Here is a 62,042-nt window from a genome sequence, read left to right on the forward strand (position 1 = left end):
TAACAAAACCAAAATACAACTGACAGAGTGGGAGAAGATATTTTCAAATGACCTATCAGATAAAGGGCTAGTATCCAAAATCTATAAAGAGCTTATCAAACTCAACACCCAGAGAACAAATAATCCAATCAAGAAATGGGCAGAGGACATGAACAGACATTTCTGCAAAGAAGACATCCAGAACAGACACATGAAAAAATGCTCCACATCACTCGGCATCAGGGAAATACAAATCAAAACCACAATGAGATACCACCTCACACCAATCAGAATGGTTAAAATTAACAAGTCAAGAAATGACAGATGCTGGTGAGGATGTGGAGAGAGGGGAACCCTCCTACACTGTTGGTGGGAATGCAAGCTGGTGCAACCACTCTGGAAAACAGTGTGGAGGTTCCTCAAAAAACTGAAAATAGAGCTACCCTATGACCCAGCAATTGCACTACTGGGTATATATCCTAAAGATACAAACGTGGTGCTCCGAAAGGACATGTGCACCCGAATGTTTATAGCAGCAATGTCCACAATAGCCAAACTGTGGAAAGAACCTAGATGTCCATCAACAGATGAATGGATAAAGAAGAGGTGGTATATATACCCAATGGAATACTATGCAGCCATCAAAAGACATGAAATCTTGCCATTTGCGACGACGTGGATGGAACTAGAGGGTATCATGCTTAGCGAAATAAGTCAATCAGAGAAAGACAACTATCATATGATCTCCCTGATATGAGGAAGTGGAGATGCGATATGGGGGGGTTGAGGGGGTAGGAAAAGAAAAAATGAAAGAAGATGGGATCGGGAGGGAGACAAACCATAAACGACTCAATCTCATAAAACAGACTGAGGGTTGCTGGGGGGAGGGGGGACAGGAGAGGGTGGTGGTGATATGGACATTGGGGAGGATATGTGCTGTGATGAGTGCTGTGAAAGGTGTAAACCTGGCGATTCACAGACCTGTACCCCTGGGGATAAAAATACATTATATGTTTATTAAAATAAATAAATAAATTTAAAAAATAATAATCTTCAGCTTCCCAATAGAACAGCTGCTGGGACCCTACCTCTTTACCTATGTGTATGCATACCCATTCCCAGACACTCCCTTGTACCCAAACCCCTGTATACGCACACATGCCCCATATACACACATCCTGTACACAGAAACACGCAGAACTTCTGGACACTCACACTCCTCTGTAAACACAAACACACATCTAAACACACACTCCCGTTACACAAAAGCCACACACACACACACACACACACACACCCCTAGACATACACACCTCTGGACACAAACACACCACCACCACCATCACCTCCCAACAAGCCCAGCAGACAGTCAACCCCTGGACACTCTGCTGAGTTCTCTGCTGTGACATCCAAGACATCCCAGCTCCTCTGTCTCTGTATTAGTTACTACTCTGTAATCAATTACCATAGAACACAGTGGCATAAAACAATGATTTTATTATCTCAGAATCTGTGGGTGAGGAATTTGGAAATGACTTAGCTGAGTGGTTCTGACTAGAGCCTCTCATGAAGCTGTGGCCAAGCTATTGGCTGGGGCTGCCATTCTCCACAGGCTGGACTGAGCTGGAAGCTACATCACAAGTATCTCACTCGTGGGCCTGACAGGTCAGCACCAACTCTGGCAGGAGGTCTCAGGTGTGTACCATGTGGCTGCTTGACTGTCCTTATGACATAGCAGCTGACTTGCCTCTGTCAAGTGATTAAGAGTGGCAAGGTGGAAACATCTTTTTCTCATATGACTCAGCTGCAGTCACACACTGACATGCCTACAATATCCTCTGGTATCCCAGGCCAGCCCTGTTCATGGGAGAGACCACACACTAGGAGGAGAGATACTGGGGTGCTCATCAAAGCTGGATACCCCTACAACCAACCTGTTGTCTGACTGAGAAGCATGTAGGGGCATAAAGTCTTGGTGTCATGAAGGTCCAGCATGTGACAGGTACTCAAGAAAGTCCGTCCTCTCTCTTCTTCCCTTTGTCCTGATCCACAGGACTCCAAGAACCACCCCTTAGGCAACCACACTCCTTTCTCTGAGCTCATCCATAACCCCACTGCTGCCTCCATAATTCACAGGAACTGAAAGGTGATGGCTTCCACCAACTTCCCCCAATTGTCACCTCTCTTCTGGGTCCTATACACCTGACTCCACTGAAGTGAAGAAGGGGTATTGCAATGATTTAATGTAGAATGACAGACCACCCAAAAGGACGGTACAATCTTTTCTTTTACCCATGAAGTAAGGGACTGGACTCAGCTGGCCAAACCTTGCTTGGAGTCTCATGTGGTTGGAGACAGGTTGGGGCTGGAGTCATCCTGAAGGCTCTCTTTCCATGTCTGGTTTGAAGAGACCTGAACAGCTGGGCCTGGAATGCCTGGGGCTCCTAGCGATTTCAGGCTTCCTAGATACATACAACGATGACTGGCGATGATGAGGCTAGATAGATAGATGATAGATAGACAGAGATAGATATAGATGACAGGTAGGTAAAGAGGTAAATATGATTAGGTGATAAAGAGAGAGAGATAGAGACAAGTAAATAGAGAATCTTATAGACTTACAGTACTACATTTACAAACAAGGATTTGCATTTTCAAACAAGATTCCATGGAGAGGACAGTTCTTGAACTAAAGAAGTGAATATAGAAGTTCACACACCCTATAGGTCCTTCCAGTCCCATGGACAATCACCTACCCTGCAGAAGCCAGTCTGTTAACAGTAGAAGAAATTAGTCCCTGAATGAGCTAATTTTGACTTGACTTTTCTCTGGTCCTGCCTGTCTTTGACCCTCAAAGATTTAAGCAGCTCTCATCTGAGCTCTTCATGTATCCTGAACACCGTACAGCCTGGAGATGACCGGACACACTAGGCAGAACTCTGGTACCAGAAAAGCAATTCTAAGAGAGGCCTGGAAAGATGCCACCTGAGCACAGCGGTGCTTTTACTGCACTGCATCCCAGGCCCCAAGACTGCCGGCTCCTAGTTGTGATGACTGTTAACCTTAAAACTAAAACCTGCCAGTTGTTCTAATAGCACAGAGGGAGTTAATCAGGAAGAAATGAGAATTGCAATCCAGAACAAACAAGCTGCAGCAACCATAGCCAAGTCCGAAGAACAAAAGGGAGGTATACCTTCTCAGGAGAAAAGGGGAAGCAGGGAAGGCTGTTATAAACTGGAGTCCATTGGAGTAACCCAGGAGTGTGAAGTGTGTTGGTTTCTCATTGCCAGAGCTCTTGTGGGGCTGAAGGGGTGGTGGTTGTGGTGACAAGGAGAGCCCTTCTTCCTCCAGCTGGGATAGGAAGTTAGAGCAAGGTCAAGTCCCTTTGAGGTCAAGTCCATCACTTCTTGTTGGGTCTGGGTGCTAGGGCATGAGGGTGCCCCTGCTGAAACCCCACTCCATCTCACTGAGGTTCACATATCAATTATCAACTGACAAGTCACTTCTAGAAGGGGGATGTTTAAGATGGGATCGGGAGGGAGACAAACCATAAGAGACTCTTAATCTCACAAAACAAACTGAGGGTTGCTGGGGGGAGGGTGGTTGGGAGAGGGTGGTGGGGTTATGGACATTAGGGAGGGTATGTGCTATGGTGAGTGTCGTGCAGGGTGTAAACCTGGCGATTCACAGACCTGTACGCCTGGGGCTAATAATACATTATGTGTTTATAGAAGGGGGATGTTTATATTGTTCTTTGGAAAATTCCTGGAAAACACCAGCTGAGGCATTAGTATCTTCATAGTTAAAACTCTGGGAAAGATGTCTGCAATTACTTTCTCAAATGGCAGATTGAAGCTGGACTTGACAGGATGGAGACCAAATGTCCAAATGAACATGGTCTCCAGAGGACTGAGGATAATACAGCTATGAGAGTAATAGCCAACATTGATTATGAGCCCACGGCATGCTCCCTGATCTGTGTCCCAAACACCTCACACACATCGTCTGGTTTCATCATCACCTCAGATAGGCACAGGTATTCTGCCCCTATTTTACACAGTCTGAGGCACTAAGTACCAATGAGGGAGGGTGTTAACTAATTAACTCCAGGTTCCCCGTAAAACTGTCTGTAGAGGAGGCGGGTACCAGACTCCTGTCGCTAGGCAGCATACTCATCTCCCAGTCGCTGGAAATATTCACTCTTATGAGCTCACAGCTCCCCCACTCTTTGGAGTATTGCCCTTGGCCAAACTGAATCCATTTCACCAAGAAGTTTGTGCCTCCTGGAGGCAGGAGGGCAGTCTATGACCCACTAATGGGGTACAAAATACCAGTGACTGCCTCACAGTGATATCGACTTTGTAATACAATTCTGGCTCCAGAGCTCTCCATGATATTAGGCTCCCCCTGCTCCAGCTTTGCTCAGCTTGTGCTCCTGCCCTACCCAGCTCCCCTCAATCCTTTCTCCTGAGAGCATTGTCTTAATAGACCATTTGTCCTAGAACCCCCACCTCAGGCTCAACTTTTAAGGACCTGACTTGAGACAATAACAAAGCCCTAGCTAACTTGTGCACAGTGGCATTTCAGCTAAGGGACATACAGGTGCTGAAATGTGGCCCAAAGCTTGTGGGCCCAGCTATGCAAAGGGAGCACCTTTTCTTCATTTACCCAAGGCCACTGACTGGTCTAGACTCAGCCCTGGGCTGAGCTGGGATTCAAACTCCAGGAGCTCCAGCCTCAGAGCTGCCCATCTCTCATTCATTGTATGGTGCTGCCTCATTGCTGAAAATAATATAAGTTAGAATCAGGCAAAGGATGAGGAGATCTGTGTAGGCTCAAGCTGCTTTTCTGACCCACTTCTCCCAGAAAACAATCACAACCTTCTGGAATAGTCTTTTCCACGAACTATGCTCCTGACACATCTCAGAATAAATGCTGACCCGATATTTCAAAATCCCCCATATTCCTATGAAGATATCTCTATCAAAGTCAGGAAGTGGATGCTGACACATTATGGCAAGGAAAAATCAGAACCTTCAATTCCCTGGGGCACCTGGGTGGCTCAGTGGGTTAAAGCCTCTGCCTTCAGATAAGGTCATGATCCCAGGGTCCTGGGATCGAGCCCCGCATCAGGCTCTCTGCTCAGCAGGGAGCCTGCTTCCCTTCCTCTCTCTCTGCCTGCCTCTCAGCCTGCTTGTGATCTCTGTCTGTCAAATAAATAAATAAATAAAATCTTTAAAAAAGAACTTTCAATTCCCTCAACTGTTCTCACAATGTCTTTTATAGCAGAAGGACCCTGCTTACACACTGAGGTTACATGTCACCCCTCTTAAGTCTCTTTTGTTCAGTCTGGAACACTTCCTTACTTTGTCTCTGGTTTTTGTTAAAAAAACAAAACAAAACAAAATTCCGCAAGCAACTTGAACATCTGATTGGCTTTATTAAGCAATTCATGAACTGGCACCATCCCACCTGCCAACTCGACAGATGCTCCCAGGAGGTGTACAAATGCAGGGTTTTCTAGGGAGGAGAGTGGGGCAGGAAGAGCACAGAGGGAAAAGGAAGCATTGTTTCAGGACAGGACACCTCCATTCTGGGGAATGGACTTGCAGGGTTTCTATCCTGCCAATGACTCACTAGTGCACATCAGGAATTTTCAGACAGACTCTTGAAAGGTCCCCTTCCTGGGATAGGTTGAAACACAGTTGTTTGCTGTGAGGTGTGGTTGGGGGCCAGTGACTCCAATCCTGGCTTGCGTTTTCTTTTGTATCACTTTCAGGACCATGACGTTGTAGAATATTACACACCAGTTACAAATTAGGAGTAGATATTCTTTTTATTTCAGTCTGTCTCACAATTTGGGGGATTTCTTTTCAGGTTTGCCTCCTTGGCAAGAATATCCCAGAGGGGATACTGGGTTCCTCTCACCGCATCCTTTCCAGTGATGCTCCACCCCTTCCTCCTGTTCCTGATGATGCTCACTGGTCTGCTGGGTCTCTGCTCTGTGAGCTGCTCTTCCTTCAGGAACTCATGGGTGTCTGAGCTGTAGTACTTTGAAACTGCGTGAGTGTCCTCATCGATTGTAATCTGTTCCCATAATTCTCTCCACCTGTGTGTACTCAAGTTTCCAGTTTTATTCAATGGGCTATAATCTCTCCCTATCATTAGTTAACATGATGCCCAAATCGTTCTTGAGGGGTGGAAGAGACCCCACATGTTAGCTCTGTGTCCTGTGGATGTTTCCCCATCACTGTAGAGCACAAGATGCTCCTGGCTCATCATGTGCTTTCCCAGCCTGGAATCAGACATTTCTCTGAAAATCCCTAGTTCCCTTCAGTGGAAAATTACACTTGTGAGCCAGGATCTGGGCACGAGGTTTGCTCTTTTCTCTTACCACGTCACTTTCTAAGAACTGTCCATGGAGAGAGGTAGGGGATATGTGTTCTGGCACATACACAGACAGACCTCTCTTTCTCTCCCGATCTATCATCTATCCATAGGAAAGCACGACATTACATTGACACACTCACTTCCAGTCTCTGAATACACAGGCTTCATTTGGCTTTCTCCCTTTCCAAATCAGTGACTCCCTTCTCCAACAGTGAGAAACTCCTAAACCATTTAGCAGTAATATATTTACTTATTTGATCAATCCCCCTTTGTGTAACTAGCCCTCACTCCATCCCTTACCACTCATGTATGCCTCCACTGGCTACTTGGGTTCTCCACACTGTACTTGGGCTCCGAGGGCTCCTTCAGACCAACCCTCTGTGTGGGTGCCCTTCTCATCTAGCTTGGGCTCCCACGCCCATGCCAGCCTGCTTTTCCATGTGTACACCCTCCACACCCCATTCAGTCTCTAACTTGGAGTCACTGTGACTCTCTTCTCTGCCCCTGACCCCAGTGTGGGGCTGCCCACCTGGCTGTGCCCCACTGATGGCATTAGGACTGAATTATCCGGAAAGGAAAGGCAAAGGAAGAGGCCAGGAGAGGAGACAGAAGGGGCTGGAGGGGAGGGGAGAAATAGGAAGAATTCCATGCAGCTCCTCATACCAACTGAAATGGACAAATGCTTTTAGCCTTCCTGCCAAGTCAACTGGCCAATCAACCACCTCTGATTCAATGTTCATTCTGTCAGGACAGTTGCGAGCTGAGGCTAGAACACAAAGAGAAAGCATGTCCTCTGCCTACCAGAACAGCAGGGCAGATGAGATGAAAACTAATCATATAATACTAAGTGCCTCAATCGAGACTTAGAAAAAACATGTGCTCCCAAACCTGTAGAATTAAATTGTGAATATACTTTCTGACCAATGGGCAAAGTCACAGTGGATTAACTCTCACTTATCTTAATATATCACATTGGAGTTCTGAACAAGCTCCACCCACCCAGTGACTGTGATGGTCAAAACATTCAGTCACTGGCTCTCACTCATCATTCTATGGATCCCCCTTTAATGTGCACAAAACCATCAGTTCAGAGTTTTGTAAAGTGATGTTGATTGACTTCCTCAGTGTGATATTTATTTTTTTTCATTAATAATTAATTTTATTGTGTTCACTTAGCCATCATACAGTACATTAGTTTTTGATGTAGTGTTCAATGATCTATTAGTTGTGTGTAACACCCACTGCTCATCACAACATGTGCCCTCCTTAATACCCATCACCCTGTTACCCCCTCCCCCTCCCCTCTATAACCCTCAGTTTGGTTCCCAGAATCCAGAGTCTCTCAAGGTTTGTCTCCCTCTCTGATTTCTTCCCATCCAGTTTTCCCTCCCTTCCCCTATGGTCCTCCACACTATTCCTTACATTCCACATATGAGTGAATATATATGGTAATTGTCCTTCTCTGCCTGACTTATTTCATTCAGCATAATCCCCTCCAGTTCCATCCATATCAATACAAATTGTAGGTATTCATCCTTCCTGATGGCTGAGGAATATTCCTTTGTATATATGAATCACATCTTTACCCATTCATGTGTTGAAGGTCATCTCATCTCCTTCCACAGTTTGGCTATTATGGACACTGCTGCTATGAACATTGGGGTGCAGGTTCCCCTTCTTTCCACCATTTGTATCTTTGGGGTAAATACACAGTAGTGAAATTGCTAGTTCTATTTTTAACATCTTGAGGAACCTCCACACTGTTTTTCAGAGTGGCTGCACCAACTTGCTTTCTGACCAGTAGTGTAGGGTTCCGCTTTCTCCCCATCCTCACCAACATCTGTCACTTCCTGATTTGTTAATTTTCGCCATTCTAACTAGTGTAAGGTGGTATCTCATTGTGGTTTTGATTTGTATTTCCCTAATGGCTAGTGACGTTGAACATTTTGCCATGTGTCTGTTAGCCATTTGCATGTCCTTGGAGATATGTCTGTTCATGTCTTCTGCCCATTTCTTGATTGGGTTATCTGTTTTTTGGGTGTTGAGTTTGAGTAATTCTTTATAGATCTTGGATACCAGCCCTTTATATGACATGTCATTTCTAAACATCTTCTCCTATTCCATGGGTTGCCTCTTCGTTTTGTTGTCTGTTTCCTTCGATGTGCAGAAGCATTTTATCTTGATGAAGTCCCAATAGTTCATTTTTGCTTTTGCTTCCCTTGCCTTTGGTGATGTGTCTAGGGAGCACATTTTCTTTCTTTTTTTTTTTAATTAAATTTTTTATTTATTTTCAGCATAACAGTATTCATTGTTTTTTCACCACACCCAGTGCTCCGTGCAATCTGTGCCCTCCCTAATACCCACCACCTGGTTCCCCCAACCTCCCACCCCCCGCCCCTTCAAAACCCTAAGGTTGTTTTTCAGAGTCCATAGTCTCTCATGGTTCACCTCCCCTTCCAATTTCCCTCAACTCCCTTCTCCTCTCCATCTACCCTTGTCCTCTATATTATTGGTTATGCTCCATTTACCCCAAAGATACAGATGTAGTGAAAAGAAGGGCCATCTGTACCCCAATGTTTATAGCAGCAATGGCCACGGTCGCCAAACTGTGGAAAGAACCAAGATGCCCTTCAACGGATGAATGGATAAGGAAGATGTGGTCCATATACACTATGGAGTATTATGCCTCCATCAGAAAGGATGAATACCCAACTTTTGTAGCAACATGGACAGAACTGGAAGAGATTATGCTGAGTGAAATAAGTCAAACAGAGAGAGTCAAGTATCAGTGTGATATTTAAAGTAGCATATTCAAAATAAGACATGTGATAGAGATATCACTCCCAGAGTCATGACAATAATTCTCATCTTCATTAATGTAGGTTGATAAAATTGTTGAGAAAGTTTTATTCTTGATCAGGGGAACAGATGGTACTAACTGGGGGTAGTCTGTGTGAACCGGACAGGTTGAGTCTACATCACTGGCACTTATTGGTCAGCTCCTTCCCACTCCACAATACAGAATGCTCCAACACAGACACCAAAAAAGCTAAGTGAATGTATGGAAGTCCTAGTCATCTGTCACGGGCAGTAGATGCAGGCCATCTTCATTTCTGGGTTTTACTCACAAAGGAAATTGAGGTCTCTGGTGATCTGGGATACAGCTTCTTGAAGAAAAAAGAGGACGTCCATGGAGAAAGTCAGGGTCCACTCACACTCCCATCTCTTGGCTCAACCTTGAGAACAATGGGTTTTTCTGGTTGAATTAACCCTTGAATGCTTAATTTCATGGGGATCTGCAACAGTTAAACAAGCATATGAGAACCAACAAATGAAACCCTGCCAACAACAGAAGCAAAGAAGGCAAGGTACATGAAGGACAATGATGCATTACAAACATATAAATACTATTATTAGATTCATCTATCTCTGATTCTTTAAAATTACTCTGTAAGCTGTCAAGAATGGAGCATGGAAGAATTCATCCATCAGTCATTCAACAGATGATCTATTATTACTTACTCTGTACCAGGCTGGAGACACATTCATGTTAGCTGGTGTTCTTTTATTTTAATTTTAAGGGAACAGAATGAGTGTTTAACATTTAAAACAGATTCTTAGCCATTATGGCAACAATATTGAAAAGTACCAGAGTTAATTTTCTATATGTTGGCTCCTGAGTGTTTATTCCACATTTTGTTGTATGGACATCCACACAGCTAAACACACTGTCACCTCTCTCATGGAAACATCCATTCATGATGACAGATTGGGATGGGAAGGAAGCACAGCCTGACAGGAGCCAGGCTTGCAGAAGGTGGAGCCACGTACCCAGGATGGCCTGGACCCTGGGAGTCCTTCACATCAGGCAGACATGCTTCACACCAGATTCTCAACCTTGCTTGCCCTTGAGAATCCTGAGGGTACCTCTAAGGCCACACTCTGGGTGAATTAGGTTAGAGTTTCTGAGATGACCCGGGCATCGGGATTTTTCACAAACCCACTGATTCCCATGTACAATGAGGGTTTGAGAACCTCGGTCACCAGAGTGTCTATAAGTTGTGGTGGAGAAGAGCATTGTTCAAAAGTCATATCATGACTATCACTGCAGGTCATGACTGTGCACAACTTGGTTTCTTCCTTTCTGTGGACTTAAAAGAAATTTAAAATACTGCTCAAGGTCATCAGTCTGTATAATGATGTCACATGAACTGTACTGACCATGTGACCCTTATGGTTGGGTGGTCATAAACCACAGATATGGCACTCAGGAACTGAAGGGCCCTTGAATGTCACAGATGGCTTCAAATAGATTCTCTGGCCAATAGAACAAATTACTAGGCATGAATGAATACACACACACACACACACACACACACAGCTCTATTCCATATCCCTTAGTTTAATAAATAAATAAAAAATAAAACATTGTTTTTTGCAGAAAGTGCTCTCTCTGACCTGTGTTTCTTTACAAGGTTTGAAGGAGAAGTTCTGCAGGACTCTGACAAGGGCAAGTTTCATGTTCATGATCGCAAACCTCATCCCAAGGCAGTTTCGTGGTCCAGTTCCAAAGGGTAGGTATGTATAAGGATTTATGCTGTCCTTGTTCTTCTTACTGAACCTGATTCCACAACACAAGTTGGAAACAAGTTAGGGAAGCTTAAAAACCACAAGAGCTACATATTTGGTGTTCTCAACCAAGGATACATAGGAAATTTGATGGGCTGGTTACAGAAGTCCTGCTATGCTACTCTGCTGTGGTCGTTGCTACAGGTCATTGGATACCCCTTCCCTATGGGGACATTCAGTATTGTTGAAGAGATGGGAGGAATGCTTTTGAAAAGATTTATCTTAAACACTCGAATTATATTCAAGGTGGTGAGATGTTCACCCTCTGAAAGGCAAGAAAAGCCTGATTGAAGGAAATGTAGGATCTCACCTAAACTGATGGATGTTGGTCATATATCCATGGAGAAAGGAAGCAGGACAAATGCCTCCCATGATTTACATTGTTATTATTTCCCTTTACCTCCTTACCCTCCTTCTAGGACCACCCCAATCGATTTTCAGATGATTTACCTAGGCATGTGATATGACTCCACTATAATCATACTCAAAATTATGAATAATCACTCTAATTACTGAGTTTTTGTTTACCTGCCCCACAAAGCTATAAATTCCTTAAAGGTTAGAACTACAATTTATTCAAAATTCATTCCTCCATATTTATATCAATGAAAAGTGATAATGGCATTGTGATGAGGTACTATTTAAAACTCACTATATTATAGAGAAGATACTAGAATGTTAACCGATGATATGCTTTAATGTAATATGGAAAACAGATAAGGAATTATAAGAGTGCATGGATGAGGCAGCTGATATGGGTTGGTGTTTGTTGGGCAGGTGATGGGCACATACAGATTTATGTTAAGTATTTCATAGACTTGTGTCTATAGAATATGCTTGTGCATGTGTCAAAAATTCTCCACAATAGGGGCACCTGGGTGGGTCAGTTGGTTAACCATCTGCTTTCAGCTCAGGTCATAATCCCAGGGTCCTGGGATCAAGCCCCATGTTGGGCTCCCTGCTCAGTGGGGAACCTGCTTCTTCCTCTCCTTCTGCCCCTTCCCCCACTTGTGCTCTTTTTCCCTCTCTCTCACTCAAATAAATAAAATCTTTTCTTAAAGATTTTATTTATTTATTGGACAGAGAAAGAGACACAGTGAGTGAGGGAACTCAAGCAGGGGGAGCAGGAGAGGGAGAAGCCGGCTTCTTGTTGTACAGGGAGCCTGACGTGAGGCTCGATCCCAGGACCCGAGATCATATCCTGAGCCGAAGGCAGGCGCTTAATGACTGAGCCACTCATGTGCCCATCAAATAAATAAAATCTTTAATAAAATTATCCATAATAGGCATTTTTAATACATGGATTTCATACTGCCTGGTACAGTCCCTGACACACACAGATAAGCATTTCTTCTCGTGATTGAATGAATCACAGACAAGTACCAGGAGTGCTCCCTGGTTTCCATTAGAGAAGTTACAGGAGAGGGAACTGCTGAGCTTCTGGGAACCATCAGGTCTCCTGGTACAGAAAACAGATGACTTGGTCATTTTGAGATCTTTCAGCAAGTACTATGTGTGGATGCATTGCTAGCACTAGGGACGCCATGCAACAGGACAAGGGCTTGTCATCAGGGAGCTCAGAGGCAGGGGCTAAACGTCTAAATCCCTGAAATGTTCATCCAGATTTTGCTCACCAATACAAAAAACAAGAAAGCATGGACTGTAGCAGAATTCAAGCTGCACCCAAAGCCAGACTGCTCTGAATCATCAGAAGAGAAAGCTCAAGACCCCTCCAAGGAGGATGTCTCAGACAGCTAGAGAACAGATGAACAGAGAACAGCTTGCTCTGGATGAACCCCAGATACTGAGCGAGGTGGCAGCTGGCACAGGACTGCAGCCACAGACAGCACAGGCCTGTGTGCCTATGTCCTCCTGAGGCTGTTCCTCCTGTCGGGATGAGAACTCTCAGCTCCACAGCCTCTGATCTCACACTACAGCTAGCAGAAACGGTGGCCCAGGGTTACAAAGATGGAATGTAAGAATGTGAGGAGTAAATTCAGACAGCTAGAGAGCTCAGAAAAACTTAAAGGATAAAAAGTCCCACTGTCTTTTTTTTTTAAGATTTTTTTTTATTTTTTTATTTGACAGAAATCACAAGGAGGCGGAGAGGCAGGCAGAGAGAGAGGGGGAAGCAGGCTCCACACTGAGCAGAGTGCCCTATGTGGGGCTTGATCCCAGGACCCTGGGACCATGACCCGAGCCGAAGGCAGAGGCTTAACCCACTGAGCCACCCAGGTGCTCCAAAAAAGTCCCATTGTCTTAAAAAAGGATAATGGTAATGTATATTATGGTATATGCATAACCACAAACAAAAATACAGTATGTTGTTTATAGCTTACTGTTACATCAAGTAAGTAGTTGAAAAAATATATAATGCCATTGTATACAGGAACCATACCTTCTTTACGAAGGTATGGTCCCTATATATAATGGAATATTATGCCTCCATCAGAAAGGATGAACACCCAACTTTTGTATCAGCATGGATGGGACTGGAGGAGGTTATGCTGAGTGAAATAAGTCAAGGAGAGAAAGTCAATTATATGGTTTTGCTTACTTGTGGAACATAAGGAATAATATGGAGGACATTAGGAAAAGCAAAGGAAAAGTGAATTGGGAAAATCTGAGGCGGAGATGAACCATGAAAGACTGTGGACTCTGAGAAACAAACGGAGTTTTGGAGGGGACTGGGATGGGGGGTTAGGTGAGCCTGGTGGTGGGTATTAAGGAGGGCACGTATTGCATGGAGCACTGGGTGTGGTGCATAAACAATGAATCTTGGAACACTTTAAAAAAATCTAAATTTTTAAAAAGTACATATATATAAAATGCCATTCTTTTATTAATTTATATGCATAGAAAAATATCCACAAGGACATATATCATATGATTTTTTGAGAGTGAATGCTTTTTTTTAATTATTTCTTTTCAGCATAACAGTATTCATTGTTTTTTCACCACAGCCAGTGCTCCATGCAATACGTGCCCTCCCTAGTACCCACCACCTGGTTCCCCCAACCTCCCACCCCCCCTGCCCCTTCAAAACCCTAAGGTTGTTTTTCAGAGTCCATAGTCTCTCATGGTTCACCTCCCCTTCTAATTTCCCTCAACTCCCTTCTCCTCTCCATCTACCCTTGTCCTCCATATTATTTGTTATGCTCCACAAATAAGTGAAACCATATGATACTTGACTAGCCATCAGGAAGATTCAAATTAAAACCATATTGAGATACCACCTTACACCAGTTAGAATGGCCAAAATTAGCAAGACAGGAAACAACGTGTGTTGGAGAGGATGTGGAGAAAGGGGAACCCTCTTACACTGTTCATGGGAATGCAAACTGGTACAGCCACTTTGGAGAACAGTGTGGAGATTCCTCAAGAAATTAAAAATAGAGCTTCCCTATGACCTTGCAGTTGCACTACTGGGTATTTACCCCAAAGATACAGATGTAGTGAAAAGAAGGGCCATCTGTACCAAAATGTTTATAGCAGCAATGGTCACGGTCATGGTCACGGTCGCCAAACTGTGGAAAGAACCAAGATGCCCTTCAACAGATGAATGGATAAGGAAGATGTGGTCCATACACACTATGGAGACATATATCATATGATTAATAATGATGTATGTGACTGGTGATGACATTAATCTTCTTTTTTCTCAACTACAGTTTGCAAAATTTTGACAATGATCATCTTGTAATAAAAAATACTTCTAAAAATAAAAGATGTACAAATAAATAATTGTACAACCATATGCTTGTCATCTACATGAAGGAAATATCAGAATATCCTCCAATATGAAGGTGGGTTCCCTATTCCAAGGTTCCCTGTACCTTTCAGGACGGAACTCCTCAGGCTCTGGCCAGAGATCCTGGTCTCGGTGAAGAGTAAAGACTGGCACCATCACCACTGTCCCTTTGGGAATGAACACACCACTGATTTCCACATCTTTCTTACAGACTCTCTCAAGTCTACCGATTGGGTATAATCTCAGAGTTTCATTCAACACCATGTCCAGATACTCCATCTGTACAAGGCCATCATAAGTGGGTGGTGCCTGGAAGGAAACAAACAGATTTTGATGCATTGAGATTTGGAATCAACATTCAACTCACTCTATACGCTACTTCTCAAGTGTTAGGAACACCTAAGAATCATTTATTTTCGTAAAGGGCATTTATGGATGTTTTAATATCTACCATGTCATTTGTTCTGCTTAGTGGCCCACTGACATGTGTGCAATAGTAATGATGAGGGGAGATGGCTGGGAAAATCCCCTAAACAGGGTCTGAAATCCTTCCTAGGTAGTGATTTTTCTTCCTCGTGTGAAAAAAAGAGACTAAGACTGTGACACTTAATGGGTTTTTTTTTTTTAGTTTTTTATTTAAGTTCTATTTAGTTAACATATAGTGTATTATGAGTTTCAGGTGTCGAATTTAACAATGCATTAGTTGCACATAACACCCAGTGCCCATTACATCAGGTGGCCCCCTTAATGCCCATCACCCAGTTACCCCATCCTCCCATCCTCTCCCCTCCAGAAACCCCCAGTTTGTTACCTATATTTAAGAGTTATAGTTTGTCTCCCTCTCTGTTTTTATCTTATTTTATTTCTCCTTCCTCCTGACCCTTAGTCTTCAGTGAAATATGTTGAAGTCACCATTTTCTTTCAAAACAGAGGTCATACACCCACACCATAGAAGAAGAACATACAACAGAAAATATCTCCTCTTCCACATAAACTCTTCTAGTGGAAATATCCTGATTTCTATCTTTTCAATTATATTTACAATATTTAGAGAGAAACACTATATTACATAGAAACCATGATTGGGGGAGACACTAGTTCCTTTCAACAAAAATAGGGCAAGAGAGGTAGGACTGGATGCCACCAACTGAGGGAACACAATTTCAGTTCTAGGGAATACTGTGAAAGGGATCAGATCTCAGCCCCACCCTCTGTTGCTGGAAAGGTCTCCTCATTGTTGGTCTGGGGTTTCACTCTTTGCACAACAAGGCGCTCCAGCCCTGGAGGCCAGGTCTCTTCATAAGCTGGGAGTTCCTGTTTAGGCAGCTCTGTTTCATTCCTTGTTCCCCAGCCAACAATTAATCCCCAAGTTCCAGATAATACAGGTATAAGAAAGTGGAACCTCTTTCCCCAGTACCACCAAATAACTATATGAAGCAGAGGCTCACCCCCATGCTGGACATGCAAACGTGAGTTAGAAGTACACCTTTTTATGAAAACCCACTGGATTTGAGAGCTAATCTGTTACTGAGATATAACCAAGCCTATTCTGACTCCCTCCTCAGTAGGACCCACTCACCTTCTTGGGGAAAGTCGCATCAATCTCCTCCTGCAGTTTCTGCTGGACATCAGGGTGAGTGGCCAATTCATACACAAGGAAGGAAAGAGAAGTGCTAGTGGTCTCATAGCCAGCAAAAATAAAGATAATAGATTGGGCCACGAGTTCCAGATCAGACAGAGCTAAAAGGAGAAGAGAGATATTTGAATTAAAACAGATGAATATAGGGGCACCTGGGTGGCTCAGTGGGTTAAGCCTCTGCCTTCGGCTCAGGTCATGATCTCAGGGTCCTGAGATTGGGCCCCGCGTTGGGCTCTCTGCTCAGTGGGGAGCCTGCTTCCCTTCCTCTCTCTCTCTCTCTCTGCCTGCCTCTCTGCCTACTTGTGATCTCTCTCTGTCAAATAAATAAATAAAGTCTTTTTAAAAAAAGACACTTCTCCAATGAAGACATACAAATGGCTACCAGACACATGAAAAAATGTTCATCATCACTAGCCATCAGGGAGATTCAAATCAAAACCACATTGAGATACCACCTTACACCAGTTAGAATGGCCAAAATTAGCAAGACAGGAAACAACGTGTGTTGGAGAGGATGTGGAGAAAGGGGAACCCTCTTCCACTGTTGGTGGGAATGCAAACTGGTGCAGCCACTTTGGAGAACAGTGTGGAGATTCCTCAGGAAGTTAAAAATAGAGCTTCCCTATGACCCTGCAATTGCACTACTGGGTATTTACCTGAAAGATACAGATGTAGTGAAAAGAAGGGCCATCTGTACCCCAATGTTTATAGCAGCAATGGCCACGGTCGCCAAACTGTGGAAAGAACCAAGATGCCCTTCAACGGATGAATGGATAAGGAAGATGTGGTCCATATACACTATGGAGTATTATGCCTCCATCAGAAAGGATGAATACCCAACTTTTGTAGCAACATGGACAGGACTGGAAGAGATTATGCTGAGTGAAATAAGTCAAACAGAGAGAGTCAAGTATCATATGGTTTCACTTATTTGTGGAGCATAACAAATAATACAGAGGACAAGGGTAGATGGAGAGGAGAAGGGAGTTGAGAGGAAATTGGAAGGGGAGGTGAACCATGAGAGACTATGGACTCTGAGAAACAACCTGAGGGTTTTGAAGGGGCGGGGGGTGAGAGGTTGGGGGAACCAGGTGGTGGGTATTAGGGAGGGCACAGATTGCATGGAGCACTGGGTGTGGTGAAAAAACAATGAATACTGTTACGCTGAAAAGAAATAAAAAATTTAATTTAAAACAAAAACAAAAACAAAACAAAACAAAAAAATGATATAAGAGACTAAGTTAGTAATATATGAGATCATACTGACATATATAAATAGACAAATACAGAATATTGGATGTTATATGCAACTAGTGAATTGTTGAACAGTACATAAAAACTCATGATATACTCTATGCTGGCTAACAGGACATAATAAAAAATAAAAATAAAAATAAAAAATAAATAAACCAATACAATAATGATGGTAAGTGGAAAGCTCACCCTAACAACGAACTATCACTCCTCATGTAGAAGCAATGGTGGAAGTAGAAAGTCATCATTTCCAACCATCATAGTAATAATGGTTTTAGTCAAATACCATCCATGGATGATAAAATAGTAGGTGATGGCTTAAAGAGAAACACCACGTGTACACAGTCACAAAGGCATCCTGCACCAGTTACTTTTTTTTTTTTTCATCATGTGTACCTTTATTTTTGTATATATATAAGTTTTTCTTTTTTTAAAATTTGGGAGGTAGTTTCTTCTTTTTTTTTTTTTTCCAATTTTTTATTTATTTTCAGCGTAACAGTATTCATTGTTTTTTCACCACACCCAGTGCTCCATGCAATCTGTGCCCTCCCTAATACCCACCACCTGGTTCCCCCACCCTCCCACCCCGCCCCTTCAAATTACAAAAGGAAAAGAAAAACTTGCAGTAGATTAAGCCAGTGAACACAAGTTTAACCAAGTGTTCCAAGTGAAGGTCACCAATACTGGGGCCAGGTGCCTCCTGATGTGAGGAAGCCTTGATGTGAATTCCCAGGCAGAAGTTCTGATTCAGTGGGCCTGGATTAGACTGGAGGATTGCCATTGCAAACAAGCTCCCATGTGGCAGACCGCTGATGACTTTGTCTATCATTGTCCTTCGAGCTTTGAACAAACTGTGGCTGTGTTCTTCTGGAAAATGCTCTGCTACCATTTGTATCTGAACATGCGTCTTGCTTCAATTTTCTGATATTCCATCTGCTAAAACTCTTCCTCTGTATCTGAGAACAGTCTCCTGTAACTGAGCCACCCCATCAAGAGCCCTCTGAAGCTCTCTTGGCTTACCTTTATGGGTGTCCATTTCTTTGGAATTCTGGGAGTTAATCATCAGCTGAAGAAAGTCCACTCGATGCTGGACACAGAAAGAGATGTTTCAATGACAAAAACTCACTTGTGAAGCCAGAAATACTAACTTCTTTCGTGAGTATATGATGCCTTTACACCCAGAAATTTAACTAATGTTGTCAGAGACATCAGTGAACAAAAATATCCAGCTAAAAATCTTGGAGAGCACGATATTTCCCTGACAGGAATCCAGCCATTATGTCCCACTACTTTTTGGTTCTTGCTCTCTCTGTCCCTCAGCTTCTCTGGCTTTTGAACACAGCATCCCGGCCCAAGAGTTGCCTGCTCCCTCTCCTATCACACCTACTGGCTCAGGAGAAAGTCCCCGATTTTAGTCCTTTTGTTTTTTCAGCCTCAGTTCTTAATGAATGGCCATATATACCAATCCTCTGGCCTCTGTAGAGTCCACAGGAAGTTTCTCTGTCAGAATCTTTCAATGTCCCACCTTCCCAGAACGCTGCACAAACTTCAGAGACATCCTGGGGTGCCCAGCCCTGTCTCCCTGTCCTGCACACATCCTAGTGCTGGCCACCAGGCCTCAGGAAGGCAAAGCCTGTTTGGCCAGCTTGCAGCCTCAGTGCCCAAAGAAGACACCTGTTCACTCCAGACTATGACAGCCTCAAATTTAACATAAGCAGGTGCCTGGGGGAACTTCCACTGGAGAATGTGCAAGAAAAGAGGCTTGGAATTGAAGGGATGCTTTGCCATTGTAAAATATGGCAAAGTTATACTACCAGGAAAATGATTGTACACAGTAATTTTTATGTTTTGACCATTTATTGAAGGGAAGTGGTAGTTTTTCTCTCACCAAACTGATGCAGTGGCATACTAGTTGGCATGCTTATTCTTGAATTTTAAACATTGGCTGACTCATCTTCTTATCTCCTCTCCTGACCTCTACCTTCTTCATTCTCTCTAAAATGTTAGAAGTCTGTTGCCCTAAACTCTAGAGTTCTCTATTTACCATAAAAACATGCTTAGTAGCGTGCACATCAGATGCATAGAGCTCAATAAAAGATCAAAGGTGAATATACACATGTAACCACCACTGGATTTACCTTTTGTTTGTCTTTGAGGCGACTTTCCTTCATCCTCTTTATAGATTTCTTGAAAAAATCAGTAACGCTTTTTGGAAATAGTGAGATATTTAACATTTCAAAAACTGGGGTAAGGAATGGAAACAGTACTATAAGAAAAAAAAACAGCAATGGAAATATCAATGAAAATGCAAAATTTCCCTGGAGAATATATAATTTCATCTACCAACCTGAGGATTAAAAGACACCAGGATTCATTCATATCAGGAGTCAATCCCTCTATGAACTTTACTCAAATTTTCAAGCCAATGGTTGAGCCAGAGCAAGTCACACACATGGACCACCACTAGAGCAGTCAGATCCAAAGGAACGGGATTACATTCCTGGATCTCTTAGACTTTCATTTTTGGACTAGAGCATGTTTGGAAACACCAGACCATAATATGTTACTTTGATTTATCACGCTGTTTAAGAAATTGTGTCAGGATGGAAATAATACATAGTACGCCCTTCAACTACAATGGAATAAAATTAGAAAACAAGAACACAATCAACATGGAAAACCCATGAATCTGTGGAAATTACACAATACACTTTTATACAGCCAGTCAGCAAAGAAGAAATCTAAAGGGCATTTAGAATTACTTGGAGAACACAAAAATGAGGAAATCACACACCAAAACTCATGGGATGTAGCAAAAGCAATGGCCGGGAAGAAATTTTTCATTATATATGCCTATCTTTAAAGAGAACCAATATTTCAAATATATGACCCAACACTCAGTCAAAAACATGCCAAAGAATCCTCTTACACTGTTGGTGGGAATGCAAGTTGGTGCAGCCACATTGGAAAACAGCGTGAGGTTCCCTTAAGAAATTAAAAATAGAGCTTCCCTATGACCCTGCAATTGCACTACTGGGTATTTACCCCAAAGATACAGATGGAGTGAAAAGAAGGGCCATTTGTACCCCAATGTTCATAGCAGCAATAGCCACGGTCGCCAAACTGTGGAAAGAACCAAGATGTCCTTCAACGGACGAATGCATAAGGAAGATGTGGTCCATATACACTATGGAGTATTACTCTTCCATCAGAAAGGATGAATACCCAACTTTTGTAGCAACATGGATGGGATTGGAAGAGATTATGCTGAGTGAAATAAGTCAAGCAGAGAGAGTCAAGTATCACATGGTTTCACTGATTTGTGGAGCATAACAAACAACATGGAGGACATGGGGAGATGGAGAGGTGAAGGGAGTTGGGGGAAATTGGAATGGGAGATGAACCATGACAGACTATGGACTCTGAAAAACAATCTGAGGGTTTTGAAGGGGCGGGGGGTGGGAAGTTGGGTGAGCCTGGTAGTGGGTATTATGGGGGGCATGTATTGCATGGAGCACTGGGTGTGGTGCATAAACAATGAATTCTGGTACACTGAAAAGAAATTAAAAAATAAAATATTTTTTAAAATGCCCAAAATACATGAGCACACTAAACCAAAAGCAAGCAGAAGGAAGCACATAATACAGACAAGAGCAGAAACTTAGGAAATAGAGAATAAAAAACAAGAGAAAATTCAAAGGAAGCAAAGCTGATTCTTTCAAAAGATCTTTAGCTAGACAACCAAGGGAAAAGGAGAAGAGTTTCCAATTACTGTCATCAGAAGTGAAAGAGGAGATTACTGCTGACATTACAAAACTAAAAAGGACTGTAGGGAATACTATGAACAACAGAATGCCAACAAATTAGACGAAATGGAAAAATTCCTAGAAAAAGAGAAACTAGAAAGTGACATAAAGACACACACACACACACACACACACACACACACACACACAGAGGCAATCTGAAAGACAAATAAAAGGACTGAGTTAGTAGTGAAGAAACTAGTGACAAAAAAGAAACTCAGCTCCAGGGGGTTTCTCAGGTGAGTTCTAGCAAATATTTAAAGTGCAATCAACACCAATTTTGCACAAATTCTTCCAAAAACAGAAGAGGTAAGAACACTACCAAACTCATTCTACTTGGCCAGTATTATGCTAATACTAAAACCAGACAATGATATCACAGAACAAGAAAACTACAGACCAATGTATCTTATGACATGGATCCTCAAATCCTCAACAAAATACAAGCAAACTGAACCCAGCAACATATCAAAAGAAGGATATACCATAACCAAGAGGGGTTTATCTCAGCAATTCCAGGTTATATAATACAATATAATGACAAAAGTTTTTTAAAAACACAGTCATCTCAATACAGCCAGAGAAAGTATATAACAAAAATCCAACACAATTTGGCAATAAGAATACTCAACAAACTAGAAGCAGAAAGGAATGTCCTCAATCTGATAAAGGGCATCTATGAAAAATTCATAGCTAACAGCACACTTATTGGATATAGACTGGACACTTTCCCATAAGATTAAACAAAACGAGGATGTCTCTATCACCCTTCTATTCAACATTGTACTAGAAGTTTTAGCCAGGAAATGTTTGCAAAAGAGAGAGAGAGGAAATAAAGGAGGGAAGGAAGGAAGGAAGGAAGAAAAGGAAAGGGAGGGAGGGAAGAAGATGGATGGAGGGAGGGAGAGAGGGAGGGAGGAAGAAAGGAAGGAAGTGAGGGAAGGAGAGAGGGAGGGAGGAAGGAGGGAAGGGAGAGAGGGAGAGAGGGAGGGAGGAAAGAAAGAAGGAAGGAAGGAAGGAAGGAAGGAAGGAAGGAAGGAAGGAAGGAAGGAAGGAATGAAGGGGAACCAAAAGTTATTCATAGAGAAAATATAGAGTTAAAAGCATCTCTATTATCAGACAGCATAATGTTGTACATTATTATTAACAAGGAAATATATTAACTGATATCTCCCCATAAATATAAACTGAGAACAAAATGGTTTAGTTGCAGAATTTGGAACAGATTTAACAAAAGAAGTGCTGGGGCACCTGGGTGGCTCAGTGGGTTAAAGCCTCTGCCTTCGGCTCAGGTCATGACCTTAGGGCCCTGGGATCGAGCCCCACATCGGACTCTGCTCAGCAGGGAGCCTGCTTCCCTTCCTCTCTCTCTCTACCTGCCTCTCTGCCTACTTGTGATCTCTGTCAAATAAATAAAATCTTAAAAAAAAAAAGAAACAAGAAAAGAATGTGTTAAAAAAAAAGTGCTATACTTTGAAAACCACAAGTATTGTTGAAATAAATTAAAGAAGATCTATGTAAATGGAAAAATATCTAATGACCATGAATTAGAACTTAATATTGTCAAGATGGCAATACTCCTCAAGCTGATCTAGAGATTAATGCATTCCTTATCAGAATTCCTTATCAGAATCCTAGCTGGCTTCTTTGTCAAAATTGATATACTGAATTTAAAATTCGTATAGAATTGTAATAATCCAGAATGACCAAACAATCTTGAAAGAAAAAAGAATAAAATTATAGAACTCCAAGTTCTAGTTTCAAAACTTAGCACAAAGCTATAATGATCAAGACAGTGTGGACCACATTCTCTTACACCATACACAAAGATAAACTCAAAATGGATGAAAGCCCTCAGTATGAGACAGGAATCCATCAAAATCCTAGAGGAGAACATAGGCAGTAACCTCTTCGACAATGGCCACAGCAACTTCTTTCAAGACATGTCCCAAAGGCAAAGGAAACAAAAGTGAAAATGAACTTTTGGGACTTCATCAAGATCAAAAGCTTCTGCACAGCAAAGGAAACAGTCAACAAAACAAAGAGGCGGAGGGTGGGAGGGTGGGGGAACCAGGTGGTGGGTATTGGGGAGGACACAGATTGCATGGAGCACTGGGTGTGGTGAAAAAACAATGAATACTGTTACACTGAAAATAAATGAAAAATTTAAAAAAAAAAACAAAGAGGCAACCCACAAAATGGGAGAAGATATTCACAAATGACACTACAGACAAAGGGCTGATATCCAAGGTCTATGAAGAAATTCTCAAACTCAACACCCAAAAAACCAGATAATCATGTCAAAAAATGGGCAGAAAACATGAACAGATACTTCCCCAATGAAGACATCCAAATGGCTAACAGACACGTGAAAAAATGTTCATTAGCTATTAGGGAAATTCAAATAAAAACTACATTGAGATACCACCTTACACCAGTTAGAATGGCAAAAATTGACAAGGCAGAAAACAAGAAATGTTGGCAAGGGAGACCCTCTTACACTGTTGGTGGGATGTAAGCTGGCACGGCCACTTTGGAAAAGAGTATGGAAGTTCCTCAAGACATTAAAAATAGATAAAATAAAATAAAATTAAATTAAATTAATCAAGTTGGATTAAACATGCACTCTTAAAAAAATAGAGCTACCCTACAACCCAACAATTTCACTCCTAGGTATTTACCACAAAAATACAGATATAGTGATAAGAAGGGCCACAGGCACCCCAATGTTCATACCAGCAATGTCCACAATAGCCAAACTGTGGAAGGAGTCAAGATGCCGTTCCACAGATGAATGGATAAAGAAGATGTAGTACAGATACACAATGGAATATTATTCAGTCATCAGAAAGAACAAATACCCACCATTTGCATCGACATGGATAGAACTGGAGGGGATTAAGTGAAGTAAGTCAAACAGAGAAGATAATTATTGTATGGCTTCACTCATATGTGGAACATAAGCAATGGCACAGAGGACTATAGGGGAAGGGAGGGAAATCCAAAGGGGGAGAAATTAGAGAGGGAGATGAACCATGAGAAACTATGGACTCCGAGAAACAATCTGGGGGTTTCAAAGGGGAGAAGGGTGGGGTGGAGGGGGTAATAGGGTGATGGGTATTGAGGAGGGCACATGCTATGATGAGTAATGGGTGTTTATACTTAACATGAATCACTGACCCTGAAAAAAATGTTATTTGTATCAACATGGACGGGACCGGAGGAGACTATGCTGAGTGAAATAAGTCAAGCAGAGAAAGTCAATTATCATATGGTTTCACTGTGGAACATAAGGAATAACATGGAGGACATTAGGAGAAGGAAATGAAAGGTGAATTGGGGGAAATAGGAGGGGGAGAAGAACGATGAGAATGCAGACTCTGAGAAACCAGCTGAGGGTTTTGGAGGGGAGAGGGGTGGGGAATTAGGTGAGCCTGGTGGTGGGTACTAAGGAGGGCACACACTGCATGGAGCACTGGGTGTGGTACTTAAACAATGAATCTTGGGACACTGAAAAAATAAGATTAATTTAAAATATATATATACACCTTTAATATACTTATGAATAAACTTTGCCAAAAGTAAAAAAAAAATTAAAAAATGAAGTTATTTACACTAAAAAAAAACTGTGTGGTCCCAGCATACGGAGAGACATATAGATCAATGAAATTAAATTTGGAGTCCAAAATTTTACCCATGTGTTTATGCTTAACTGAATTTTGAGAAGGTTTCCAATACCGTTCAATGGAATTAAAATGGTCTTTTCAATAAATGGTGCAGGGACAAGTCACATGACCTCAGATCTTACAAGAAATTCTTAAATATGACCTAAAATCACAGAAAATAAAAGGAAAAATACATGCATTATACATCGTCAAAATTAAAAACTGTACTACAAAGAACACAGTGTTATATGTAAACAATGAATCATGAAACACTACATAAAAACTAATGATGAAAGACTATGGACTCTGAAAAACAACCTGAGGGTTTTGAAGGGGCGGGGGTGGGAGGTTGGGGGAACCAGGTGGTGGGTATTAGGGAGGGCACAGATTGCATGGAGCACTGGGTGTGGTGAAAAAACAATGAATACTGTTGTGCTGAAAATAAATAAAAAATTTAATTAACAAAAACTAATGATGTACTGTATGGTGACTAACATAACATAATAAAATTTAAAAAAATAAAGTGAAACCATATGATACTTGACTTTCTCTGTTTGACTTATTTCACTCAGCATAATCTCTTCCAGTCCTGTCCATGTTGCTACAAAAGTTGGGTATTCGTCCTTTCTGATGGAGGCATAATACTCCATAGTGTATATGGACCACATCTTCCTTATCCATTCATCCGTTGAAGGGCATCTTGGTTCTTTCCACAGTTTGGCGACCGTGGCCATTGCTGCTATAAACATTGGGGTACAGATGGCCCTTCTTTTCCCTACATCTGTATCTTTGAGGGAAATTGGAAGGGGAGGTGAACCATGAGAGACTATGGACTCTGAAAAACAACCTGAGGGTTTTGAAGGGGCGGGGTGGGAGGGTGGGGGAACCAGGTGGTGGGTATTAGGGAGGGCACAGATTGCATGGAGCACTGGGTGTGGTGAAAAAACAATGAATACTGTTATGCTGAAAATAAATTAAAAAAAAAAAAGTGAAAAGCCATCTACAGAATGGGACAGAAAATTTGCAAGTCATCTATCTGATGAGGGACTTTAATCTAGAAGATACAGAGAACTCTTACAAACAGATGAATGACTAAACTATAAATGGGCAAGAATTTGAACACACATTTATCTAAAGAAGTTATGTTATGCTGAAAATAAATAAAAATTTTAATTTAAAAAAAAAGAAGTTATGAAATAAGCAATAAGCATATAAAAATTTGCTCAACCCCACTAGCCATTAGAGAAATGCAAAACAAAACCATAATAAGATACTTTTCACACCATTAATGTGGCCATCACCAAAAAGGTAGACAAGTGTAGACCAAATGCACCAAGGATGGACAGAAACCAGAACCTTCTTACTTTCTGGTGGGAATGTAAAATGGTATTGCTATTGTAGAGAAAAGTTGGGCACTTCCTTATTAAATTAACCACACTGTATCTTAGCAACATGACTAGCCACAATACAAAGCATTGTACAAACATAGCTAAAGTTACCTCACAATTCCACCTCTGAGTACATACCCAAAAGAATTGAAAAGAGGTATTCTTTTTTTATTGTGTTATGTTACTCACCATACAGTACATCATTCATTTGTGATGTAGTGTTCCATGATACACTGTTTGTATATAACACCCAGTGCTCTGTGCCCTCCTTAATACCCATCACCAGGCTTACTTTCCTCCATCCTCCTCCCTTCTAAAACCCTCAGTTTGTTTCCCAGAGTCCATAGTCTTTCATGGTTCATCTTCCACTCCGATTTCTCCCTCTTCATTTTTCCCATCTCCTAATGGTCCTCCATGCTATTCCTTATGTTCCACAAATAAGTGAAACCATATAATTGACTTTCTCTGTTTGACTTATTTCACTTAGCATTAATAGGTATTCTAACAAAAACTTGAGCATGAATGTGGATAGTAACACTATTCACAATAGCCAAGAGTTGGAAACAGTTCAAACATCTATCAAATGATGGAAAGATAAACAAAAGGCAATATGTCCATACAATGGAATATTAACTGGCCACAAAAAGAAAGTTCTGATGGATGGTGCCACATGGATAAACCTTGAAAACACACTAATGAAGGAAGGCAGCCACAAAGATCACATGTTACATGATTCTATCTGTATGAAGAGTCCAAGAAGAGGCAAATCTATTAAGACAGAAGAGGGCTTAGGGCTAAGGAAAGTGGGAAGTGATGGTAAAAAAGTACAGGATTTCTGTGTCAACAACAATATTCCAACCACTGACTGCAGTAAAAGTTGCACGTTACCTTTGAATGCACTAAGCAGAGTTTTCAGCTTCCTTGAGTTATAACAGACATACAGTACTGTATATGATAGGGCACACTGTATGTACTTGACATACATATATAAAAATGATTACCACAATAAGATTATTAACATCCATCATCTCATATAGTTATAAAAACAGAATTTTCTATTATGATGAGAACTTCTACAATCTACTCTTAGCAACTTATAGAACATCATACAGCAGTGCCAACTATAGTCACCATGTTGTGTTTACAGTCCAGTACTCATCCATCTTATGCCTGAAAGTGTGTACCTTTGGTCACCTTCATTCAAGTACCACCCCACAACCCCTGCCTCTGACAACCACAAATCTAATCTCCTTTTCGCAGGACTTGGTTTCTTGTAATGCCTTTTTTTATTCCACATGTAATTGAAGTCATATAGTATTTGTCTTTCCCTGTCTGACTCATTTCACTTGTCATCATGCCCTTGAAATCCAACCATATTGTCCAAATACAGAATGTCCTTCCATTTCTATGGCTGAATAAGACTCCATGGCATATACATACCACATTTTCATTATCAATTCCTTGGACAATGAACACTCAGACTGTAAAAATTGAATCTTACACTTAAAAGGGGGACATATATGTTAGATGATGTTATATCTCAGTAAAATTGGTATAGAACGGTAGGAAGGGAGAAAATGAGGGAGGAAAGAAGGAAGGGGAAAAGGGAAAGGAAGGAAAGAAGAAAACTGGTATTGTACATACATAATGAGAAGAAAAATGGATCAAGGAAATCAAATTTTAAGAGCTTCTTAATATTTTCCACGAAGGGATCCTGTGGGTTGTTGAGGGAATCAATGTTCACTCCAAACGATGTGCTGGTAATCACATCCATGCTGTAGGCCCCAAAGACGCTGTGAGAGAAAGAAAAACATATGTAATTATTATCACCACCTCTTTACTGTCCTTATCCAACACATGCAGCAAAAAGTGCATGTAGATTCCAATGTCCAGACAAGACAAAAGCCACACATTCAGAACCAGCTGCTGCATCATCTGAAGAGTCTAGACGCCATCACACTCACTCATGAGTGCTCGTGAGGTGCCAAGGATGTAGCTGTCCTTGTGCTAGGGGTGATGGGGACACTGTGACATCTTAGACACACCTCTGAGCTCAAGGAGCTCAGTCATGGAGGGATAGAGACCCAAATTTGGGGGCAGATTACAGTAGTGTGTTTTGAGTATGGGCAGCAGAAGGTGGATAAGCACTGTGTCTGAGCAGGACAAACGGTGGGATAATTAACTCTTCCTCATGGAGTCAAGAGCCATGAAACTGATCTGGATCTTCTCTCACCACATTATCTGTGCTCAGAGCTGATTCCTCTTCAGTACATTACAGAACATCAACACCCTGTTCTGTGCTGCCAGGAACACCATCCCTTCTTCTCTACACCCCTGCTAAGGCTCCTGAAAGACCCACTCTGTCTCATCTTCATCAATCTGAGATTGTCCTGAGGACACACTCATTTCTGGAAAAAATAAGAACTAAGAATGTTCATACTTTAAAAATATATATTAAATCACACCAAAATTGATTTAGGAGATTCCATAGCTAAGTGATTATATGCCCCTACTTTTCCTAGGACAGATCCAATGTACATCTGTTCATCCTTCATAATTAAAATAGATCCCAGATTAGCCAATAGATAGATAGATAGATAATAGATAGATAGTCACACTCCCATCCCATGAGCAGGGCCTTCTCTCTCTCTCTCTTTTTTTTTAAATTAAATTTTTTATTTATTTTCAGCATAACAGTATTCATTGTTTTTTCACCACACCCAGTGCTCCATGCAATCTGTGCCCTCCCTAATACCCACCACCTGGTTCCCCCACCCTCCCACCCCCGCCCCTTCAAAACCCTCAGGTTGTTTTTCAGAGTCCATAGTCTCTCATGGTTCACCTCCCCTTCCAATTTCCCTCAACTCCCTTCTCCTCTCCATCTACCCTTGTCCTCTATATTATTTGTTATGCTCCACCAATAAGTGAAACCATATGATACTTGACTTTCTCTGTTTGACTTATTTCACTCAGGGCCTTCTCTCTTTTGAGATTGAAAGAAGGATAGTTGGGGCTCAAGTTGTTCCATGTTTCACATGTTAATGTTCCTGCCCCACCCAGTGCCCACCAAAATGTACCAAGTGCCTTCCCCTCCCACCATACCATACCCTCCTCACTCAAAGATTTGGTACAATCATATTTCCTTTTTTTAGGCATGTAGTGTTGTCTTCTGGAATATCCAAGGTGACAGTTAAGCAGATAAATTAATCCTGCCTCATGTACACTAAAAGAGACCCTTTCTCTCCTGACTGCCCTACCTTTTTAGGTGAGCTACCTCTTCTGGGCTGGCCCACTGGAGTTGTGACACCACACGCATACTTCAGCTGCTTCACTGGAGTCACTCAACAGTGGCAATTTGGCTCTGTGGCAGCAGCTGGAAAATGTCATGACAGAGTTGGGAATCCCAGCAGCTGCACTCCTACTTACTCTTTCAAGTTGATAGGCTTGCCTTTCTCGGCCTCCTTCCTCATGTTCTTCACCAACATATCTCCATACTGGCCAATGATGGAGAACATCTACACACAAAACACAACACCACCTGAAGTTAAATCCAAGAATCAAGTCCTAGAATGATGTGGCTTTCACAAGTATGGAGAAGTGATTTGTAATAACAAATCTTATTGTGTCTCTTGTAGGACATGAAAAGACCATTTTTATGAAGCCCAAATTCCACAGACTTCCCCTTAGAGATGGACTATGATTGTATTTCCTACCTGCTCCCAGATGTATTTCTTAACTTTCTAATTGAACGTCTTCTTTTCTTACCTCCTTGAGCTTTCCGCTAGTGAAAGTAGGGGACAGCAATGTTCGCATCCTCTTCCATTCTTCATCCTCAGACAAAGAGATTGCACTTTTCATAAATCCCGCTGGACCAAAAGACTAGAATCAAAGAAAAACACAATTTGCCTACATAAGTTTTAGAGGTCTCAAATGTTGTGGAAAATTTGTTAAACAGGCAGAAATTATTCAACAAATATTTTATGATTATCAACTTAGTCAAAGGCCCTATGGTAGGTGATCAACAGATTCTTATTCCAAAGACCTAGCCTTTTGCAAGGCTGGGGACACATCCAGCCACCTGCTGCACTTTCCAACCTTTATATTCCGTCTTCATTTCAGTGAAAATGTCATATGAGAGAATTTGGAATGGAAATGACTGCTCCAGGGGAATACACAGGATTAACACCTCATACATTCGCCTAAGCTGAGCAGAGTAGAATTGGATTGGTGGAAGGCAGCCAGTTGGCCTAGAAAACTGTATGTTGCCTCAGACCAGTTCTACCTTGTACAAATATCCACAGCATGAGAAACTTGAAAACTGGATGTCTTGACATGGTTATTTTAAAAAACAAAACAAAACAAAACATTGTAGTTAACACTAAAAAGATTAGGAATCCCTTTGCTCTTGTGACAAAATGGTACAATAACATGGAAATCTCTTCCCCCTGTTTTTCCCCAAAAGAACATAAGGAAAAAGGAGAGAAATAACTCTATTTTTCATCTAGGGATTAGCCTACCAAGCCAACCAGTTTGAATATTTCTTCCATTTTCCCAAACTATATTTGTTTTAACATGGATATCTCAATGGCTAGAATTAACAACTCAGGGAACAACAGATGTTGGCAAGGATGCTGAGAAAGGGAACCCTCTTCCATTGTTGGTGGAAATGCAAACTGGTGTAGCCAGTTTGGAAACAGTATGGAGATATTTCAAAAACTTTAGAATAGAGCTACCCTACAACCCAGCTATTGGACTACTAGTCATTTATCAGAAGGATACAAAGAGTAAATCGAAGGGGCATATGCACCCCAATGTTTATAGCAACAATGTCCACAATTGCCAAAATATAGAAAGAGCCCAGGTGTCCATGACGGATGAATGGACAACAAAGACCTGGTGTGTATATATATATAGACATATGTGTCTACATATATAAACACATATATAAATATATATATATATATATGCACATACACACACGATGGAATATTACATAGCCATCAAAAGAATGAAATCTTGCCATTTGCAACAACATGGATAGAACTGGAGGGTATGATACGAAGAGAAATAATTCAGTGAGAGAAAGACAAATACCATATGATCTCACTAATATGTGGAATTTAAAAAACCTAACAGGGGTGTATGTGTGGCTCAGGTCATGATCCTAGGGTCGTGGGATTGAATCCCACATTGAGCTCCCTGCTCAGTGTGGAGGTTGCTTCTCCCACTCCCTCTGCTTTTCTTCCCTGCTTATGCTCTCTCACTCTTTCTCTGTAAAAAAAAAATGAACATATCATAAGGGAAGGAAAAAATAAAACAAGAGGGAAACGGAGATGGAGGAAAACCATAAGATACTCTTAACTAAAGGGAACTGTAGGGAACAAACTAAAAGTTGCTGGTGGGGAGGGGGGTGGGGAGATGGGGTGACAGGATGATGGGCATTAAGGAGAGCACTTGATATAATGAGCACAAGGTATTGTATGCAACTGATGAATCACTGAATTCTACTTCTGAAACTAATAATATAGTACATGTTACTTAAATTGAGTTTAAATTTTAAAAATTTTAAAGATTTATTTATTTTTCAGAGAGAGAGAGAGAAAAAAAAACAAGTAGGGGGAGCAGCAGGCAGAGGGAAAAGCAGGCTCCCCACTGAGCAAGAAGCCTGAAGCAGAATTAAATCCCAGGACCCCAGGATCACGACATGAGTCAAAGTCAGACGCTCAACCAACTGAGCCACCCAGACGTTCACCCCCCCAAAATTTTTAATTACAATAAAATGAAAATAAAAAATGAAATGGATACCTTCAACACCATTTCATGATAAAAACTCACAAACAAGGAAGAGACAGAAAGTTCCTCAACTTAATAACAAGCATCTAAAAACCTTACACCTAACATCACCCCAGTGAGGAAAGACTGATGTTATATCCCTAAGATGATGAAACAGGACACTTCAGCCTCTATCACCCCACAAAGAACAACAATCAGACAGCTATCCACAAATAAAAATAGGCTCCAGGGCTTAGGAGTCCATTTAAGAAGCTTCAACAACACAGTGGAGAAAATCTCCTGAGAATAACAGTACAAGAAAAGTAGGGAGAAGAGCTTCATTTTGCCTGCATCACCCCATGACCCAGGCCAGCACTGCTCAGCACCAAGAGGACCCCCTCTGACATGAGATAGTTCCCCTTCCTGGGGAGCAGCAGAAGGGTAAGCGACCATTAGCCCCAGCCTTTCAGGGCATGGCGCAAATGACCTGTTTTGGTTTCAAACCTCCCAGAGACTGGCATGGCTGACACAGCTAGACACAGCTAGGAACAAAGAAGGACAGGACTGCCAGCATCGGTCAAGTGGAAGGAGTGACCATGCTTCTCTGTGTCCTGCTCTGCAGAAGTCTCCAGCACGCTTTGCTGCTGAGGCGAACAGCCAGCCTAGCACTGTGTGCCCTCTAAGATTTTGCTGCTGATAGTCCCAGAGGTTTTCACACTTGCAGACTCAAGGTGCCAGAGTCCTGCTGTGGCCCATCTACACTCACATGAGCTGCCTCAGCCAGTGCCACCACGAACACTGTGAGCCCTAAATCTACACCACCAGCCAGTCTTGGCCTCTATGACTGGGTATATGGACAACACTAGCCCAAGCCCCAGCAGTTTCTGGGCCTGAGGCCAGGCCTGACTTCTGTCGCTGGACTGCACTGACACTTGAGACCACAGCTAATCCCTGAAAATGCACACCTACACACTGCCAGCCTGACCTCTAGTTACGAGCCCCACTGCTGGGCATGCAGTACTGGCTAGCCCTGAAACCACGTGAGTACACATAGACAGCTCAGGAACTCAAAGCTACCTGTGTGCCCACAGTTGGTACTGCCCCCACCCTGGAACTAGCTCTGTTTTGGGCATGAGCCTGCTTTCAGCCCTCCAGATGAGTGTGTGCATAGCACCAACTCTGGCCATCATTGTCCTTCTCCAGTCTCCTGGCGCTGGATCTGGTGGTACTGCTGAAGACCCCAACAGCTACCACAGCCACAAAGAACCCTCCTCTGCCCTTGTTGCCAAGGATCATGCAGTTGCTCAAGGTGTGGCCCCCAAATTCATGAACCAACCATGCCCTCCTGGATTATTTTAAATTATCCAGTCAGAGTGGGAAACAAAAATGAAAAGAATTGGGGAAAAATCGTACAGGACTTATAGGACACCATCAAGTGAAACAACATTCATATTATGGGAGTCCCAGCAGGTGAGGAGAGAAGAGGGCAGAAACCTTACTGAAAGAAACAATGGCTGAAAACTTCTCAAACCTAGAGAAATGTATGAAAATCTTGGGTCATGAGGCTTAAAGTCCCCAGTAAGATTGAATCTGAAAAGGACTTCTCCAAGAGACACTATAATAAAACTGTCAAAAATTAACCCCCCCAAAAATCTTGAAAGCAGCAAAAGAAAAGGAGTTCATCACCTCCAGGGGAGCACCATGCGGCTACCAGTGGAATCCTCAGTGGAAATTATGAAAGGCAGAAGATAGTAGGTGATTTATTTGAAATGCTATTAAAAATACCAACTAAGAATACCTTACCCCCAGAAAAACAAGGCTTTCAGAAATGAGAGAGAGAAAAAGACATTTCCAGACTAAAAAAAGTGGACAGAATTCATTACCACTAAGCTTGCCTTACAGGAAATAATAAGGAGTTCTTCAAGTTGAAAAAAACAAAAAGGGCTGTTACTAGTAACATGAAATCACATGAAATTATAAATCTCACTGGTAAATACAAATGTTTAAATTCTGAACACAGTGATATTGTACTGGTGATGTAAAAATTACTTATATCTCTAGTAAAAGCTTAAAACACAAATAATTTTAAAAACGACAACTAACTTCTTACATATCTTGGATACAAGCCCTTTATCTATAATGTCATTTGCAAATATCTTCTCCCATTCTGTGGGTTGCCTCTAACTAACATAACATAATAAAAAAAATGAAAAAAAAAACCAGGATGGCAAATATGAGTGCATATAAAACTGTTGAAATCTAAGTTCTGTGACTAGAACCAATGTCAAATTCAGCTTGGACACTGTACTATGGTTATGCAGGATATTGCCATAAAGGAAATAGCCTGAAAGTTCCATGACATGGGACCTCCTGTGACAACTTCCTGTGAATCTATTCTTATTTTGAAATAAAAGTTTTATATTTAACTATGTAAATTTAAAATAATTCCATGCCTACCCGCCGGTTTGTGAAGACAGAATAACATTCTTTCACTAGTACTGTTTTGATCATGTCCGTATCTGTGATAGCCAACACAGGCTGTTGCCCATCATAAAACCTGTGTGGGGAAAACAGACCTGGTTACACTTAACATGACAGTTTCTACAGTGCAGTCATGCCTGGAAGTGGATTTTTATCCTGATCATAATCCATTCTCTGAGATCATGGTTAGAAAAAAAAATTAAAACAATTATTAAGTTTAGATGTGTACATGGATATTTCCTGAACCATTCTCCATAGTTTTTTGTATGTTCATAGCAGCAATGTCCACAATAGCCAAACTATAGAAAGAGCAGAGATGCCCTTTAACAGACGAGTGAATAAAGAACATGTGGTTCATTTGTGATGATGTGGATGGAACTAGAGGGTATTATGCTTAGCGAAATAAGTCAATCGGAGAAAGACAACTATCATATGATCTCCCCAATATAAGGAAGTGGAGATGCAATGTGGGGGGTTTGGGGGTGGGAAAAGAATAAATGAAACAAGATGGGATCGGGAGGGAGACAAACCATAAGTGACTCTTAATCTCACAAAACAAACTGAGGGTTTCTGGGGGGAGGGAGGTGGGGAGATGGTGGTGGGATTAGGGACATTGGGAGGATATGTGCTATGGTGAGTGAGCGCTGTGAAGTATGTAAACCTGGCGATTCACAGACCTGTACCCCTGGGGCTAATAATACATTATATGTTAATAAAAAAAATGTGGCTCATATATACGATGGAAAGTTACTCAGCCATCAGAAAGGATGAATACCCAACTTTTGCATCAATATTGATGGGACTGGAGGAGATTATGCTAAGTGAAATAAGTCAAGCAGAGAAATTCAATTATCATATGGTTTCACTTATTTGTGAAACATAAGGAATAGCATGGAGGACATTAGAAGAAGGAAGGGAAAAATGAAGGGGGGAAATTGGAGGGGGAGACAAACCATGAGAGACTATGGACTCCAGGAAACAAACTGAGGAATTGAGAAGGGGGGGTAGGGGAATGGTTGAGCCTGGTGATGGGTACTAAGGAAGGCATGGAATAAGTCAAACAGAGAGAGTCAAGTATCATATGGTTTCACTTATTTGTGGAGCATAACAAATAATGTAGAGGACAAAGGTAGATGGAGAGGAGAAGGGAGTTGAGGGAAATTGGAAGGGGAGGTGAACCATGAGAGACTATGGACTCTGAAAAACAACCTGAGGGTTTTGAAGGGGTGGGGAGTGGGAAGGTGGGGGAACCAGGTGGTGGGTATTAGGGAGGGCACAGATTGCATGGAGCACTCGGTGTGGTGAAAAAACAATGAATACTGTTACGCTGAAAATAAATAAAAAATTTAATTAAAAAAAAGAATATCAACTATAAAAAAATAAATAAATAAAAAATTTAATAAAAAAAAAAGGAAGGCACGGATTGCATGGAGCACTAGCTGTTATACTCAAACAATGAGTCACAGAACACTACATCAGGAACTAATGATGTACTGTATGGTGACTAACATAACATAATAAAAAAAAGAGTAAGGTTTACACTTAGTCAAGACTTAGAGAACATCACATTATATGTGTTTGTCATGTTAAAATAGCTACCAATAAAAATAAAATATTTTGTTTATTTGAAAAAAATTTTTTAAGCTTCATCAAAGAAGACATACAAATGGCTGACAGACACATGAAAAACTGTTCAACATCATTAGCCATCAGGGACATTCAAATCAAAACCACACATTGAGATACCATCTCACACCAGTTATAATGGCAAAAATTAACAAGGAAGGAAACAACAAATGCTGGAGAGGATGTGGAGAAAGGGGAACCCTCTTACACTGTTGGTAGGAATGCAATTGGTGCAGCCACTTTGGAAAACAGTGTGGAGGTTCCTCAAAAAATTAAAAATAGAGCTACCCTATGACCCAGCAATTATACTCCTTCCTGGGTATTTACCCAAAGTTACAGATGTAGTGAAAAGAAGGGCCATATGCAACCCAATGTTCATAACAACAATGTCCACAATAGCCAAATGGTGCAAAGAGCAGAGATGCCCTTCAACAGACAAATGGATAAAGAAGATGTGGTCCATATATCCAATGGAATATTACTCAGCCATCAGAAAGGATGAATACCCAGCTTTTGCATCAACATGGATGGGATTGGAGGAGATTATGCTGAGTTAAATAAGTCAAACAGAGAAAGACAATTATCATATGGTTTCACTTACTTGTGGAACATAAGGAATAACGTGGACATTAGGAGAAGAGAGGGGAAAAATTAAGGGAGGAAATTGGAGGGGGAGATGAACATGAGAGTCTGTGGACTCCAAGAAACAAACAGGATTTTAGAAAGTGGGGGAGATAAGTTGGCCTGGTGATGGATATTAAAGAAGGCAAGTATTGCATGGAGCACCAGGTGTTATACACAAACAATGAATCACGGAGCACTACATCAACAACTAATGACATATCATATGGTGACTAACAATAAAAATAAAAAATAAAATATTGCAAATATTTTAGAAGTATGTCAAGCATTTCAAATAACTTATCTATATTAACAAAAAGGAAGTGAGGGCGGTAAATAACTGAAGGTAAGTAAATTATCTAGGAACAAAAAAAAAATGGAGAATCCATCTACCCAGTAACTAAACATTATAATTTTGAAGCTATATCAAACATGAAAGACATTAGAGAGAATATTAAATGAAAATTGTGCATACACTGACCACATATATGGAAGATGTGTCTGCAAATGAAAAGATTTGGAATGCTCAAGAAGTGATGGTTAAATTATGAATTATTTCTTTGCCCTATTTACTAAAATATGGTTCCAAGTTACATTCAAAAGGAAATATTATTTTTAATATTGAGAGAGCTCCTTGACAGCATTAAGTCAGAAAATTTTCAAACAAAAGAAAAGAGCAAAAAGAAATACAGAAAAGTATAACTCATTTTGAATATATTTCCTTTTGTTACTTATATTTATTCTTTTTTTTGCATTTTAAATTTTTTTATTTCTTTTCAGTGTAACAGAATTCGTTGTTTTTGCACCACACCCAGTGCTCCATGCAATATGTGCCCTCCTTAATACTCACCACCTGGCTCCCCCAACCTCCCACCCCCCCCGCCCCTTCAAAACCCTCAGATTGTTTTTCAAAGTCTCTCATGGTTCACCTCCCCTTCCAATTTCCCTCAACTCCCTTCTCCTCACCATCTCCCTATGTCCTCCATGTTATTTGTTATGCAGAACATTCCACCCTAAAACAACAAAATAGTCATTCTTCTCAAGTGCACATGGAAACTTCTCCAGAATAGACAACATACTGGGTCACAAATCAGGACTCAACCGATACCAAAAGACTGAGATTATTCCCTGTATATTTATTCTTATATGTGGGTCCCAGGTGTGAGTTCCTTGAGCTTCATGTGACATCCTTAAGCAGCAGGACATGCCCATTTTTGCACATGTCTCACACAAAGCTGACTCTTTATATGTGATCCATCCTTTTAAAAAAAATATATATATAACATATAACATATAACATTTTATGTATTATTTGCTTCAGGTGAATCATCAGTCTTACATAATTTACAGTGCTCACTATAGCACATGCCCTCCTCAATGTCCATAACCCAGCCACCCTATCCCTCTCCCCCCAGCCCCCAGCAACCCTCAGATTGTTTCTTGAGATTAAGAATCTCTTATGCTTTGTCTCCCTCCCCAGTCCCATTTTGTTTCATTTTCCCTCCCTTCCCCCCATGACCCCGACCCCACCCTGCCTCTCAAATTCCTCATATCAGAGAGATCATATGATAATTGTCTTTCTCTGGTTGACTTATTTCACTTAGCATAATACCCTCTAGTCCCATCCATGTCATTGCAAATGGCAAGATTTGGGTGTTTTTTGATGGCTGTATAGTATTCCATTGTATATATATACCACATCTTCTTTATATGTGATCCATCCTTATCCAGCCTGACTTGATTGTCAATATGGCCTGTTAACGGGAATCCGTCATGAGCATGAGGTTTACTTTATGCTTAATTATAACATAAATAAATAAAATTTATTTTTCTTCCACTATAAATCATTTGCATTTACCAGAACAAACTGAAAGATTTTCCACAAGTCCCCTATTCTTCCCTTGACGTCATAGGATTTTCAAATGGTTTTGTGATCACATCTAAAAATGGATGAGACCACTACACTAAATATGACCCATCTCCAAAAAGTATTCTAAAACTCAGAAGGTTGTAGTGGGGGTTGGGTATATTTAGTGTTAAAGCAGTGATAGCAGTTACTGAGGTGGCACTCAGGTCTGCTCTCCCAGCAGCCTGATCATATTTCTTGGATGATTCCCCTTGTCCCATCATGTTTCTTCAGAAACATGTGGGTGGACAAGGGACAGTGCTTTGGGGTAACCTTTTTTTTTTTTTTTAAGAATGTCTTTAACCTTAGCTTTTTTTTTTCAGCGTAATAGTATTCATTGTTTTTTCACCACACCCAGTGCTCCATGCAATCCGTGCCCTTAGCTTTTTTTAAAAAAAAAATCCAATTAGCCAACATATAGTACATCATTAATTTTTGGTATAACATTCAATGATACATTAGTTGCGTATAACACCCAGTGCTCATCACATCATGTACCCACCATAATGCCCACCAGTTACCCCATCCCCCCAACCACCTCCCTTTCCACAGCCTTCAGTTTGTTTCCCAGAGTCAACAGTCTCATGGTTTGGTTTGCTCTCTGATTTCCTCCCATCAGTTTTTCCTCCATTCCCCCATGATCCTCTGTGCTAACGCTTTATATTTATGGTCTCACCCAGTCCTAATATTGCTTCCACTACTAGTTAAATTCAGATTCTTGGGACAGACCCCATATCCTCCAGATTCAGCATTCTAGGGGATGGAAAAAAAGAATCTGCCTTTTTAACAAGCTCTCCCAGGTGGTTCTTATCCACAGTCAACCATGAGAACCATGTACTATTGGCAGAACTAAGGTCCATGATATAAGACTGGCTCCATCCAGAGCTGACCAGGACTGAATGTGGGAAGGGGCAATGGAGCTGAACCACTGGTTATTCTGAGATCTGGGTGCTTTCTATGCCACCACATTGCTTAGGGGCTAAAGCAACTCAGCAGAGTCGTATGGTTTCTGAGGACATGACCACAGGTACGGAGGGGTGCAACACTGGCTGTGAGTGGCCCAGCACCCCATATACCTCTCCAGATCCAGTTCATACTTAGACCTGCACACCTGGTGACACATGGGATCCCAGGAATCAGAGGTTCCAGAAGCTTTACTACAGCAGGCTTCATCCCAAAGGGCTCTCAAGAGAGACTATTCACAACACGAGGGCTTCATCATAATAAGCCTATCCAATGGAATTTTCCAGAATACTCACCCCCACATTCTTCCATACTTTCTAAAACATGTCTCGTCAAAAACAGAAAAACCCTGCAAGAAGAAAGAAAACATATTACTAACCTAAATGTACTGAGTCCTACCTCCAACAGGGACAAAAATGACCCAGACCGCATGAAATGCAGCTTACTACCTCTCACTGGCAGTGAGAGGGAAGCTCTTATTCACAGCTGTCTTATTGGAAAGGAGAGAAAACAAGAAGATATTGAAATGGAGAAATTCAAGTCCCTCTTGAATCCCCTCCAAGTATTGCAGATACTGAGCAACTCACCCTGTCTGTCAAGGCTACAGATCCTCTGTATTTCTGGCGTGTTTGGCTTGTGCATGTGTTGTCTCTAAATCTCAGAACCCTCTGAATTATTACCTCAGAGCAACATGGGAAAACAAGACCTGAGGGAAAGTCGGTGTGGCCTGCACACTCTGAACTCCCAGTCAGCATCCTGTTCATTGATTTCAAAAGCCCAACTAAAATTCCAATGGATTTAGGAAATTAAGACACCAGTGACCTCTTTTCATCTAGCAAATTTACATATCTCAACATGTTTGTTGAGTGAGAAAGTGAGAGATGAGTGAATGAATGATAAGGCAGCCTCACCTTTCACTCATCCAGCCCCGCACAGAAAGAGGGGACCAGGCCACCACTCCACAAGGGGGAGAACAAATTAGAACACTTGATAGGAGTTTTCAGTTTTGTCACTTAAGAAAAAACAATTAAACTTCCTGTCCCTAAGTTTCAGCTGTGATTTTGATGTTCTAATCATGCAAAACAGGGTCCCAGAAATGTGGATCATGGGGTGCTTGTACTAAAGATTTGATCTGAGAAAAGTGGAAAGGAATTACTGTTTTTTCGGAGAGAAAAATCTGGGAAGGTATTAGACGATATTGGGCACCGAGGGTCTCAGTGGGGAGAAGTGGGATCTGAGAAACAAGCTTCAGGTCTGGGGGAAAGGAACTCCACAGCAGAGAGAAGCCTTCACATGAGACTTAGCCAGCTCACCCTCTGGTATGAGCTCCTAACCTTCTCTTCAGGGGCAGGGCCTCACACGAGGCATAGGAGCTACATGAGCCACAATGGCTCCACCAAGATCAGTCTGCATTTCTGCTAGTACATCCCATTAAGTACATTAATTTCTTTTTTTTTTAAGATTTTTTATTTATTTATTTGACAGAGATTACAAGGAGACAGAGAGGCAGGCAGAGAGAGAGGGGGAAGCAGGCTCCCCGCTGAGCAGAGAGCCCATGCGGGGCTCGATCCCAGGACCCTGGGATCATGACCTGAGCCAAAGGCAGAGGCTTTAACCCACTGAGCCACCCAGGCGCCCCAAGTACATTAATTTCTTAATAATTTTGTCAAAGCACCTCTTTTCTAGTGATTTTGTATGAACTGTTCTATCTTTGTGTGAAAAACAACACATACATACACACACCTCAATCAAATGTTAAAATATGAAGTCAATAGACAAGCACCATCTCCCCTCAGCAAAACTTCCTCTCTGCTCAACTCACCCAAAAGGTACCCACAATGAAGGTAGAGAAGTAAAGCAGAGAGCTCTGGGTCAACCTCTCAAATCCCCACAGATGTCACCATTAGCAATGGGTGAGTTAGAGTTTGGAAATAACTGCGGGGGTTGGCAATTCTTGAGACGGTTCAAGTGTGTGCATATCCCCAAACGTGAATTTAAGCTGCCCAATAAAATAAAGTTCCAGAGCTATCCAGCAAAACAAAAGGTGACCCAGAGCTTGTACAATGAACAGAAAAGTCTGACTCTAGCATACACAGCTTAATGGACCACTAGGATGGATCCCCTTGACACTTTTATGCTCATACCAAGTATGGTGGTGCCTTCCTGGGAATCTGCACCTTCCAGAAATAAAAGCTTCTTCTCAATGCTCACAAGCTAGAACAGTAAGTCCTGGGTTGAAGCAGCCAGAGAACTGGGCTGCCCACTGAGGCAAACTCTGAGGCTCCTAACAGCAGACAACAGAGCCCTGGGGTAGACCTGGCCATACGCTGTGTAGTGCCTGTGACACCACTTCTGGGAAGTCTGAAACCTAAGCACTTCTCCTGAGGAGGAGAGTATTCACTATGGAGTCAAGCTAGGATTAGCAAATATAAGATGCAAAAGAGGGAGCTCAAGCAACACTCACCTTACGGTAGGCCAGAGCAGTTCCCACAAAAGGCAGAGGTTTGGGGCCAGGAATTCCCAGCTTCTTAAAAAGACCATGTGTGGAGGTCCCATATCTATGAAGTGAAAGAGAAAACCAGGTCACAGGAATGGTGGAATAAGTGCTGAGGCTGGCCGGTCACTAACACAGAACTGGGCAGGCAAGGGAGGGAGGTAACATATAGGCAAGAATAAGAGCAATTACAATGGCAATAAATATATTGATTCATCATCTTCCCACCTCCACTGTGAGCCCCACAAAACATAATGATGATTGGGTAAGAGCAGCTGAAATCTTCACAATCCCAATCCTAAAGTGAAGACTTGATAAGTGTTTCCACACTTGAGTGCTCCTTAAAGGCTCATGCTGATTTCTTCCAGAAAATTCACTCATGCCTATTTAATAATGACTCTTTCATAACTTTCTCTAGGGATAAGAAAAATTTCTTTCTGTTCCAATAATGAGATTTTGTTTAATTATATCCACTCAATAATAGAGAGTTTGTGAGAACCTACTATGAAAATGTGTTGTAGTTTGCTCAGAGACTTTTGTGTTTTCCCTTCCTTGTAGGACCTATCAGTGTGTGAGATCTGGTCCTTCTTTAATCTATCTTCATTGAGACACCTTGAACAACAGTTTTCTCATTTCTATACAATGTGTCCAAGCCTCCAGTGGGCTCATTGAAAAGTGAGATGCTTTCAGCTCCACCCAAGTCTCTGTTGTCAGGAACTCTGGTTATCTTGAGCTGCAGAGAAGGGAACTGACCCATAGGTGCCCTAAATAATACCATATAAAAGAATCAGTAAGGAAACAATATGTTTCCAACCCATCCTTCCCCTTATGGCATCTGTTCCTTCAACCAGTGTATGAACAGATACACTCTTTTTTTTTTCAAGATGGTCACTCACAAAGCAGTTCATTTACTGACTCTGTGCATCAGCTGTCTCAGAAACCCATTATGGATGGTGCACCCTACAGCAGGTCTACAATCATCTTTCATGGGTCATGTGTGGAATCCCACAATTAGGGTTCTGGATCCTTGCAAGACTTCCACTTAGGTATTGCTGAGAGATGGCAGAGTGGAGGAAGAAGACAGGTTGAGGGAAGAAGCTGCCAGAAACCATTTTAATCATAACTTTCTAGGCCTACAAGGCTAAACCCACAGAGGCAAATTAGGAAAGTGTGCTACAAAAGAATGTTATGAATAAATGGCTCAAGGCCCTGTAGGTGTTTTCAGCTGACTGATAAGAGGCTTCCAAAGTCCAGATACCTCTAGTCAACAGCAGAATCATGTTATGCCACTGGGTGTGGTGAAAAAACAATGAATACTGTTACGCTGAAAATAAATAAAATATTTAATTAAAAAAAAAAGAATCGTGTTATGCAACATAAAATGAGTAATAATAACATATTCCAAGATTAGAATTAAGACCTTATCTCCTCTTCTCTGGAGGCTAGCCTTAAAGGCACTACAGGTTCCAGATACTCTGTACAAATCCAGCAAATCTTATATTATATAGTTAAATAATTCCCCAAAATTGCATAAAGGAGCTGAGTTTGAGGAGCCAGTAGAGACATCTCAGCCAGGAACAGTTGGGTGTTTGGATCCTTCCTCCAGAACAGTTGGATGCTGGAACACCAACTGCCAGAAGCTGGAGTGGCCTCATCCCACCTCCATTCCTTCCTTGCCTCACCACCACAACTTACCAATTCCTGTTTCTGAACATTCGACATGTTCCATGAACTCCCAAGTGAGGCCAAGCAAGTGAGTTATGTGACCCAAGGAATGATCTGGTCTAGTGTCTAAACTCACATGGCTCCATAGGAAGGAGCAGAGGGTGGGCTGGGTAAATTTTTCTGATGCTTTCCGGTCTCCCTCTTCTTGGTAGAGTCATGCTGCTTTTGGTACAAATGAAGGTGTTAAAATAAAGCCACTCATGTTTCTTGCCTTTACATTACACTGGTATGTAGAAGGTACTGTCTATAGGCAATAACACCTGGCATACCAGTGTCTTCTAAGTCTACATGGTTGTTTGCCTGGTGGTGAGAGTATCCAGGGACAGACCCATTGCCAGACAGACTTCACACAGTGTGACTTATATAGTGGTCCAGTCTCTTGGCTTCTAGCAGATGAAATGCTAATCCTATGGTCCCGTGACAACCTTCTGTAGGATCAGAATCAAGGAGTATCTCTCAGAGGTCTGTTCTGAAGGAGGAATAGTCTCCTACTCCATCCCAAAGTCCTACCTGGATGCTTCTCACATCAGTACTGGCTCATAGTCTCACTACTCATGTGCAGAGAGTTTAAAATAATCTGCTGGGTCCATGTATTTAAAAAATATACAATCTAGGCCATAGAAGTACGTATGGGTCCACCAAATTCATAATGCCAACATTACTCTAGATGGCTGAGGTTAGATATGTACCTTTATAGTCCCAAAAGCTGAACCAACAACCCTGTTGTATTGTTCAGAAAGAACATGCTGGAAATAGTCTTATCTCACTAGAAAACCTATTATTAAACAGAATGAAATTAAACTATATTTGTATGTCTGGTTTCTATCTCATTGATCTCTGTCCTAATCTTAATTATTTCCCACCTTGAGCATGGGTCAGGCTGAATTTGTTGTTGATTCACCAGTTATTTAATATGTAAAGATAGTTTTTGTATTTGGGATTTTTCTGGCTTTTTTTGAGTGAGGATTGAATAGCTATGTATTTCCCCTTAGGACTGCCTTTGCTGTATCCCATAGGTTTGGCCTGGAGTGTTTTCATTCTCATTGGGTTCCATGAATTGTTTAAGTTCTTTGATTTCCTGGTTGACCCAAACATTCTTGAGCAGGACGGTCTTTAGCTTCCCAGTGTTTTAATTTCTTCCAAACTTTTTCTCATGATGGAGTTCCAGTTTCAAAGTACTGTATCTGAGAATATGCAGGGGAAAATCTCAGTCTTTTGGTATCAATTGAGACCTGATTTGTGACCCAGTATATGGCCTATCTGGAGAAAGTTCCATGTGCGCTCGAGAAGAGTGAGTATACTGTTGTTTCAGAGTAGAATGTTCTGTATATATCTATGAGGTCCATCTGGTCCAGTGTGTCATCCAAAGCTCTTGTTTCTTTGTTGATTTTCTGCTTAGATTATCTGTGTCTTTCTGAGATGGAGTATTGAGATCTCCTACTATTAACGTATTATTGTCAATATGTCTCTTTACTTTGGTTAACAGTTGGCTTATGTGGTTGGTTGCTCCCATGTTGGGGGCACAGATATTTACAGTTGTTAGATCTCCTGGTTGGACAGACCCTTTAAGAATGATATAGTGTCCTTCTGTATCTCTAACCACAGTCTTTAGCTTAAAATCTAATTTGTCTGATATGAGAATTGCTACCCCAGTTTTCTTTTGAGGTCCGTTGGAATGAAAGATGGTTCTTCATCACTTCACCTTCAGTCTGGAAGTATCTATAGCTTCTTTAGAATCTTTTGTAGAGTCTTTCTTTTGTAGAGACTTTTTAGAGTCTTTCATAGACAGCATATGAATGGTCCCTGTCTTATTATCCAATCTGCAACCCTGTGCATTTTATGGGAGCATTGGGCCATTCACATTGAGTGATTATTGAAGGACATGATTTTATTGTCATCACATTGCCTGTGAAGTCCTTATTTCTATAGATTGTCTCCATAAATTTCTGTTTTATATCACTCTTGGGGTCTTTCTCCTTTTATAGAACCCTCCTGAATATTTCTTGCAGGGTTGGCTCAGTGGCCACATATTCTTTCAGTTTTTGCTGTTCTTGGAAAGTCTTTAGCTTTCCATCATTCTAAATGACAGCCTTGCCAGATAAAGTATTCTTGGCTCCATGTTCTTCTCATTTAGTACGCTGAATGTGTCTTGCCAGCCCTTACTGGATTGCCAGGTCTCTGTGGACAAGTCTGACATTATTCTGATGTTCCTCCCTCTGTATGTAAGGAATGTCTTTCTCCTTGATCTTGGGGGTTCCTCTCTTCCTCTAGGACGTGAATGCTTGCTTCATTCCCCAGAACAGGGAACTTCTCAGCTATGATCTGCTCAAATATATCTTCTAGTCTTCTCTCTCTCTCTCTCTCCACCCCCCCTCAAATGTTATCACACAGAATATGTGTTGCCACAATACCTGGTATTCCTAACCTTTATCTCAGGAAATGAAAATGAGGTTTCCATATTCTATGTTCATATCCTCATGAATCGTACACTTAAAGAAAGTGAAATTGAGATGCCCTTCAACAGATGAATGGATAAGGAAGATGTGGTCCATATACACTATGGAGTATTATGCCTCCATCAGAAAGGACGAATACCCAACTTTTGTAGCAACATGGACAGAACTGGAAGAGATTATGCTTAGTGAAATAAGTCAAGCAGAGAGAGTCAAGTATCATATGGTTTCACTTATTTGTGGAGCATAACAAATAATATAGAGGACAAGGGTAGATAGAGAGGAGAAAGGAGTTGAGGGAAATTGGAAGGGGAGGTGAACCATGAGAGACTATGGACTCTGAAAAACAACCTGAGGGTTTTGAAGGGGCGGGGGGTGGGAGGTTGGGGGAACCAGGTGGTGGGTTTAGGGAGGGCACAGATTGCATGGAGCACTGGGTGTGATGAAAAAAAAAAAAAACGAATACTGTTACGCTGAAAATAAATAAAAAATTAAAAAAAATAAAATCACAAAAAAAAGAAAATTAAAAAAAGAGAGAAAGAAAGTGAAATCGAGACAGAGATCAAATGTGATATCAACGGTCTGCCCCTACCCCCACTGTGAAACTACGTCCTTTCCCAACCTGTTCCATGATTCTTGAAATCCCACCACTGAAAGGAAGTCCTCTGTTAGATGGTTTGATTCTTCCTACTGTACTATAACATAAAGGCAAAAACAATTTAAAATCCAAATTGGCTTTCAGGGCTCTGTCATTGTGTCCACTGGCAGATTTCATATCATGAGTAAAGAAATCTCCATACTGATGCAAATCCTCCCAGAGACTGGAAAGAAAAGGTGAGATGAATAAAATGTTAAGAAATCTGCCATGTCTTCTCAACTCTAAAGATGCTCCTGTAGGGGTATAGTATGTATATATTATATATTATGTATATTATGGGGGGAGGAAGCTATGGCCAGGAGAAGGGCAGAAAAGAGGGAAGAGCCCAGTTGATAGAGGAAGGTGAGGCATTTTCAGCCCCCCTGTCTGGTTGCAACAGGTACTTTGTGTACATCGTGCTTGGCAGTGGAGGGAGGGGAGCAGGAACCACCTAAACGACACAGGCCCCATCCTTCTACATGCTCTCTATAGTGGACAGAGAGAAGAAGATGAAGATAATGAGACAAAGACTCCAGCCACTTCCTCAGCCTCCAGAATCCCCACAGGTTGGGAAGGGCTTGAGGACCCCAGAGCACCAGACCTGGTGATTTTACTCTGCCTCTGCCGAATTATGGTTGACTAGTCTAGGTTCCAGCTACTAGTCAATCAGAAGCTCATCCCTAGAAATAAATAATGTCACTCGACCTCCTGGCTACAGCAACTGGAGTTGGGGTGAGGGGGACACTCCTTCAAACTGGTGACGTCAATAACCTCTTATTTGTTCCTAGCATGTTTGTGGTGGCCAAAACTTAAGCAACTTCCCCTTTGTTAACTCTCTTGATCCTCAAAGCAGACAAGGAAAATGGGGTACATGCTGATTAGCAACCCAAGTCTAGGGTTCCAGAAGCAATGAGCCTTGACAGTTACTCACAGATAGAGGAGGACCAGACTGGTAGCCAGGAGAAGCCAGGTTTCCATGGAAAAGCTTGGGATCAGGTCCATGGCCACTTTTCCTCTGTGAATTCTCTCTGCTTCCGTTCAGCAGTGTGTGCTAGTCCTTGTTGGCTTGTGGGTGCGGAGCTTCCCCTCTCACCAGCGGTGATTCAGTGAGGCTGGGATGTATATACAAAAAGGGGGTGGGGCTGGAGCAACAGCCAGTAGCACGGCCACCCGAGCTCCACCCACAGGTGCTCCCCTGCCATGAGTGCTGACAAAGCATCCTGGATACTCCAAGTTTGACCTTCTATGAGTTCATACCCTGTGGGAAATCAATAAACAACTCAGTGTTATCAGTCATCTCAAAGGTTACAGAAACACATTAAAGTCACTGTCCTTAAAACTCTAAACTGTCCTTGTCAGCATGGCTCCCTGAACCTCTAAATACTTGGAACTCTTCAAACAAGAATGGATAGATCTACACATCTTTACTGATGTAGTACTCTGTGCCTAGAAATGCCCTCTCCACCCCCCCCACAAGGATCCTCCTCATCCTTTAAACCCAGCTCTATAGAATTCCCTCTGTTAGAGTCTTTCCTCTTCAACATCCTTGAACAGATATAACCACTTCATCCTCTGGGAAATTTCTGTCCCCCCAGTCCCAGTTCTATTATTACCTTTTCTACCTTCCAACCCCTGGACATCTATTAGCCTTACAGAGAGATTCTCAAGGGCACAGTCTCTGTACTCATCAACATTATGAACCTAGTCCCCCTCAAAGCACTATATGCTCAGGGGACAGCCAGAACGGTTGGTGGAGTTGAGTTTGTAGAGGTGAAATTGCTGGGCTCTCTGTGTCCTTTCCTTGTGGGTCTTTGGTGACCAGACCACATTCCTAATGGGAAAGATCTGAGAACATAGTCTGGAAATTATACCAGCTCATTATCATAGATCTGACCCATGTTCCTTGTCTACACGGCCTGAGAAACTGTGGATTATGTGACATACCAATGGAATCCATGGGACAATGGAGCCCTACAAATAGATAATTAACGGCTCCTAGGTACTCGGTTGGATAAGCATCTGCCTTTGGCTCAGGTTGTGGTCCTGGGGTCCCCACATCAGGTTCTCTGCTCAACAGGGAGTCTGCTTCTCTCTCTCCCTCTGACTGCTGCTCTGCCTACCCATTCTAGTGCACTCTTTTTCGCAAATAAGATCTTTTAAAAAATTAAGAAATAACTGACTGCAATCTTGAATAGCAACAATGGACAGACATAGGAAGCTGGAAGATGATCCCCAGATAAAGTAGGAGAGAGAGTCCCAGGAATTCTGAAATATTTCTGCCCCCTTTGTGTGCTTTCACTGGGCACCATTCAAGAGGTTATGCTATTATCCCTGTTTACAGATACAGAAACTGAGACTCACTGACTGCACTGAGTTTCCAACAGCCACTGATAACAAGCACAAATCGTAAATAAGTAAACATGAAGAGAGACTGAAAAGTCTGTGCTCTGAAATATCAGTATTCAGTGCTTCTCTTTCCCCCAATAAGGGTCACTCCAGGAAATAGGATGACCTAGGCTGCACCAGCAAACTGGTTAAAATTCTGTCCCTAACCCCATGACGACCCACACAGCAGCTTCTTTGGGGGTCTTCCAGAACAAAGAACTCTGCCTCATCTCGGCAGGGAAGACACAAGCTAGTCAAGATTGCATTAAGGGTATTCTTGGGTAATATTTCTCTGCCTATGCTCCCCAGCAGAGAGGTACACATAATACACACAAACTAGGGAGATTCCTGTCATCTGATAATCTAGACAATTTACTTCTCTCACCTAAACGCTTTCTTTTTTTTTTAACTTTTTGTTTGTTTGTTTGTTTTTTGAGAGAGAGAGAGAGAGAGAGAGAATGAGAGAGAGAGAACATGAGAGGAGAGAGGTCAGCAGAATAAGCAGACTCCCTGCTGAGCAGGGAGTCCGATTTGGGGATCAATCCCAGGATTCCAAGATCATGACCTGAGCGGAAGGCAGTTGCTTAACCCCATGATCCACCCAGGCGCCCAATACCAAGCCTTTCTTATTTCACGTGGAAATCGGACCTCTGTGGAAACTAATGTGGTTTCATCCTTCTCCAAAATGATTACTCAGTTAAATGATTTCATAACTAAGTTTAACCTGAGCATCCACCTGCCTTTGATACCTCACCGCCTGCTGTCCCAACAGTGATATCTATCTATCCCAACAGTGATAGGCTAATTATTGCTGGGGGATGAAAAGCAGCCAGCACTGATGAAGTGCAAATGGCCTTTTCTGCAAGGGGAAAATAGAGGCTTGAGCTTTGCACCCCACCCTTCCTCAGTAGGGAACACCTGACATGAGGAAACTTGCATCCTCAGAATTGTACAGAAGGTGTGAAGGAGATACCGTGTGTCAGAAGAACACCCCACACATCCCGTGGCTCTCATCTACTCTGTCCTGCACTATGCTCATCATGTACTTTCCATTCTCTGCTCTAATGTGTGGGGTAGAAATATAACTAAGACTCAGACATGATTCCGGGTGAAGATTGAAGAATCTAATAGATAGTTATGTACAGCCAAAGAAAAGAAACTATGAGTCCTCCTCAACAGTGAAAGATTCATCTGCTTTCTCAGTCTTCCTAGACATTGGTCAAAATTGAATCTCAACTACCATTCAGGGAAGACTTAGGCTCAGATATCAGTGTAGATGGGCAGGTTGTCAGAATGTCAGTGATGCCACGAGTCCTGGCTGTCTAATAGTCCCATCCCTTTGTATCATGAGCCCATATGGCACCTCTTTTCAGAAGCTGGACCTAATTTCTACTACCCAAGAGAACTCCTCATGGTAGAGAAACCAGTGTTGCTTTGGAATGATTTGTGCATTATATTCAAATTTCACAGGTCACAATCTCAAGTGAACAAAAATGAAAGCAAGAAGATATTTGCAAATGACAGTACAGATAAAAGGTTGATATCCAGGATCTATAAAGAACTCCTCAAACTCAACACACACAAAACAGATAATCATATTAAAAAATGGGCAGAAGATATGAACAGACACTTCTCCAATGAAGACATACAAATGGCTACCAGACACATGAAAAAATGTTCATCATCACTAGCCATCAGGGAGATTCAAATCAAAACCACATTGAGATACCACCTGACACCAGTTAGAATGGCCAAAATTAGCAAGACAGGAAACAACGTGTGTTGGAGAGGATGTGGAGAAAGGGGAACCCTCTTCCACTGTTGGTGGGAATGCAAACTGGTGCAGCCACTTTGGAGAACAGTGTGGAGATTCCTCAGGAAATTAAAAATAGATCTTCCCTATGACCCTGCAATTGCACTGCTGGGTATTTACCCCAAAGATACAGATGGAGTGAAAAGAAGGGCCATCTGTACCCCAATGTTTATAGCAGCAATGGCCACGGTCGCCAAACTGTGGAAAGAACCAAGATGCCCTTCAACGGATGAATGGATAAGGAAGATGTGGTCCATATACACTATGGAGTATTATGCCTCCATCAGAAAGGACGAATACCCAACTTTTGTAGCAACATGGACAGGACTGGAAGAGATTATGCTGAGTGAAATAAGTCAAACAGAGAAAGTCAAGTATCATATGGTTTCACTTATTGGTGGAGCATAACAAATAATATAGAGGACAAGGGTAGATGGAGAGGAGAAGGGAGTTGAGGGAAATTGGAAGGGGAGGTGAACCATGAGAGACTATGGACTCTGAAAAACAACCTGAGGGTTTTGAAGGGGCGGGGTGGGAGGGTAGGGGAACCAGGTGGTGGGTATTAGGGAGGGCACAGATTGCATGGAGCACTGGGTGTGGTGAAAAAACAATGAATACTGTTACGCTGAAAATAAATAAAAATTTTTAAAAAAAATGAAAGCAAGATTATGTGTTTGTTCCTAAGCTGTCAAGCTCCCATTCTTTTCAGTAAGGCCAAACTTGTTCTTGCCATTTCTAGGTAACCAGGTGGTATCTAAGTGTTGGTGGCTGGGCCTTGTGGTTGGTGTAGTAGTGGTGATGTAAGTAACAGGTCCATGGACATTCCTGCCATTGGAGGAGGTGGGCCCTTCTCCCACCATCATTCAGGATTGCTTGGGTTCTATACCTGCTGCATTCAGTCCACAGGCCAAACACTAAATATTAAAAAGTCAAAATCCTTGCCTTATGAACTTGACACTCTAAAGGGATGAGAGACACTAAACAAATAACCACACAACTATCAAATTATAAATCAAAACCTGCTATATAGGAATGGTATTTGGTTTATCTGTTGACTTTGCCCAGCCAGATACCTGACCCACATAGGCCCTTTAGAAACATTCACTGAATATGAACTCAGAAACAGTTCAACTGGTGGCTGAGAGAGGACAAGAGTTATAGAGTAACCCCAAATGATGCAATGCCATTTCTTTTAGCAGGAGGAGGAGACATGAGTTCAAGTTTTAAATGAAACATGTTTTCATTTATTTGTGGAGCATAACAAATAATGTGGAGGATATGGGGAGATGGAGAGAAGGGAGTTGAGGGAAATTGGAAGGGGAGGTGAACCATGAGGGACTATGGACTCTGAAAAACAACCTGAGAGTTTTGAAGGGGTGGGGGGTGGGAGTTTGGGGGAGCCAGGTTGTGGGTATTAAGGAGGGCACGTATTGCATGGAGCACTGGGTGTGGTGCAAAAACAATGAATACTGTTACACTGAAAAGATATAAAATAAATAAATTTAAAAAGTAAGTAAAAAGGTGAGAGCTCACTGGGTGTGGACTATTGACATTTTTCCTTCTTATCGATTATGTGTAAATGGCTCTTTTTTCCCACCTGCTGGGAGGAGCCGCTGAGGACATAAATGTTTAGAAACTTCATTTCCTGGATTCTAACTGGAGCCTTCAGTGTCTGTCCAGCTGTGTAAACACAAGGCAGAGACGGTCACAGGACAACCACACCTCACTTTTCCCCACCTCTGTAGGATCTAAAGAAACTCTATGATGAGAACCCACTTGTCCTCCTTTCCTAGTGGGCAGAATTTGTCTCTAAACAGACCCATAAGTGGAGGGCCTTGTGGTTCAAGAAAACTTAAACTCCAAAGCACCAAAGAGTAGGAGTAAGGACAACTCACTCTCTCTTTACCAACACTGTGTTTGAGAAAATTCAGTTGGACTTCCAGGCAGGACTAGGACCAGAGAAGAGAGTGACACATTCCACTTTAGGGCAAAATAGCCAAATTATCAGTGATAATATAAATAACACACTTGATTTGAACACATTGTTTAAAACATCAATATTAATGCAAGGAAATTAATGAGGGAAATGGCAAGAGTCCATCCTTGTTGGTGGCTGAGTAATATTCCATTGTGCATATACACCACTTTTTCTTTATCCATTAATCTGTTTTTTTTAAAGATCTTATTTATTTGACAGAGAGAGAGAGAGAGATCACAAGTAGGCAGAGAGGCAGGCAGAGAGAGAGAGGGGAGGAAGCAGGCTCCCTGCAGAGCAGAGAGCCTGATGCGGGGCTCGATCCCAGGACCCTGGGATCATGACCTGAGCCGAAGGCAGAGGCTTTAACCCACTGAGCCACCAAGGCGCCCCTATCCATTCATCTGTTGATGGACATCTGAGCTCAGATGGAACTAGAGGGTGTTATCCTAAGCAAAATAAGTCCATCAGAGAAAGGGGATTATCAAACAGTTTCATTCATATGTAGAATTTAAGAAAAAAAAGAGAGAATCATAGGGAAAGGGAGGGAAAAATAAAATGAGACAAAATCAGAGAGGGAGACAAACCATAAGAGACTCTTAACCATAGGAAACCAACTTAGGGTTGCTGGAGGGGATGTGGGTCGGGTATGGGGTAACTAGATGATGGGCATTAAGGAAGTCACTTTCTGTAATCAGCAATGGGTATTACATGCAACTGACAAATAACTGAACTCTTTATATGGAACTAAAAAGAATAAATAAATCAAAATAAATAAATAATAATGAGTCAGAAAAAAATAAATGAAGCATAACATATCAAAACTTTAAATAAAGACATGTTCACTAGGTTAATTTTATATGAGTAATCCACTCCAAAAAATGGAGGGAAAGGGTAGGAAAACTAGAGAATAATTCAAGGAGTCCCATTATCTGACCATAGGGGTTTCTGAACAAAGAAAGGACAAAAATGAAAGAAATAATTCAGGAAAATTTCCCAAGAGTGAAGAGCAAGTCTCCAGAATGAAAGGCCAATCCACTGTGTCATCCAATACACAGCCCCTGGACACATGTGGCAAGTTACACCTAGACTTACATTTATTAAAAATAGATAAAATCAGGGGTACCTGGGTGGCTCAGTGGATTGAGCCTCTGCCTTTGGCCCAGGTCATGATCTCAGGTCCTGGGATCGAGCCCCGCATCAGGCTCTCTGCTCAGCGGGGAGCCTGCTTCCCCTCTCTCTCTTTGCCAGTTTCTCTGCCTACATGTGATCTGTCTCTCAAATAAATAAATAAATTAAATATTTTTAAAAATAGATAAACTCATAAATACAGTTCTTCAGGCACACCAGCCACATTTCAAGGGCACAGTAGCTTCATGTGGCCGGAGGCAGCCATGTTGGACAACACAGATACAGAACATTTGCCTCAGTGCAGAAAGGCCTCTTGGACACCTCTGCCTAGCATAATGGATGACAGCAGATCCACGAAGTCACACTGTAATCAACTTTCAGAACACCAGGGACAAAGAGAAGATCCCAAATGCTTGCAAAGAGAGTGAGGGGAGCAAGATGCAGGTCCCATACAAGGAATCAGAAACTAGAAGGGTACTAGTCTTCTCTACAGTGATACTAGAGACAAGCCTCTAGGTCCTCAAGTTCACAGAGAAAATTCTAGCCCACCTAGAAGTCTATGCTCAAATCATCCATCAAGTAAGAGGGTAGAGCAGAGATATATTCAGACACATTCTTAAGAAAAATTTACACCTCTGCAATCTTCTTCTGAAAGCTACAAGGAGACAGCCTCTGCCAAGATGAGGGAGAAAACTAAGAAAGAGATCAGGTGGAGCAAAAGTACCACTAACTTTTTTATAACCACTATAGTACTGGTTCAACTTTCTAAAGCATGCACATCTATACATTTGTTCTTAAAGATAACTTTTTAGAAACCTCGGACAATCAGGGAGATTCAAATCAAAACCACATTGAGATACCACCTTACACCAGTTAGAATGGCCAAAATTAGCAAGACAGGAAACAACGTGTGTTGGAGAGGATGTGGAGAAAGGGGAACCCTCTTACACTCTTGGTGGGAATGCAAACTGGTGCAGCCACTTTGGAGAACAGTGTGGAGATTCCTCAGGAAATTAAAAATAGATCTTCCCTATGACCCTGCAATTGCACTGCTGGGTATTTACCCCAAAGATACAGATGGAGTGAAAAGAAGGGCCATCTGTACCCCAATGTTTATAGCAGCAATGGCCACGGTCGCCAAACTGTGGAAAGAACCAAGATGCCCTTCAACGGATGAATGGATAAGGAAGATGTGGTCCATATACACTATGGAGTATTATGCCTCCATCAGAAAGGACAAATACCCAACTTTTGTAGCAACATGGACAGGACTGGAAGAGATTATGCTGAGTGAAATAAGTCAAACAGAGAAAGTCAAGTATCATATGGTTTCACTTATTGGTGGAGCATAACAAATAATAATAGATAGATTATTATTTTTATATATAATAAATAATAATAAATAATATTTATTATTATTATTAAACAAATAAATAGAGGACAAGGGTAGATGGAGAGGAGAAGGGAGTTGAGGGAAATTGGAAGGGGAGGTGAACCATGAGAGACTATGGACTCTGAAAAACAACCTGAGGGTTTTGAAGGGGCGGGGTGGGAGGGTGGGGGAACCAGGTGGTGGGTATTAGGGAGGGCACAGATTGCATGGAGCACTGGGTGTGGTGAAAAAACAATGAATACTGTTACGCTGAAAATAAATAAAAAATTTAATTAAAAAAAAAGAAAAAAACAAAACAAAACAAAAAAAAAGAAACCTCGGACAATGATTATCAGCAGTCATTTTATGTTTGCTGTTGGTTGGAAGGTAATGTAAAATCTAACATTGATGTCATTTCTCTGTTAAGTTCTCATAGTCATTCTCATATGGGTCAAATTTGTGTATTTTGTTTTTTGAGGCAAGCTCTGTCTTGAATTATTCTATGCATTAGTTTTGCTCCTTATAATATGGCCATCTAGAGACATTAGTGTTCTAGAACATTATTGTACCCTATTTCTTTTAGAGTATCTGGGAATGAATATTTATTGCTATGGGAAAAAAAAGAAGCCTCAGACAAGATATCATTTCCTCCCAACCCCCTCTGGAGATAGGCGTTCCTTCTCTGTGCTCTCAAACCACCCCAGTTGGCCTTCCACCATATTAAATCTATTGAGTCTAGCCATGGGTCTGGACTTTGCCCTGCCTACAGGGCACATTTGGACATGATCCAGAGTGGTAACTAGGAAATGTTTGTGGATCTAAACAAAAACCAGAGCAAGAACCTTCCTGCTGACCTCTAGGCATTTTTGAGGTTCAGATGAGGCTCAAATAGCAGGTGTTGGGAAGTGCCCAAGTGACAAAACAATAGAGGTACTGGTGGAGTCCACGGGCTGTTTCCAAGATGTGTCTCACAAACAGCCACGATATTTTGCTGAAGTGAAGAACGCTGTGCTCAGCACTGCGTAGGCTCTGAAAGGACAGCTGTGGGGTCAGCATTAGCACAAAGCCATCTCTGTCCTTTGGGGCCAGTGGGCTCCAGTGCAGGACTGGGACTAATTAAATTGTCTGAAAGCAGCTCAGCACAGTGAGTGAGGCCACAGGTCAGAGGGCTTCAACTTTTCTACTCTCTCACAGTAAGTAAATCACTAACCTCTCTGTGCCTCAGTTTCTTTCTAGGGTTATTAGGAGGATTAAATGAGAAATCTGTAAAATTAAAGCATTTGACTTCAACAGTGAGATCTTACCAGCTCTCTGATTCTTCCATTTCATCTTTGTTAATCAATCAACGGTGTTATGGTTCCAACGGAAGAAATTGGAGACAGACTGCTCTTGAAAACACATAGATGTCCAATGAAAATGTAGCTCTTTGATTTTTCTTTTTTGTTTTGTTTTGTTTTGTTTTAATTTTTTATTTATTTTCAACATAACAGTATTCATTGTTTTTTTTTAATTAAATTTTTTATTTATTTTCAGCGTAACAGTATTCATCGTTTTTTCACCACACCCAGTGCTCCATGCAATCCGTGCCCTCCCTAATACCCACCACCTGGTTCCCCCACCCTCCCACACCCCTGCCCCTTCAAAACCCTCAGGTTGTTTTTCAGAGTCCATAGTCTCTCATGGTTCACCTCCCCTTCCAATTTCCCTCAACTCCCTTCTCCTCTCCATCTACCCTTGTCCTCCATATTATTTGTTAGGCTCCACAAATAAGTGAAACCATATGATACTTGACTCTCTCTGCTTGACTTATTTCACTCAGCATAATCTCTTCCAGTCCCGTCCATGTTGCTACAAAAGTTGGGTATTCGTCCTTTCTGATGGAGGCATAATACTTCATAGTGTATATGGACCACATCTTCCTTATCCATTCATCTGCTGAAGGGCATCTTGGTTCTTTCCACAGTTTGGCGACCGTGGCCATTGCTGCTATAAACATTGGGGTACAGATGGCGCTTCTTTTCACTCCATCTGTATCTTTGGGGTAAATACCCAGTAGTGCAATGGCAGGGTCATAGGGAAGCTCTATTTTTAACTTCTTGAGGAATCTCCACACTGTTCTCCAAAGTGGCTGCACCAACTTGACCATTCTCTTACACTGTACACAAAGATAAACTCGAAATGGATAAAAGACCTCAACGTGAGACAGGAATCCATCAGAATCCTCGAGGAGAACATAGGCAGTAACCTCTTCGATATCAGCCACAGCAACTTCTTTCAAGATATGTCTCCAAAGGTGAAGGAAACAAAAGCGAAAATGAACTTTTGGGACTTCATCAAGATCAAAAGCTTCTGCACAGCAAAAGAAACAGTCAACAAAACAAAGAGGCAACCCACAGAATGGGAGAAGATATTTGCAAATGACAGTACAGACAAAAGGTTGATATCCAGGATCTATAAAGAACTCCTCAAACTCAACACACACAAAACAGACAATCATATTAAAAAATGGGCAGAAGATATGAACAGATACTTCTCCAATGAAGACATACAAATGGCTATCAGACACATGAAAAACTGTTCATCATCACTAGCCATCAGGGAGATTCAAATTAAAACCACATTGAGATACCACCTTACACCAGTTAGAATGGCCAAAATTAGCAAGACAGGAAACAACGTGTGTTGGAGAGGATGTGGAGAAAGGGGAACCCTCTTACACTGTTGGTGGGAATGCAAGCTCTTTGATTTTTCATCATTGACATCATCATCCCCATGAGACCCTTATTGGGGTGACATTGTGGAGGAAGGTTTTCTTGTTACCATAAAAGAACTCCTTGGTCTCACTTAGATAACGAGCTTCTGAGTTCAGTCTTTCTGGTCCCTCCCCACCCCCACCATTTCCCTTTCCCTGCTCCTCCCAGAATGAGCTCAGGATGTTTGGGGGTGTGACATCTTCTGAGCTGGGAAAGTGGGCCTCAGAACCTCTCTCTGCCCTGTACTTTACTGGTGACACCTGGCCTCTGCCCTGGCTCTACAGAGGGTTCTTTGATGATCTGTGGCTGTGTCCATGGCTCCATGAGGACTGGGAGTTGCCCTTGCTGACCTGGGCCCTTCTCACTGACCCCGGGACCTGTCTCACTGGCCCCCCTCCAACTTTGGTGAGAGTGCACATTCACTGCTGTGTGTTCTCTAGCCCTCTGTGACAGGCATGTGCAGGCCCATTATCATCATCCCTGCATCACATATGGGGAAACTGAGACCCTTAGGTTTAAATAACTAGATCCCCTAGCTCTTTTTAGCACAGCTGACTTTGGGTCCAGCCAGAGTCTGCCCCTTAACCGGCACAGCCTAGTGGTGGCTATAATCTTCAGCTTCCCATAGAAAAACTGCCGGGGGAAAAAAAAAAAGAAAAACTGCTGGGACCCTACCACTTTACCTATGTGTATGTATACCCATTCCTACACTCCCTTGTACCCAAACGCCTGTATACGCACACATGCCCCCATATACACACATCCTGTACACAGAAACACACACAACTTCTGGACACACACCCTCCCCTGTAAACACAAGCACACATCTAAACACACTCCCATGTACACAAAAGCCACACACACACACACACACACACACACACACACCCCTAGACATACACACCTCTGGACACAAACACACCACCACCACCATCACCTCCCAACAAGCCCAGCAGACAGTCAACCCCTGGACACTCTGCTGAGTTCTCTGCTGTGACATCCAAGACATCCCAGCTCCTCTGTCTCTGTATTAGTTACTACTCTGTAATCAATTACCATAGAACACAATGGCATAAAACAATAATTTTATTATCTCAGAATCTGTGGGTGAGGAATTTGGAAATGACTTAGCTGAGTGGTTCTGACTAGAGCCTCTCATGAGGCTGTGGCCAAGCTATTGGCTGGGGCTGCCATTCTCCACAGGCTGGACTGAGCTGGAAGCTACATCACAAGTAGCTCACTCATGGGCCTGGCAGGTCAGCACCAACTCTGGCAGGAGGTCTCAGGTGTGTACCATGTGGCTTCTTGCCTGTCCTTACAACATAGCAGCTGACTTGCCCCCGTCAAGTGATCAAGAGTGGCAAGGTGGAAACATCTTTTTCTCATATGACTCAGCTGTGGTCACACACCGACATGCCCACAATATCCTCCTGGTATCCCAGGCCAGCCCTGTTCATGGGGAGAGACTACACACCAGGAGGAGAGATACTGGGGAGCTCATCAAAGCTGGCTACCCCTACAGCCAAACTGTTGTCCTACTGAGAGGCATGTAGGGGCATAAAGTCTTGGTGTCATGAAGGTCCAGCATGTGACAGGTGCTCAAGAAAGTCTGTCCTCTCCCTTCTTCCCTTTTGTCCTGATCCACAGGACTCCAAGAACCACCCCTGTTTAGACAACCACACTCTTTCTCTGAGCTCGTCCATAACCCCACTGCTGCCTCCATAATTCACAGGAACTGAAAGGTGATGGCTTCCACCAACTTCCCCCAATTGTCACCTCTCTTCTGGGTCCTATACATCTGACTCCACTGAAGTGAAGAAGGGGTACTGCAATGATTTAATGTAGAATGACAGACCACCCAAAAGGACTGTACAATCTTTTCTTTTACCCATGAAATAAGGGACTGGATTCAGCTGGCCAGCCCTTGCTTGGAGTCTCATGTGGTTGGAGACAGGTTGGGGCTGGAGTCATCCTGAAGGGTCTCTTTCCATGTCTGGTTTGAAGAGACCTGAACAGGTGGGCCTGGAATGCCTGGGGCTCCTAGGGATTTCAGGCTTCCTAGATACATACAACGATGATTGGTGATGATGAGGATGGATAGATAGATGATAGATACACAGATTATAGATAGATCGATCAATCCACAGAGATAGATATAGATGATAGGTAGGTAAAGAAGTAATTATGATTAGGTGATAAAGAGATAGAGACAGGTAAATAGAGAATCCTATATGCTTACATATAGACTTACAGTACTACATTTACAAACAAGGATTTGCATCTTCAAACAAGATTCCATGGAGAGGACAATTCTTGAACTAAAGAAGTGAATCTAATAGAAGTTCACACATCCTACAGGTCCTTGCAGTCCCATGGACAGTCACCTCCTCTGCAGAAGCCAGTCTGTCACAGGAGAAGAAATAAGCCCCTGAATGAGCTAATTTTGACTCAACATTTCTTTGGTCCTGCCTGTCTTTGACCCTCAAAGATTTAAGTAGCTCTAACCTGAGCTCTTCATGTATCCTGGACACCGTACAGCCTGGAAATGACCAGACACACTAGGCAGAACTCTGGTGCCAGAAAAGCAATTCTAAGAGAGGCCTGAAGAGATGCCACCTGAGCACAGTGGTGCTTTTACTGCACTGCATCCTGGGCCCAATAATGCCCGCTCCTAGTTGTGATGACTGTTAACCTTAAAACTAAAACCTGCCAGTTGTTTTAATAGCACAGAGGGAGTTAATCAGGAAGAAATGAGAATCGCAATCCAGAACAAACAAGTTGCAGCAACCATAGCCAAGTCCGAAGAACAAAAGGGAGGTATACCTTCTCGGGAGAAAGGGGGAAACAGGGAAGGCTGTTATAAACTGAAGTCCATTGGAGTAACCCAGGAGTGTGAAGTGTGGTGGCTTCTCACTGCCAGAGCTCTTGTGGGGCTGAAGGGGTGGTGGTTGTGGTGACAAGGAGAGCCCTTCTTCCTCCAGCTGGGATAGGAAGTTAGAGCAAGGTCGAGCCCCTTTGAGGTCAAGCCCATCACTCCTTGTTGGGTCTGGGTGCTAGGGTATGAGGGTGCCCCTGCTGAAACCGCACTCCATCTCAGTGAGGTTCACATATCGATTATCATCTGACAAAGGCACTTCTAGAAGGGGGATGTTTATATTGTTCTTTGGAAAATTCCTGGCAACACCAGCTGAGGCATTAGTATCTTCATAGTTAAACCTCTGGGAAAGATGTCTGCAATTACTTTCTCAAATGGCGGATTGAAGCTGGACTTGACAGGATGGAGACCAAATGTCCAAATGAACATGGTCTCCAGAGGACTGAGGATAATATAGCTATGAGAGTAATAGCCAACACTGATAATGAGCTCGCTGCATGCTCTGTGGTCTGTGTCCCAAACACCTCACACACATCATTTGGTTTCATCATCAAGTCAG

At 42.0% G+C, this 62,042-nt stretch overlaps 1 protein-coding gene across 1 annotated transcript; it reads right to left on the minus strand.

The window, feature by feature from the left end:
- Positions 1 to 9,248: 9,248 nt before the first annotated feature.
- On the minus strand, positions 9,249 to 48,298 carry LOC308359177 (cytochrome P450 3A12-like). Its single transcript, XM_080829951.1, has 13 exons — positions 48,111 to 48,298; positions 42,335 to 42,428; positions 40,167 to 40,219; positions 34,731 to 34,830; positions 30,267 to 30,380; positions 29,928 to 30,016; positions 28,146 to 28,294; positions 19,781 to 19,908; positions 18,663 to 18,729; positions 16,329 to 16,489; positions 14,835 to 15,058; positions 10,828 to 10,990; positions 9,249 to 9,665 (listed from the first exon to the last, which is right to left on the minus strand). Exons 1-13 carry the CDS (start codon positions 48,179 to 48,181, stop codon positions 9,570 to 9,572), a joined length of 1,509 nt encoding a protein of 502 aa, XP_080686077.1. The 5' UTR covers positions 48,182 to 48,298; the 3' UTR covers positions 9,249 to 9,569.
- Between the last annotated feature and the right edge of the window lie 13,744 nt (positions 48,299 to 62,042).

This window comes from Martes martes (genome assembly GCF_963455335.1).
Source record: "Martes martes genome assembly, chromosome: 18".
Classification (NCBI taxonomy): Eukaryota; Metazoa; Chordata; class Mammalia; order Carnivora; family Mustelidae; genus Martes; species Martes martes.

What these genes read in the sequence shown, in the direction of transcription:
- LOC308359177 (XM_080829951.1), bottom strand. Translation starts at nt 48,181, where the DNA reads ATGGACCTGATCCCAAGCTTTTCCATGGAAACCTGGCTTCTCCTGGCT. An exon ending in TCCATTTTTCTTCTCATTAT is followed by an intron (nt 19,909 to 28,145) that starts GTATGTACAATA and finishes TTTTTCTTATAG; the next exon opens with TACTGTTTCCATTCCTTACC. An exon ending in GCCTCAAAGACAAACAAAAG is followed by an intron (nt 18,730 to 19,780) that starts GTAAATCCAGTG and finishes TTCTGTGTCCAG; the next exon opens with CATCGAGTGGACTTTCTTCA.